This window comes from Microcebus murinus, chromosome 16 (assembly GCF_040939455.1).
Source record: "Microcebus murinus isolate Inina chromosome 16, M.murinus_Inina_mat1.0, whole genome shotgun sequence".
NCBI classification, from domain to species: Eukaryota; Metazoa; Chordata; class Mammalia; order Primates; family Cheirogaleidae; genus Microcebus; species Microcebus murinus.
In genome coordinates, this window is record NC_134119.1 from 52,513,157 (window position 1) to 52,585,245 (window position 72,089).

The 72,089-nt window shown below is 51.1% G+C and overlaps 1 long non-coding RNA gene across 2 annotated transcripts; it reads right to left on the reverse strand.

The window, feature by feature from the left end:
• Positions 1–33,956: 33,956 nt before the first annotated feature.
• LOC105881639 (uncharacterized) lies at positions 33,957–47,278 on the reverse strand. Of its 2 annotated transcripts, none has more exons than XR_012912554.1 (3): positions 47,172–47,278; positions 35,455–35,632; positions 33,957–34,933 (listed from the first exon to the last, which is right to left on the reverse strand). It is a non-coding gene; the product is annotated as an uncharacterized LOC105881639 (long non-coding RNA). The 2 variants fall into 2 exon arrangements; XR_012912555.1 differs by lacking the exon at positions 47,172–47,278 and adding an exon at positions 38,773–38,833.
• Between the last annotated feature and the right edge of the window lie 24,811 nt (positions 47,279–72,089).

Genomic DNA, 72,089 nt, shown 5'->3' on the forward strand with positions numbered 1-72,089 from the left:
CTGCAGACCAATATCCCTCATTAAACAAACGCTAAAATCCTTAACTAAATATTAGCAAGCTGAATCCAGCAACATATAAAAAAACTATGACCCATGACCAGGTGGGATTTATCCTAGGAATGCAAGCCCCATTTAACATCCAAATGTCAATTAGTGTAACACACTATATTGATAGAACAAAAGAAAAAACATGATTACCTCAGAAAGCATTCGAAAGAAATCAGTAGCCATTAATGATTTTTAAAAAACACCAATTCTGAACAAACTAGGAATAGAAGGGAATTTTCTCAGCTTGGTAAAGACATCTACAAAAAATCCACAGCTAACATCACACTTAGGGAGAAAGCTTTTGGTTTAATCTTTCTTTCACTATTCTGTCGTGGCCCGTTTACAGGACGGAGGATAAACACAGAACATAAAACACAAACGCAGAACACAAAGAAAAACGCAGACACACGTACAAACAGTTGACTCGAGTAATAATAAACCGGGTCCATTTTATTTTTATACTCTAAAAGATTAAAGTTAGTTCCTTGTATGTAACCACCCAGGCATTGCAGCAATGGCCACAAATTCTGGAATACATAGCCGTAGGGAAGCAGATATCCCCTGGCTCAAGGTTTCCAGGTGGTTGCTCTAGGCGCTAGGCATAGATAAAGGACCGAGATTAGCAAGGATGGGCAAGGTGAGCCACAGGGGGCATTTCTCATCCCCAGCTTCTCTTAGGGTGAGCCCCTAAGATCTTCGGCTGAACCCCAGCGACTGTGCCTGGCTTAGGTCGTCCCTCCCTTGAGGGGTCTTACCCGTCATTGACTAACCAGCCATCTTATGGGGTGTTTGTCGTGTGGTCTCCAGACCCCCAATGCCATGGGGCGGGGCTGCTCTTGCAAGTCACAGCTCGGGTCCTTTGTTTTGCCTCTAGGCAACACCTTTGTTTATCACAAGGAGCCTGTCCGGAACAGATTACTTTCAAACACTCTAGGCAGAACATGTACATTACTCACTAACTTTAATTCTTAAACTAGGAAAATATATGTCAGTCCCCTACACTATTCAGATCAGGAACTAGCAACTTGGCAAGGATGTCTGCTCTTACCACATTTATTCAACAAGGCACCAGAGGTTCCAACTAGGGCAATAAGGCAAAATAAACAATAAGAAGCATCAAGACTCAAAATGAAGATGTTAAACTATGTTTATTCACAGATAACACGATCTTTTATATGGGAAAATCCCAAGAGCCATTAAAAACTCATAGAATAAACAAGTTTAGTAAGATTGTACACTACAAGATAATATACAAAAACCAATTGTTTTTCTGCTCTATGAATTACAAAAAAAAAAAAACCAATTGTATTTCTATATACTAACAACAAACAATTCAAAAATAAAATTAAGAAAACAATTCCATTTTTAATAACATTAAAGAGAATAAAATTCTTAGGAATAAATTTAACAAAATAAGTGTAGGACCTACACTGAAATCTACGAAATGTTGCTGAGAGAAATTGAAAATGATCTAAATAAATGGAGAAACATTCCCCATTCATGGATTGTAAGACTCAGTATTGTCAAGATGGCAATTCTCCACAAAGTGACCTATAAACCAAGGCAGTCATTGTCAAAATCCCCTTAGGGTTGTTTGTAGAAGTTGATAAGTTGATCCTAAATTTTATATGGAAAAGCAAAGGACCTAGAATTATCAAAACAATTTTTAAAATAACAAAGTTGGAGGACTTATGCTACCTGATCTGAAAGTCCCTGTTACCCTACTGATAAGCCTTAATGGAGAGCCTGGGCCTTCTTGGAAGGCGGGTGGACATCGATAGAACAGAATGGTAACAGAATTATACACGTTTATCGGTAACTTATTTTTCACAAAAGTGCCAAAATGATACATTGGGGAAAGGATAGACTTGTTTCCAGAATATATAAAGAACTCTTAAAACTTAAAAAGACAATAAATAAATAATAACCCCACACACACACAATTTAAACATAGGCAAAAGAATTGAATAGATGTTTCATCAAAGAGAACATATGCAAATAGCTACTAAGCCCAGGAAAAGATGCTCAGAATATTAGTCATTAGGGCAATGCAAATTAAAACTATCACACACCCACTAAAGTGACTATAATAAAAAAGACAGATATATAAAAGATACAGGGAAACTGGAACTTCATAGTACCTGGTGGGAATGTACAATGGCACAGCCACTTTGAGGGAAAAAAAAGTCATTTCTTAAAAAGTTAACATGAACTTTGCACAACATTCTCAACATCTCCGGCCTCGCTCTCATCTGTAACGTGGGTGATGATGATAGCACCGTATGGTAGGGTTGTGAACGCAGTCCCGCGCCAGGGATTCTACCCAGAAGAAATAAGACATCCACACGAAGACTTGTGTGTGAATGCTCACAGCAGTACCAGTCACAAGAGCCAGAACTGGAAATAATCCAAACATTGATCAACTAAGGAATGAATAAACAAAATGCGGCAGATATATACAATGAAATTCTATTTATGAAAAAAAGAAATGAATAACTGAAACACACTACCACATGGATGAACCTCGAAAACGTTCTGCAAGTGAGAGAAAACCAGACACAAAATACTACATATGCATGCTTCCATTTATTTGAAATGTCCAGAAAAGGTAAATTTATAGACACAGAAGGCAAGTCAGCCGTTGCCTAGGGCTCGGCGTGGGGCGTGGCGCGGCTGCATGCAAGAGGGCGGGGTGATGGATATGTTCTAAAACTGGATTCGGGAAAGATGCACACATCGATAAGTCTGCTAAAAACCATTGACAGCTACACTTAAAATGGGTGGTTACCATGATGTGTAAGTTGTACCCCAATAAAGCTGTTTTTAAAAAGGGAAGAAATGTACTTCAGGTTTTTATCGTTCACTGAATTCTATCATCCCTTGAGCAGCTGCACTGTGTCCGCTCCGCGCTGGCAGCTGGGCGTCCAGCTGAAGCAAGAGGTGCAAGTAGCTAATGATGGCTGAGAGGACACTGTGTGTTTCCAGCTTTCCTTCCTTCCCCCTCATCACCCCTCAAATCCATGTGAGCTGAGTACTATTGTCATCATCCCATTTTACAGATGAGAAGAGTAAGGCCTTGAGTATGGTGTCCCGAGTCATGTAACCCACTAACTATTGGAGTCCAGCTTTGAACTGCGCAGCCCACGCCCAGCCCACACTCCCACGCCCTCCCCTCGGCCTGCAGGAGCTCCGAGCTCCGCAGCCTGGGGTCTGTGCTCTCATGCCCCTCGTCTGTCTCAGGGCTTCCCCTAACTCTGCCTCACAGTTCCCAGCCAGCCTTATAGATGACTCAGGGCACCTCTTCTCTGCCTTGGCTGCTTACTGGGGTGCCTGACTTATCCACCAGACCTTGAGGGCTGGTCTAGGGCCTGGGGGTTTACAGTGGTTTGCCTTCTGTCCCCTACAAGGATATGTCTAAGTCCTAAGAACCTGTGATGTGACCTTATTAGGAAATAGGGTCTTTGCAGATGTAATTCTGTTAAGGATCTTGAGATGTGGTCATATTGGATTTCGGATGGGCCCTAAATCCAATGACACGTGTCCTTATAGGAGACAGAAAAGGAGAAAATGCAGAGGGCCGGCCACGCGCAGACAGAGGCAGAGCCTGGGGAAGCACCTGCAAGCCAAGGAACACCCAGGATAGCCAGAAACCACCGGGCCCTGAGAGCTGGGCCTGGACCAGACCCTCCCTCATGGCCCTCAGAAAGAACCAGCCCTGTTGGCACCTCGACTTTGGACTTCTGGCCTCCTGAGCTGTAACAGAATACATTTCTATTGTTTTAAGCCTCCCAGTTCCTGTCTGTGCCGGCACAGCCTGGCCCCACACGGGCTGAGCACCTGCTGGCCCGTCCAGACCCACTGACCGGAGCTCTCTCCCTACAACTGTCAGAGGTGGTTGGTGGATGGTTCCATCTTTTCTAGAAATCGGACACTGTGTCAGGGATCCTAGGGCTCCTACCTGCCCCTCTCCAGCTGCCCTTTCTCAACTGCAATCTCCTCACCTTCTTTTAATAAGAGGCTCTTGTCCTCAGAGCAAAGCCAGTACCAGGAGACAGGCCACTGGGCACCAATCTGTGTAGAACAAACATCAAGACACCATGGCACACTCGAGGGGAAGGTACAGTGGGATCCGATTAAAAGTGACACTACAGAGGACCACAGGGGAGCTCTGGGAGCTGGACGCTCCTCTCCCACCATCGTAGTCTTCATCCCCTCTCGGGTTCAGGCTGGGACGCCAACAGCTTCCACCCACACGCTGAGCCTAGTCCATGGCAACGTCTGCTCGAGCTCCCTGCTGAGAGGGAGGCTTCGTGGGAGACAGCCTGGTGGCAGAGCAGCGTCCGCTGTGGGCTCGGAGGGGTCAGGCGTGTGGCCTGTCTCTCAGTCTGCGATACGGTGTCTGGCCCTCCAGAAAACCGGGCTCTGGTGGGAGGCTGGGGTTGCATGTGGATGGTGGGGTTTCCAGCACCTTGCGTAACAGGAAGAACTACTTTGGGGAGAGACAGACCGGAGAGGAAACGTTCACGGAGCCCCCACAGGAAACCGCAAGAGCGATTTCCAATTCCACGTGGAGGTCGGGTGTGCAGCTGAGTGCTCCGCCGGCTGACTTCCTATGCACAGTCATGGGCGACAGTCCCTGCTCGCTGCTCAAATAGATGGAATCAAATATGGTTTGAGTGGAGAAAAGGATTGCTGAGCTGTCAAGACAAGTTCAATGTCAGTAATCACATGGAGATCTTGTTAGATAACTGTGCTAAGAGGTGACTGACCATATGATTGAAATACATTTATACTAAAAATATTTTTAAAGCCCCTCTCTTGATTTATACCCAAAGGAAATATTGCAAAGAAGAATGAGTTCTCGACTCAAGTAGCACTTACTCCTGATCTAACTAAATTAGCTCTTTTGAACGGGCTGTTTTGCTCTGGTGCCCGCAATAAAAACAACAATGATGTGCATTTGGAGGGCGTTTCCTCCTCTCCAGAGCACGATCGATCGTGCAGTGCAGCTCCTCTCGTCCAGGCTGGAGATCGGGTGACAGGGCAGGAGGGGAGGGGGAGTTCAGGGTGTGGGTTTCCCTGCGGCCGATCACATTTGGTAAAATCAGCAGATTTCAAATACATGCGGAAACTGATTTCATGGTGCTCTGAGGCCTGGAGACAATTGGGCCAGAAGCTGGGTCTTCCCCCTGCAGTGAATTGCATGTCTGTGTGCGCCCCAAAATCCGCGTGCTGAAGCCCCAGCCTCCAATGTGGTCGCTTTGGGAGACAGGGCCTCTGGGAAGTGATTACGGTTAGAAGATGTCATGAAGGTTGGGCCTGATCTGATGGATCACTGCCTTGATGAGAAGAAATAACAGAAGGCTTGCTCTCTCCCCCCCCCCTGTGTCCTCTCTCTTCCCTTCTCTCTCTCTCCCCCCATCCCCATCTGAGGAACCAGCAAGAAGGCAGCCACTGCAAGCTGGGAAGAGAGCCCCACCAGAACCTGACCATGGCACCCCAATCTTGGACTTCCAGGCCCAGAACTGTGAGAAGCAAACGTCTGCTGTTTAAGCTACTCAGTCAGCGGCGTTTCGTTGCAGTGCCCCGGAGACTAAGGTGCCCTCCTTCCTCTGGAGTCTGAGTCAGGGCTGCTTGCTCCGCCTGCCGTACAGACAACTAGAGACGTGGCTTCCAGTCTCGGCCCTGCCTAACCACGGGCGGCCCTGGGACACGCCCTCTCTCAGCCAGAGAACATTACCCTTTCTCTGGTCTGCTAACCTGAAAGTCCTGTGGGTAAAAGGAAGTGACTTGTCCAACACCAAACTGCTTACAGTTCCCACCGATCCTCTCCCACCTGCCCCTGCATCCTGCAGTAGTTCTTGGGCCATTGGTTTGCTCACAATTCCCTGTCCCTTTGTCCTGTTTAATTCCTGTTCACCTTTTAAAATTAGTGCTCACTCAACATCACCTCTTCCAGGCAGTCTGCCCTGACCACCCACACCCTCATGGGGTGCCTGACCCACCTCCTGCAGAGCCCTGCAGGTCCTGCCTCGCTGTGCTGTCACTGCCTGTTTGCATGTCCATCTCTGGACTGTCAGCTGCCCCAGAGCAGAACCTGGGAGTTATTTTCCTACCTGACCACACAGAGTCGGCTCAATGGATGCTTGTAGAACTGGATTCAATCTGGAGCCCTCTGTGCCATCTGCAAGCTCAGCCCCATCACAGGCTCTGGAAACAGACCATCTCCCAAGTCCAGGGATGTGAGGAGCCTGAAGTCCAAGCTAGGTGGCCTGCCATTAGCTCACAGCCCAACCTCTGGTTTGAGGATCCTACTCCTGTGACTTTCCCAAACAAGTCTTCACCCCAAAATCTGCCCCAAGACAGACCTAGGGTTGAGCTATACTGCTGAGTGCCTGCCATAAATTCACAGCCAGCACCATTTATTGAGTGTGTCCTATGTGCTGGCCCACGTGCCAGCTCTTTACACCGGTCACTTCCATGGGCTTTGTGTGACAGATGAAGAAACCTAGGTCCCAAGAGGGACTGACTCAGAGCCCCATTGCTAACAAGGGGCAGAGCTTGCCACGTCCATCTGACTCCAAAGCCAGGGGTTCTCACCCAGTGTCTGCACCACCAAGAAGGCGGCTGGGTCAGTAGAGAGGAGGGGTGGGGGGACCACAGCCACAAAGAGCTGGGCATTGTCCATTCTTCTGGAACTCCAGTCCCAGGACCAGCACTTCCTTGCAATGCTTGCACTCACTGACAGTGAGCTTTTCTTTCTCTTACCCCTGACATTAGTCTTTATGTTGAGATTAGTTTGATCACAGCAATGGCATTGCAGGCGGAGTCCATGGCAGGACAAAGGCACGGACAGAGGTGGAAAGGGCATAATAAACTTAGGAAGCTGTCAATAGCTCAGGGAGGGGTCTGCAGGGAGCTGTGCAGCGGGCGTGGGGCTGGGGAGGTGGGCTGGGGCAGGGTTCCCAAGGGCTTCAAGTCCTGCCCTGCAGGCAGTGGGGCTCCGTGGCCTGGCGGAGAAAGGCTTGCCCCATTGTCCTCCAGAAGGAGCCCTCTGGAGTCCTGCCTCCCTGCTCCATCATAGCTCGTGCCCCTTCTGGCCTGCAAGTGTCATTCCCCTGAGGTCACTCGTGACCTCAACCTAGACGCCAAAGGGTGACTCAGACCCCTGCCTTGGCATTCTAGGCTTTCTTATCCCCAGGCAGCCCCTGCCCCCCAGCCCATGTAATGCTGAGGACATGGAAAAACACAGGTAAAGACCTTGAAGAGCATTTGCTTTCATTACAGAAAACAAATGAGACTCAGGAAGCCAGGGAGCTTATGCCAGCAGCAAGTCCAAGACTCCCTGGATGAATAATATACGAATAATCATATAACTTTGCCCTTTCTAAATGCTGTAATCCAAGGGCTTCAGAGCCTTTGAAAATTGTGAATATTTTCAGGGAGCGCTGGCTAAACCCCTCCTCTCCAAGCCAAGCACCAATCGGCTGTGGGCAATCCCGAAGCCGCAGCGCATCCAGGAAGGTCTGCAAGGCCTATGTGGGTGCCTCACTCCGAGGAGCAGTGAGGGTCCGGCGGGCGGACATCTGCACAGGCGCGGGCTGGTTCCAGGAAGCCTCGGGGCAGGTGACAGTCTGCAGGGTGAGCCACAGGGAATGTCACCACTCATAAGCCTGAAGGGGCGAAAGGAGGGGCCTGTTGGCGGGAGACAGAGATGTCTGTAGCCAGGGAAGTGGCTGGACAGCGCAGGAGCCCAAGACCAAGCCAAGGAGAGAGGCCAGGACCACACTTTCCCTTGCGGCGGTCACAAAGCCCTGCCCACACCTTGCTCTGGGCTTGTAGCTTCCAGACGGTGAGAAAATGAATTCCTATTGTTTGAGACACCAGATCTGTGGCACTTGGGCCAGCAGCCACAGGAGAGTGACACAAAGGAACTTGCCCAAAGTAGCACAGTGAGTGAGTGGTGACCTGCAGCCAGGTCTTTGCCTCCGGGACCTGCAGGCCAGTCTCGGTCACTCGCTGCCCCCCCTGCCGAGGGCAGAGGGACGTCCAGGCTGAGCCAGCCATGTGCCCACCCTGCACGTCAGGGTAAAGGACACCCAGAGGTGGCTGCCGCCACAGCACCCATGCTGATAGCTTGAGGGGTGCCCTGCTGGACCCAGGGGACCTCATTCCCACCACCCCAGAATGGGCCCTTATTTGGAACGATGCCTAATGGCACACATGACAGCCTGTGCCACACAGACAGCCTGTATCACTGGGCGCTGGCGGGCAGCAGCCTCTGAGTCCCTGGATGGGAATTCCAGTTCATCGGGGAGCTCTGGACTCACCAGTGAGGGTTTCCTTCTGTACCCATCGCGGCCCTTCTGTGGCGAACAAAGGTTCTTTTCAGGGCCTCAAGGACCAAAAGAAAAGGTTGAGAAAATGACCAAAGGATTCAAGTGGCTTCCATTGTTCACTCAGATCTAAGCCGCCTGCCCCAAGGCTCGAGCACAAGGCTTCGTGAAAGCGTCTCTGTGGGGCAGTGTGCGAGTTTCCTCATCCTCAGGCTGCTACAGCAACGTACCACTACTACGACCAGAGTGGCTGAAACCACAGAGATCGACGCCTCCCAGCTCTGGGCCGGAGCGTGGGCAGCAGCGTGGGCAGGGCTGGGTGGGACAGACAGCCCGCCACGCCTCCGCTGCTGCTGCTCTGCAGCCGCCCTGCAACCCCAGCCGCGGGCCCCGCCTTCGTCTCTGCGCCTCACCCCTCCTTTTCAAGGACACTGGCCATATTGGAGTAGAGCCCACCCTAGTGACCTCACTTTAACTTGATCATCTCCAAATAAGATCACATTCTGAGGTCCTGGGGCTCCAAGTTTGTAAATTTGGGGATGGGGGAACCACAGTTGAACCTGTAACGCAACACAACACAGATGCACAAAAGTACATGGAACGGCAATGCCCAGCTTCTCTACGACCACGAGCATCTGCCCACATGCGACCCACGTGACTACCGCCAACGTCAAGAAACAGAATGTCCCAGGACCCAAGTGGCCTGTGACACCTTCCTGCTCAGAAGCCCCTGCTGCCTGCCGGGCTGGGCTGTGGTTCGCTCACGTGTGGATCAGACCCGGAGCCCAGCTTGCCTGCTGTGTGGCCGTCACGCGGCACTGGCTTCTTCCCGCCTGTCCTGTCTGTGAGGCCGTCTCGAGTAGCTTCCATCGCCACGGACGCGTAGAGGGTCCTGCCACGTGATCAGGCCCATTTCACGTCCATCTGCGCCACACGGACCCAGGCATTCTGCCGGGGACGGTACCAGAGCTAAGTGCACTGTGTGAGCCTTGACTGCATCTGGACCTTTAAAAACCATAAAGAATATTGTCGGGCTGACTGGGGAACTCTGAATAGAAATTTGCTTTAGGTAGTGACATTGTATTAATGTTACATTTCTTGAGCATCATCATTGTCGTGACTGTTAATTTTACATGTCAATTAAGAGGGACGGTGTTTGGGGTAAGATTACATTTAAATTGGTGAACTTTGTGTGAAGCAGATTGCCCACCAGGCTGTGGGCAGCCCCGTCAGTCGAAGGCCTTAATCAGACGTCAAAGCCGGCCTCCCTGAGCAGGGGCGTCCCCAGCACGGCTGCCCGCAGACTTCATGCCACCGTGGGCCCCGGCCTCCGCCTGCGGCCCACACCGCAGATTTGGGATTGCACCCTCCATCATGTGAGCCAATTCCCTGCAATAAATCGCTTCCTCCATATACACACATGCCATTGGCTCTGTTTCTCAGGAGAAGCCCACACAATTGTGTCGTGATTCTGCAGAACATCCTCGTTCCTAGTAGACGCAGGCTGAAGCATTTAGGAATGAAGCGTCATGGTGTCTGCAGTTTACCCTCAAATGGGTCAAGAAGCAGAAAAATGTGTGTGTACTTTTTGTTATACACACACATTCTATGTATACGTGTGTTCTGTGTGTATATTCCATGTATGTAAGTGTGTGTATATATTTCTGGGTGTATATATTCCACACGCATTTTCCTATGTATGTGTGTATATACTAGAGAGAGAGCAGCACCGTGGCTAAATGTCAGAGTTGTTAGATTTAGGGAAAAGCTTACAGGTTTACAGTGTTCTATTTTTTCAATCTTTCAATGAGTTTTTAATGTCTTAAAATAAAAGTATGGAGAGGGGCTTTTTGACCCCTTTCCGTGACCTTTGGGATCCAGCCAAGACTCAGAGCATTTTCTGGGAGCAGCTGGGTGTTAAAGGGACTCAATAAGCAGCCCCCACTTTCCTACCCTGGTTCTGAACCAGTTGAGACATAAAACACAGGAGTCAGTGGATGGAAACAAACTAACAGTGGATGATGGCAATGCAGGGGCTGGAAGGAATGACCGGGTAAGAGTCACATGGGTGCCCAGCTGTCCAGCCTGGACCCGCAGCTCCCCTGGGAAGAGTCAGAGTCTGCAGCCTGGGTTCATCTTCCCGTGCACGCTGCTGGTCCAGGCAGTGCAGGAAGGAGAAAAACCCAAGGGCCCCCAAGCCCTGCACCTTTGGTGTCAAGAAAGGCAGACCAGAGTCGGCTGACGTGCAGGGCCGGGAGGGCTGTGGACGGGCCCAGGGGCCGGAAGCCTCGAGGAAAATCCCAGCTCAAGGAAACCAAGGAACACCCCACAAAGGCACACCCCACAAAGGTGTACCCCGACAAACGTGTGCCCCCACAAAGGCACACGCCACAAATGTGTTCCCTGACAAAAGTGCATCCCCACAAAAGTATACACCTCACAAAGTTGCCCCCCACAAAGGTGCCACCCCACAAAGTTGTGCCCCCACAAAGGTGCACCCCCATAGAGGTGTGTCTTATGTCTCAACTGGTTCAGAACCAGGGTAGGAAAGTGGGGGCTGCTTATTGAGTCCCTTTAACACTCAGCTGCTCCCAGAAAATGCTCTGAGTCTTGGCTGGATCCCAAAGGTCATGGAAAGGGGTCAAAAAGCCTCTCTCCATATTTTTATTTTAAAACATTAAAAACACAAAGGTGCAGCCCACAAAGGCTTCGGAGACCTGTCCTGGGCTCTGTGCACCCCACATCTGGACACACCCTCCAGGTGCTTCGTGCCCTGCTCCTTCCTGGGCTTCTTAGGGACCCTAGGCCTGCTGCAGTCTCAGCTGGGTTCATGCCCCTCTGGTCCCTGCTGCTCCTGCTGGCCCCCTGCGGCCCCTGCGGCCTGCACGCCACTCTGCACAGGGTGGGTCCCTTCCCCAGAGCCTCCTGGCCACTCCTTGTGGTACAGATACCCTGGCCTGGCGGCTCCAGCCCAGCCACCTTTCACGGTGGGACACCTGGCTGGGTATAGACACACCATCTCTAGCACAGCGAATCCCCGATGGACCCCACTACAGTGAACAGGTCAGCTAGGTCCTAGACACAGCTGCATGCAGCTGGGACCTGGGTGTACCAGGCCTGGTCTAAAACACGCACCAGGACCACCAGAGATAGGCTGGGAGGGCTCCTCCCCACTCTGGGAGAGGCCTGCAGGGATCCCGCCTCCGTGTTGGCACCTCTCTCTGGGGTGTGGCGTTCTTCAGCTTTGATGGAGAAGCTCTGCTCAGCTCCCATGGGGTGGCTGGACCCAGGTCATGGCCAGCCCAGTGCAGGGACACTGAGGAGGGCGCTCACTGCTGAAGCCGCCAGACCCGGGTGGCTGCTCTAAGACCCAACATCCAGCCCTGGCCGCACTTGCCAGAGAAGTTCTCCCACTGGACCATGGGGACCGTGTGCATCTGCTCTTTGCACGCACCACTTCTGCAATTTTTAAATGAAATCTGGGTGTAAAAGATTTTCCCATGCCGTGAACATCTGTAGAGACAGGGTTAGTTCAACACGGTATTTCGATTCCTTATCATGAGAAGACACAGAAATAAAGCATTTCAAGACCCTCCGTTCTGTTTGGATATTGGGAGATGTGGGCTGGGCGGGAAGGTGGGTCTCCAGTCCTGGAGTGTGAACTCAGTCCAGCCACTTCCTCTCTGGGACTCCGGTTTGCTGGCAGATTGCAGTCCGAAGAACTGCACAAGATAATTTCCAACTTTCCTTCCGGATTCTTGTTCTGGTAGTTACCCGCTCCCTGACCGCCTCTCCAGCTACAGCCCCAACTCTCCCCGTGCAACCCACAGTCCAGCCCCAGAAAGTCCTGTGGTTCCCTCATCTCCCCAGAGGGCAGCGACCTCTGAGAGTGCAGCCAAGGCTGAACCGGGCTCCTGGGTTGCCTGCTTTCCTTCTGCCCAGGCAGGCCCCTCCCAGCTGCTGCCCTCTCTCCTGGCTCCCGCTCACCCTTCAGAACTCAGCTCCGGCCTCACAGTGCAGGGCGGACCTTGTCACCCCCAGACCAGCCCTCAGGCCCTAAGCTGTCTGTCTTGTCAAGGACAAGTGACTTGTCAGCTTTGCCCATGGATGGGGGCCACCCAGGTTAGAAAAGGTGCTGACCCTGTCAACGGAAAAAAGCCAAACTGTAAAATAATATTATAGAGATTTATTCTGAGCCAAATTTGAGGACCATGACCGGGAGCCACTCCCAAGAAGCCTTGAGCAAGTGGACTCGCTGTGGCTGGGTTACAGTTTGGTTTTGTACATTTCAGGGAGACAGAGGTTACAGGTAAAGCCGTCAATCAATGCATGGGAGGCATACATTGGGTTGGCCCGAAAAGGCGGGCCATCTCCAAGCAGGGGCTTACAGGTTACAGGTGGGTTTAAAGATTCTTTGGCTTGTAATTGGTTAAAGACATGAAGCTTTGTCTAAAGGCTTGGAATGTTTCAACATAAGGAGCTGTTATCAGAGATAAGCCACCTGACAGATTTGTTGTGTAAACTGAGGACCTGCAGGCCTGTCTGGCATACCTTAGGCCTGTTACTGGGTTAGAAGGATGTCTACAAGAAGGGAGGGGGGCACGATGAGGCATGTCTGACCTCCTTTCTCCTGGCAGGCAAATTACTTTCAGGATATTCCTTTGGCCATGAGGGGATCCATTTAGTCAGCCAGTGGGGGTGGGAGGTGAGCCTTAAAATTTTATTTTAGTTCACAATTTCCCCCTTTTAGCCAAGATCGGTCAGAGGCAGCATCTATGGCCAAACTTTCATTTTGTCTCATCCGTCACCAGGGTGGTGTGGCTACCTGCCCTGGGTCCATCCAGTCCTTCAGCGGTACCCTTGTGGACAAGAGGACTGAGGAGCCAAAAGGAGGCTTACAGCCAATTAAATATTTTAAGCCAAACAGGACTAGAGGTAGACAGGCACTCAACTTCAAAACCTTCTAGATGAGACAAAAGAATAAATTCCAAAATGTCAAAGGCAAAGCTACAAAACTAATTTACCTATAAGTATTGAAGTACTATATTCTTGGGTTTAATGGTAGACCTGTAGAAAATATAAGCACCATTAACATTTAAGCTAAGGGAATTATAGAGACTTTTATTGTGTCACAACATTTTAGTCTCTTTAGCAATTTATACTAAGGTGGCTGATAAATTACTCATTATATTTCCTTTTGTATAAATTCATAACTGATAAAAAATATACTCAGTAAGTTCTAGGTCTACAGGAAGCAAAAAAAAAAAAACTTTTATGATTGGGATGGATATCTGCAGCACTTTGGAAAGACAAAGTATTTCAGTTAGTATTCCTTTAGGCTTCTGTGAGTCCCCTCCTTAATCTGGAGGGTCTAAACTAATTCCATCCCTCAGAATTGGTCCTTACAATCTCACACGTCTCCTCTACCTCAATATTCCCTGGGCCTAGAAGGAGGATATTTGAACAGGACTTTGGCAGATTCCATGGTTCTAAGGTCCCAGAGATCAGGTAAACTTGCTGTTTACTTAAAATGTGTCAGGACTCTGGAAAACAAAACAAAAGAATTAGTAATGTTTTAAATAAAGAGTCTTTTTGTGAAAATTTAGTTCAGTCTCATGAGGTTGAGTTAACTATACTCATGGTCATATCAGTTTTCTAATTAAAGTTAAAGTCCTGGAAGTTTGTTTTGTTTTAGTCCAACTGTGTATAATCTCCAAAGTTATCAGAAACCAGTATTCAAGTGGATTTGTCAGTCCTTCCCATGACCTTACTTGAAGAAGCCAACTTTGGACTTAGCCAGAAAGAACCATTTTTTGAGATGAATCAAAGTAAAATAATAATTTTTAAAAGATTGTAAAACTTGGACCAGCCAAGGTTAGAGACAATTGACAAACCAAATTGGTTATTTTGTGACATATAACAATTTACATAATAACCATAATTATTACTGATAACACACCAAGACATGCCAATATTTTATAGCACTGGAATATATGTTAATAACATACTTACACAAGTACAGCCCAAAGAAAGTTAAACTCCATTTCATATTTGACAGTGTTCCCTGTATAGTTTTGGCATATTAAATAAATCTGATGTCTGTTTTAGGCTTTCAGTGACCCTAATATATGAAAAGCTGGTTTAAGGTCAAAAGGCTGGATTTAGAATTTAAGTTTTGGAAAGGTTGTCAAATATCAAAAGCTTAAAACATTGGTTCATATACAATCACAAACCACTGTAAAATAATTTATTTAACCAAGAGTGATAGGCATCAAAAGATTCTAAAGGTGATAAAGTTATATGAGTGTAAATCTTAACCCTTTTAAAGTTTAGTTAGTTTTTTTTTTGTTGTTTTTTTTTTTTTTTTTAGTTAGTCAAAACCTAATAAAGAGAGTACAGGGATTATCTGATAAACTATAAAATCTTTGCTTCTTTTAGGTCAGTTACCAAAATTAAAGAAAAACCTTCTGTAGCGATACTTTTTAAATTAAAAAGGAAACATGTTATAGAATCAAAATGAGTACATCATGTCATTTCATTAAGAGTAAAGTAATATTGACAGAAATCTTTGTTTTAGCAAAAATTCCTTAATAAAGTGCCTCTCATAAACTTTATCCTGTGAACTAAAATGCTCACTCTCCCACCAGCTGACTGAATGGACCCCCTCGTGGCCAAAGGAATATCCTAGGGCAAAGTTGTCTGCCAGGAGGAAGGTCAGACAGGCCTTATCAAGCCCCCCCTCCTTGGAGACTTCCTTTGTAATCCATTAACAGGCCTAAGAGTATGCAAGACAAACCTGCAGGTCCTCAATTTATGCAACTAATGGTGGCTTATCTCTGATAAACAGTTTATGTTAAAACTTTCCAAGCCTTTAGACAAAGCTTTATGTCTTTAGCCAATTATAATCCCAAGAATCTTTAAACCCACCTGTATCCTGTAAGCACACACACACACCGTGCTTCAAGATAGCCCTCCTTTTTGGGCCAAACCAATGTATGCCTCCCACGTATTAATTGATGGCTTTACCCGTAACCCTTATCTCTGAAATGTACAAAAACCAAATTGTAACCCAGCCACAATGAGTCCACTTGCCCAAGGCCTCTTGGCAGTGGCTCTGGGTCATGGTCCTCAAATTTGGCTCAGAATAAATCTCTTTAAAATTATTTTGCAGAGTTTGGCTTTTTTCCATTGACAATCCCATCCTGCATGTACCATACACTATCTATAAAACATACCTTAAAACTTTCTGTTTTGTCCTAACATTCCATTTTCCTAAATAACCAGTCATTTTAGGACAAAAAAATTACATGCAAGATCCTTTCTTTTCATTATTCTTTATGTTTAACCTTTCTTACCAAAAATGTATTTATATATTCATTGCTGTAAGGCTGGTGGCAGGGGCCCCCTCCCCTCCCTAGATGGAAAAAGAAAACTCTTAGTGACCTGACCTGCCAAGGACAAAACTGCCAGGCCCTGCTGAGAGGATCCACACCCAGATGTCCACCTAGATAAGAATGTTTTGGCTCCTGGATTCCACAAACACCTCCCGCCCCTCCTAAAATCCCCAGCTCTTCCCGCCAAAAGTCCCTAGCCAGGCCCAAAGGATATAAAAGGCCTCAGCCCCTTCAAACTGCGGCGACTTCCGGGGCCCCGCTCTTGGGGCCCCAGAACCTCGTCCACGAGTGTATAATAAAGCCACGTGGTTTGGCCCCCCTACTCTTTCTCTTTCTGTGTCTCTTTTCTTTTCGCCACCGCCGAAAAACCTTACATTTGGTGCCGAAACCCGGGAGGGGAGTCTTGGCTGCGCCGGCCTGCCTCAGGGCCGTGGTCGCGCCGTCCCCTCTCGTGTCATCCAGACCTCGGACCGGGACCTCCACCGGACGCCAGCCGACCAATTGGCCAGGGTAAGTCCCTCTGCCCTTGTGTTCCTAGCCCAATGAGTCCATTCCAGGGTCTCTGTCCATAGCCCAAGTCAGAGATCCTCCACCATAAGGACCTGAGTGTCTCGGGGACGCCCGAGCCCTTCAGTCAGTCCTTCCATCCGTAAGGATTTATAAGGACCTGAGTGTCTCGGGGACGCCCGAGCCCCCTCAGTCAGTCCTTCCATCCGTAAGGATTTATAAGGACCTGAGTGTCTCGGGGACGCCCGAGCCCCCTCAGTCAGTCCTTCCATCCGTAAGGATTTATAAGGACCTGAGTGTCTCGGGGACGCCCGAGCCCCCTCAGTCAGTCCTTCCATCCGTAAGGATTTATAAGGACCTGAGTGTCTCGGGGACGCCCGAGCCCCCTCAGTCAGTCCTTCCATCCGTAAGGATTTATAAGGACCTGAGTGTCTCGGGGACGCCCGAGCCCCCTCAGTCAGTCCTTCCATCCGTAAGGATTTATAAGGACCTGAGTGTCTCGGGGACGCCCGAGCCCCCTCAGTCAGTCCTTCCATCCGTAAGGATTTATAAGGACCGGAGTGCCTCAGGGACGCCTGATCCATTCAGTTGGCCCTTTCCAAGGCTCAGAGCCTTCTCTCCAAGGCCTGATCGGTGACCTGGGACGCCGGCTCCCGATCTCATTCTTCCCTCATTGGACTAGGACACCATGGGCAGTCAACCCTCCAAAATCAAATCTAACACGCCTCTGGGCTGTCTTTTAGCCAATCTTGCAGCCCTGGGCCTCAAGTCTGATATTCGGCCCAAGCGACTCATTTTCTATTGTAACGCCGCCTGGCCGATGTACAAATTAGGCAATGGGTCACAATGGCCTAAAAATGGGACTTTCAATTTCAAAATTTTACAAGATCTCGACAACTTTTGTCACCAAAATGGCAAATGGTGGGAGATCCCTTATGTCCAGGCTTTCTTCCATCTGCGTTCCCGTCCTTTCCTCTGTCAGACCTGTGACCCGTCACAAATCCTCCTTGCACTGAGTCCTCCGCCGTCCTTGGCCTCTTCTACCTCTCAGCCGAAGGACCCGTTAGAAACCTCTTCCACCTTTTCTGACCCTCCTGACTCCCTTACCTCTCCCCCTGCTCAGCCTCCACTATATCTGGGTCCTCTTCCTCCTCCTCCTCCTCCTAGTGCCCCACCGTCCTCTGCTACTGCTTGTGCTGGCTCTCTGCCAACATCCCCTGTCAGTCACCACACTCGATCCCATGCAGGGCCCTCAGGCCAAACCCTTCTCTGTCCCCTGAGAGAGGTAGCCAGTGCCGAAGAGGTCGTGCACGTCCATGTTCCCTTCTCCCTTTCTGATCTCTCTCAGATTGATAAGCGTTTAGGCTCCTTTTCTAACGACCCCACAGCCTACACCAAAGAGTTCCGCTATCTTACACAAGCATATGATTTGACCTGGCATGATATTTTTGTTATTCTGGCTTCTACTCTTACTCCTGATGAAAAGGAACGTGTCTGGATGGCAGCTCAGGGACATGCTGATCAAGTCCACCTAACAGACCGCACCACGCCGGTCGGGGCCGAGGCTGTCCCACGCAGTGAGCCAGGGTGGGAATACCAGCCAGACACCCCCGCCGGCCAAGATGGTAGAACCCGCCGAGATCGCATGCTGCAATGCATTCTTGCTGGTCTCCAGGCTGCTGCCCATCGGGCAGTTAATTTTAATAAGCTTAGAGAAATCACTCAAAAGCCGGATGAAAATCCCGCGGCCTTCCTCAGCCGCCTTACGGATGCTCTCATCCAACACACCCGCTTGGACCCCACTTCCCCAGCAGGCGCCACCGTCCTTGCAACTCACTTTATCACTCAGTCCTCCTCTGACATTAGACGCAAACTTAAAAAGGCAGAAGAAGGCCCTCAGACCCCCATCCGAGACCTAGTGAACATGGCATTTAAAATCTTTAATTCCCGAGATAAACAGGCAGAGGCCCAAAGGAAAGCCCGTGCCCACCAAAAGGCACACCTGCAAGCCCAAGCCTTGGTTGCAGCCCTGCGGCCGGTGGGGCCCGGAAAGCCATCGACTTCGTCTAAAGCCACCAGCCGTGCTCCGCCGGGCACCTGCTTCAAGTGTGGTAAGGAAGGCCACTGGGCCAACAGATGCCCGCAGCCACGTCAGCCCAATAAGCCTTGTCCGGCCTGTGGTCAAGAGGGACACTGGAAGAGTGATTGCCCCTTGGAACAAAGGTCTAGAGGGTCAGTCCTTCCACCCCCAGATCTGCCGTTGACGGTTTTGGGCTTGGCTGCAGAAGACCGACGAAGGCCCGGCTTTGCCACCCCGATCACCCTCGCTGAGCCCAGGGTAACAATCAAGGTATCGGGTAAGACAGTGTCCTTTCTGGTTAACACGGGGGCTACCTACTCTGTCCTGCCTTCTTTTTCAGGCCCTACTTATCCTTCCCAGGTGTCGGTTATGGGTATTGACGGCAGTCCTTCATGGCCTCCTACTACTGGTCCTCTGACATGTCTTATAGACGACCATCCCATCACCCACTCCTTTCTTATCATGCCCTCCTGTCCTGTTCCACTTTTAGGAAGAGATTTATTAGCCAAATTAGGCACCATACTCCACTTTTCCTCAAGGACATCCGCCCTTCTCTTTCTATCCCTCTCTTCAGATTCCTCACCCACACCCACTGCCTCTCCGAAGACGTGCCCTCTCCCGCCTGAACTTGTAGACTCTCGGGTTTGGGACACCTCTACCCCAGTAGTGGCCACACACCACACCCCTGTCCTTATCCGACTCAAAGACCCTTCATCCTTCCCTTCCCGCCCCCAGTTCCCTATTTCAATGACCCACCGCAGAGGTCTAAAACCCATTATAGAACGCCTTCTGTGTGAAAAACTTTTAATCCCAACTAATTCTCCCTATAACATACCCATTCTCCCGGTAAAGAAGCCAAACGGGTCCTACCGGCTGGTCCAGGACCTGAGGCTCTTTAAGGAGGCTGTTATCCCCATACACTCTGTGGTGCCTAATCTCTGCACTTCACTTTCTCATATTCGGCCCTCCACTGCCCGCTTTTCTGTTCTGGACTTCAAAGATGACTTCTTTGCTATCCCCTTAGACCCAGCCAGTTACAATCTCTTTGCCTTTATGTGGGGAGATCCTGACACAAATACATCTAGACAACTCATTTGGACCATCCTGCCCCAGGGGTTTGGGGACAGCCCCCACCTATTTGGTCAGGCTCTGGCCCAGGACCTACTTCAATGTCCCTTACAGCCTAGCACTGTTCTCCAATATGTTGATAATCTACTGCTCTGTAGTTCCTCTTTACAGCACTCTAAGACCCGCACTGCCTCTCTACTTAACTTCCTTGTTTCCAAGGGCTGTCGAGTGTCCTCCTCCAAAGTCCAGCTGTCCAAGCCTACATTCAGTTATCTTGGGCTTTGTCTCACCCCCATGTCCTGGGATCTCACTGTTGACCCCCAACGGGCTCTTTGCGATCTCCAACCACCCACGCCCGCTGAACAGATTCTGTCTTTTCTTAGATTTATTGGTTTCTTCCGACACTGGATCCCTAACTTCTCTCTCCTTGCTAAACCTCTCTATGATGCAACCCATGATGCCTCTGCTGGCCCTTTACTAAACCCCCAAGCTGTCGGCCATGCATTTCTAAAGCTTCGTGAAGCTCTACTCCAGGCACCACCTCTAAGACTCCCTCATCCTAAAAAACCCTTTTACTTCTACACGGATGAGCACCAGGGCTTGGCCCTCAGTGTCCTCACCCAGCCTTTAGGCTCCTGGAGCCCACCCACCTGTACTCCAGTGGCTTATTTATCCAAACAACTAGACACCACAGTTCATGGCTGGCCGCCTTGCCTTAGGGCACTGGGTGTGGCAGCCTCTCTTGCCAGGGAAGCACTAAAGCTTTCCCTCAGACAGGACCTTCATGTCTTTTCCACCCATTGCCTTCAAGATCTACTAACTCACCGCTCATTGGAGCCCCTCACTCCCTCTAGATTACAGGAATTCCATCTCATATTCATAGAAAATCCCAACATTACCCTAACACAGTCTCCTACTTCAAACCCTGCTACTTTGCTGCCCATCCCGTCCTTAACCCTCTCCTCTCGCTCCTGCCCTGAGACGATCAATGCTGCCACCACCTCTAGGCCCGACCTCTTGGACCTCTCATATGCAGACTTAACACTGTTTGCTGATGGCGGCTCGACCATGAGAGATGATGGCAAATGCCAGGCAGCCTATGCCTTTGTCTCGACCTCTCAGGTTACAGAGGCGTCCCGCCTCCCCAAAGGCACCACTTCCCAAACGGCAGAACAGACTCTGGCTGGACAACTTGTTCCTTCTTGTCCCCATAACCCCACTCTCACCTCTTGGTTAGATATCATACAGCACAACCTCACCTTCCTAAATTCCTCTGAAATAATCCCTAATATTTCCCACTGTTTCCTCTGTGCCTCCCTTCAGCAGCCCCTACTGGCTGCTGTCCCTCTAAATTATTCTAACCCCCAAGCTCCCTCATCAACTCCCTCATGCTCCACTCCGCTCACTCGTGTTCCCCTTTGGGAACCTGAGCCTACAGGCCAACCCTATGCAGATCTCATGTGTTCTCTCACCTCCCACACTGACCCCGACCTACAACTTCATGGATGCCACCTTACCAACCATTCTGTGACCACGACCACCTCCCCTGCTCTGGGACAGTTCTTCTGGTGCAACGGAACACTTACCTGCTGCGTCAATACATCCACCCCGGGTCCCTGTTTCCCTGTCATGGTGGTCCCTCAATTAACTCTATATGGTGAGTCTGAGTTTGAATGGCTTCTCCCAGGGCCCCAGCCAAGACTAGCCACCTTTCTACCTGTCATGGTAAGTCTCAGCTTGGCCTCTTCCATTGTGGCCTCAGGGCTCGCGGGAGGTGCCCTGGGCCATGGTGTCATATCTGCCCAAGATTTTACAGATCTGCTGATGACTGAAAAAAGAAAAACCTGCCTTTTCCTTCATAAAGAATGCTGCTGCTATGTCGGCGAATCGGGCCTTATGGAGCAGAACATAGACAAGCTCACCAACCTGAGTAAAGACCTGCACAACCTCCGCCACTGGGATGCGTCCCCCTTTGGCTGGATACAATTCCCTTTGGCTACCTGGCCATTGCCGCTAATAGGACCCAGTGTCATCATCTGCCTAATCTTTCTGTTTGTTCCCTGTCTTTTACAGTTCCTCCAGCGCCGCCTACAAGAGCTGACAGGAGTGGCGGTAAACCAACTACTTCTTCATCCATATTTTCCACTACCAACCACCCCTCCACCAACCGACCCGGCCTATAGCCCCTAACTACGCCCCCTCCTAGCAGGAAGTAGTCAGAAAGAGCGGCGCCCATTATAACCAAAAAGGCCGGAATGTAAGGCTGGTGGCAGGGGCCCCCTCCCCTCCCTAGATGGAAAAAGAAAACTCTTAGTGACCTGACCTGCCAAGGACAAAACTGCCAGGCCCTGCTGAGAGGATCCACACCCAGATGTCCACCTAGATAAGAATGTTTTGGCTCCTGGATTCCACAAACACCTCCCGCCCCTCCTAAAATCCCCAGCTCTTCCCGCCAAAAGTCCCTAGCCAGGCCCAAAGGATATAAAAGGCCTCAGCCCCTTCAAACTGCGGCGACTTCCGGGGCCCCGCTCTTGGGGCCCCAGAACCTCGTCCACGAGTGTATAATAAAGCCACGTGGTTTGGCCCCCCTACTCTTTCTCTTTCTGTGTCTCTTTTCTTTTCGCCACCGCCGAAAAACCTTACAATTGCCTTCTTATATCTTTTTCTTACTCACAAGTGGAATTTTGTTTTTATTTTTTTTCTAAATTTATTTTGATTCAATCTTTAGATAACCCACTGAATTAGACAAAGATATATATTTTTTAATAAGTGTAGGGCAGAGGAAGGGCAGAGGAATTTGTAGGACAGAGGAAGGGCAGAAGAATTCTTCCAATTGTCGGGAATTTACTTGGGTGGGGCAATGAGCTAACCGCAAACTTTTGCTTCTGGTCATTGCTTGCTTGCTACACCGCTGGATGGGGAATTATGGGATGAGGTCATTGAAGCACGGGCGACTGGCCCATCAGGCAATAGAGGGCAACCAACCCACCAATTATTTCAAAAGGCAATAGTGGGCAACCAATCATTAAAGGTCAATGCATGATCCATGCGTAGTCAGCTTGTGCGCAGCTTGTGCACCATGGGGATAAAAGGCATGCCGTTGTTCCAGTCGGGGTCCTTGCCTGCAAGAGTGGCCACTGCATTGGTGCTCTGGGGCTTGGACCCTGGCTAGCCAGAAAATAAACCTCCTCTTGTGTGATTGCATCCTCGATGTCTCTGCTTTTCTGTCCGGTGAGGCTGTGGAAGGTCGGTCCCGAACAATAAGAACACATTCTGTTTCTTTTATAATTTTTCTTATTAAAAACATATCTAAAAAAACATATCTTATTCTTTGGTACACCTTATATATAGAATTACATGCATTGACTAGAATTTTTATTTTTAGTAACTTTAAATTTTAGTGAAAGCTTAAAAAACAGGAAGTCATGAATTGTTCATCATAAGACACTTGTCATCACTGAACAAGATTGCAGGTTACTATAAAATTATAGCCAAACTGATAATTCAAATATATATATATATATTTTTAAACGTAAAAAATCCTATTCTTTGAAAGAGGAGACTCAGTTTCTCAAACAAGTCTAAGACCTAATAGACAGACTGAAGTACAAGTTAATAAGGAGGCTGAATCTGTGTCTTTCTTTCCTTCCCTTCCTTTTTGCAGTTTATTAAAAAGTGAATAAAAAATCTTTGGTTATTCCTATTAATATCATATGACAATCTAATTCAAAAGAGAAAAGCAAATTTCATTGTATTAGTGTATTCATGCTAAAGATAATTTTAATAAAATCTTATAAACAAATCCATCTAATTTTGACCAATTTGACTGTAAGTTAAGACTTTTAATCCTTTTGTAACCTTTAACTTTTATATCCATTTAATTTTTAATCATTTTCATATTGAATTTTGAAGTAGTTTCAAAAACCAATGTTACACAAAATTATCTTTTAACAAGACTAATACTTATGTCTTATAACATTTTTTTTATTCCATGTCTAAGCTTATTTTTTTTATTCCATGTCTAAGCTTATTTTTTTTTATTCCATGTCTAAGCTTATTATAACATTTTTATTAAAAAAATTTGTATAGAGTGTTTCCCTTTCATTTAGAAGTTTCAATTATATATACAGATGATAATGTCAACTATTAGAAAAACCTAGGAAGTTAAAGTAACTTTGAACTATTAGTCACCAATCTTATTAGTATTCCTAAATATAGAGCTAAGATATCAAGGTATAAGCTTAAACTTATGTTTAAGTACTAATGTTCTAGTATTTCACCTTATAAATGACCCAGACATTTTATGAATCTTTTTTAACTTAAAATGACTTTAAGATTTTAAATTATATGAAAATTTCATTTGTATTTATTTCATTTATATTTACCTAATTCATCTATTTTAGCAGTTCACTTAGATTCTAGCTATTAAAAGTTTAAGTTACTTTTTCATTAACCATTTTTATACCCTGTAAATTAGGCATATAACAGAACAGGGATCAAAATACAGTTTTAATTACTGCTTTTCTATTTTATTTTAAACTCATAAATCTTATCAAGCAAAACAAGACTTGATATTTTAAACAAATATAACATCACTTCTAAATTTCATAAACATAATAGACATTTTAGAATATCCTGTGTAAAGGTATTAGTTAATTAGATCCTTCCAAAACATCAGGACTGGCCCTGCAGACGCCTTGACTCTGGGCTCTGGCCTCCAGAACCGTAAGAACTGCTGAGGCTGCCAGTCTGTGGCAACTCCTTTCTCCAGCCTCGGGGAACTGAAGCCCCTCTGATGGGCGGTCGGTGCCCACTGGGGCCCTGGACACCTCGGGCCAGGGGGACAGGCTGCCGACTGCTGGTCCGGGAGAAATCGCTGCAGCATTTGGCAGCCAGCCTCCTCTTCCCGAAGCTGCTGCCACCGGAGCCCCAGACGGCAGACAGGAGCCCGGGAAACCTGTCTCTCCAGGGGACACCGCCACACATTGGGGAGAGGCCCAGGCGCCTGCAAATCTGTCTCTGATTTAACGTCCACGCTTTGCATGGGGTGTGAAGAGACCACGTCGGTGCACAGCCCTGCTGAAGCCACCTTCGAGAGTGGCCCACGGAGCTGTGTGGGCAAGATGGGGGCAGGTCCGCCAGCCCTTGTTTCTGCAGTGGCCGTCTGTGACGCTTCAGCCCCGCGCCACCGGGTTCCAAGCAGCTTCCCGCGCCACCGGGTTCCAAGCAGCTTCCCCTTGCAGAGGGCCAGAGCACAGCACGTGGGCGGGTTCGGGCGTGCTGAGAGGTAAATCTCACGTCTGCAGCTTCCCACTGTCCTGTAGCTGCCGAGAACTGCAGGATGCAGCCTCCAGAGACTCACATTAATTTGGCAAAAGCAAATGTTTTCCTCCAAGGGTCTTTCTTATCAGGAGAAAATCTGGTGGCAGCACTGGTGCCCTTGTCTGTCTTCTCCTCTCGTCAGTTCGCTCCGGTACCCTCTGTCCTGTGTGTGTTGAGCTAGCCCCAAGGCCTCCTGGGGTTTCCTCTTTCGCCTGCATTTGCTTGTGTGCACAGCAGTCCCTGCCAAAGACAGGCTGCCGAGACAGCCAGCCGTTTCCTGGGGCCTCTCTCCTCTGCTTGCAGATAGCTGTCTTCTTGCTGTGTCTCGGGTTCTCTCAGCTGTGCACGCATCCCTGGGCGTCTCTCTGTGTCCTAGTCTCCTCCCTGTATAAGGACAGCAGTCAGGCTGGGTTAGGGCCCAGCCTAAAGGCCTCATCCGAGGCCATCCGGAGGCACAGCCTTGGCCCAGCAGAGCTCTGGGCGCCGCGCACAAGGCCACCACGCGCTGAGGGGACGCAGGCGTGTGGTGTTGGAGACAGACCGCTATGCCCACTGAGCCGCCCATCCTCGTGCTGTCCGGGCGCACAGCGTGGCGAGCCCCGTCTCTGCGCACAGTGGAGACTGAGTTCTCCATCTGGGCCGGAAAGGGGGAAGGGCTGCTGCCTGCAGGAGAGACAAGCAGGCGTCGCGGGCTTGTGGTCTATGAGGGGAGACTCGCAAGACCAGCTGGACGGGCGGAGGGACAGTGTCATCACGGAGGCCGCAGGGCGGAGGGCGCCAGGCTGAGACCTGCCACGCCGGCTGATCTGCGGGGGAGCCGGGAGAAACTGACAAACGAAGCGGCAGGTCGAGTGTGAGAAGCGGCTCCCCAGCACCAGGCCGCGCTCGCCTGCCCGGCAGCGAGGAGCGCGACACCACAGGCGGAGACAGGCACCCGGGCCGCACAACTGTCCGCACGGGGCTGCCCTGCGTTTCCCCGGCGGCCCAAGCCCATGGTGCCTGGAGGTGACGTGCCAGGGGCAGCCGCTGACAGTGGTGACAGAGGGTTCTCTGACCTCGCCTCAAGGGGGCCTGTGTGGGTCAGGTTCTCCAGGGGAGCAGAACAGAGCATGTGTGTGTGCGTAGTGAATATATGTGTGGACTGTGTGTGCATGTGCACACATGCAATATCCATGTGGACAGAGAGCGAGCTGTTTGTAAGGATTGGCTCATGTGCTGTGGAGCCGGGCATGTCCAAATCTGCAGGGCAGGCTGGAGACCCAGCGGAGAGGCCCAGGGCCACCTGCTGGCAGCATTCCCTCCTCTGGGAGGCTGGTCTGTTTCCTCTACAGCCTTCAACTGATCGGGTGAGGCCCACCCACATTATGGAGCTCATCAGCTCTACTCAAAATTTTCGGGTGTAAGTGCTACACCAGGTGTGCTAAAAGCACACCTCCATGGCAACATCCAGAGAGGCGTTTGATCAGATGCCTGGGCCCATGGCCCAGCCAAGTCGGCACATAACATTAGCCATTGCTGGGCCCCCACCAGGACATGTTTGCTCTGGGAGCCCCTGTGTGCCTGGCCCTGTGGGGGAACAAAGTGACACAGGACACAGTCCCACCCTCACCAGCCCGCAGCGTAGTGCAGGACGGGACGTGCAGGTCAGTGGTCAGTGAACAGCTCCCTCACCACCCGCCCAGTGGGCTGTCCAACTGAGAGCCAACGCGGGGCCTAGACCCTCCCAGCTCAAAACATGGGCTGCATCACACTTAGGCCGGGCGAAGGGAGGGCCTCTCTGGGGCTGAACCCCAGAACAAACTGGCCCACCGGAGCACAGCAGGGCTGAGTGACCACAGGACTCCCCGTCCCACCCCCAGCCGAGAGTCGTCCAAAGCTCATTCTCAGTCTCTCTCCACCCCAGACAGACCTTAGAGGACACTAGTAAGATGCCTACTGCACGCCAGGCACCGTTCCAAGTCCTGTGACGAAACCCCCTGAATGCTCCCAACAGCACAGTGCCCATTTCACACACTAGTAAACCGAGGTAGGGAGGCCAAGTGAATTGCCCCGGGTCACAGCAGGCAGTGCAGCCGGGATTGGTACCTCGGCTGCCGGGGCTCGGCCCCAGCCCTCCGGATCACCTTTAGACGGAAAGCGAGGAGGGGCTGAGCCCGCCATCTCCTTTGTCAGACTTGCCTCTGGCAGTCCCCCTTGCTCCCCAGGGGTGTGAGCAGGCTGGGGCGTCTGTGCGGTATAGGGTTGCGCGATAAAAACAGGACACCCAGTTAAATTTGAGTTTCTGATAAGCAACAAATAATTTTTTAGTATAAGCATATCCCAAATGTCACATGGGACATACTTAAACACTAAACAGCTGTGCATGATCTGACATTCGAAGGCACCGGGAGTCTTCTGCTTCCGTGTGCTCTGTCTCTGACACTGCTCCGCTGGGACCCTGCACCTGGGCGTGTGAGGGGAGTGGCCCGTGGGGGCAGAAACTCCCACCCCCTGCCAGCGGTGTCCGTAAGACAGGGGCGGGCTGCAGGCCGGGCCTGGTCCCTGCAGGCAGGGTCTGGGGGCAGCAGCCTCTTCTGTCACTGCCCCAGTCTGCGCCCCCATCCCGCATCGGCCCGGGCGTGGGTGCTGGGACACAGACAGGCTCCCGAGGCTCATACTGGCCATGGTGCAAGTGACAAGACAAGGGAGGTGCCACCGACTCGCCAGGGGCAGGAGGGCGTGACATCCGGCACTTCTACGTGGGCACGGCTGGGCCTCGGTCTCCTGGCCTGTAACCTGGAATGAAGACCCTTCCTCAGGGCAAACCAAGGCCATGCCTGCCCTTGGGAGGCCCCAGCCCAGGAAGCACCAGGGACAGACAGATGGCCTCTCAGCCAACTGCCGCCACGATGGAGGAGGAGGGAGAGCAGAGCAAGGTCTGGCCCTCCCCTCTGGGGCCATGGACTGTGGCGGGAGGGTCGGGGGCTCAGGGATGAGAGGCCTGTCAGGACTGGTTGGGCGCTGGGAAGTGGAAAGCGAACTGCCCAGCAGGTGGCCCTGGCACCAGCAGTGGAGGCGGCCAGGGCGAGTGCCCTCAGTCCAGGAGAACCTGGCTCCCAATGGAGGAGGCGGGCTGGCCGCCAGCAGCTCTTGTTCCCTGACCGCTGTGCTTGGACCCCGTCTGTGCCTCCTACCAGGTGCGCGGCCTCGGGGGAGTCATTGAGCTCCGCTGGGCCTCCTCGTCTTTAAGTGGGGACAGCAACAGTGCTTGCCCTGTGGCATCGGCAGCTTAAATGAGGCCACTACACGGAAAGCACCTGGAACTGCCCTGGCTGGAATGTGCCACCTCTGGCTGCGACGCTGCCAGGCCACCCAAGAAACATTTTATCTTTTCTTAAATTAGGTCTAAATATTACACTTGGGGAAATATGAGGCAGTGTCTATTACCGACTGGAGACTCACTGTTACCATTCTGGTCAGTTTCTTCAGGGTGAGTCACGTGCTCTTCATGCAGGTATCATACGTTGTGCAGAACCTTATTTTGCTTTTTCACTTAAAGGTAGGCATAGTGTTTTCCTATGTTACTAAAATTTCCCATCACCATCATTTTTATTATAATGTTATAAAATCTTCTAGCATATAAATATATAATTATTTACTATATTTTATTATTTCCCAATTTTTACTATTGTAAATGATTCTGATAAGTATCTTTTCACCTGTTTTCACCTGTACAAATTCTTTTTCTTCTCTTAATTCCTGAAAGTGGAATTTCTAAGCCAAATAGAAAAGCATTTGAGAAATAGTGACAAATCACCTTCCAAAAGCTTGTTTTAATTTGGCCACCTAAAAGCTAAGTACTGGCCCTCACTATAGGTCCCCAGGACCCCATGCGTGCATTTCAAGGAGACACTCTTAGCCCTGGCTTTAATTCTCTTCTTTATTTTCCCTTTATTCCAACTCCCACAAAGTTGTAGTTGTGAAACTGTCGAACACGGGCAGAGCGATGTGTCACATACTCATTTACTCACCATTCAGAATGAACAAATGGTAGCTTTTTCTTATAGTTGCTTGAGATCTTTTTATTATAAGTAATACAACATTGCAGACGCAGATCTCCTTCATGCTCCTCCAAGGGCACTGTCCTCCCTCCCTCTTTTCAGAAAACAACTACAGTGAATTTTTGGGTGTCCTCACTTTCACTACTTATGTGTCCAGAAAGAAAATAGAGAATTATTTTATGTTTTTAAAATGTTCTTAAATGTTGTAAAGCATAACTCTGCAATTTGCTCCTTCCTCCAACATTGTGTTAATCCAAACCAAAAAACAAAGCAAATAAAACAAAAAATATCTCCTCTGAGGTGTCTTAAAGGGCCTGACATGACCCGTGTTACCTACATTGGAGCCTTCATTTCCCCTCAGTTTCTCTCTTCCAGAAAACAAAGTTCATCATGGGTCAAGAGAAAACATATGGATGTTTTCAAATTCCTGAAAATGTATAGTAATGAAAATGCTGCATATAAAAACTTGTATATGCAGCAAAAGTTATTCTTAGAGGGAAATTCATAGCTCTAGCATTTTACATTAGAAAAGAAGGGCTGAAAACCAATGAGCTAAGCATCCAGTTTAGGATGTTATAAAAATAGCAACTGAATAAATCCAAAGAAAGTAGAAAGAAGAGAATACATGCATGAAACAGAAAACAAAAAAAAATGGAAAAAGACAACAAAATCAATGTTTATTCTTTGGGAAGACTAATAAAATATATATACTAATCTCTGGCAAGAATGATCAAGAAAAAAAGGGAGAATACAAAAATAAACTATATTTGTAATAAAAAATAAACATGAGTACTGATATACTAGAGATGAGAAAACTAATAAAATAATATGCTAAATATCTTAATGACAATACATATTAAATTTAAAATTAAATAGGCATGTTTCTAAATATAACTATAATAACTGAACTAACTCCAAAAGAAATAAAAAATTTGAAGACCCTCACTACTTCAAAAAAGATATATAAATCGATAGTTTCTCATACAGAAATCTCCAGGCCTACATGGTACTAAACCTTTAAGGAACAGATCATGCCAGTCTTATTCAAATTCTACCATTCTGTGAGACTGCTATAACATTGATACCAAAAACCAGAAATGAACTGTCTGAGAAAGAAAAATTATCTCACTCATGAACAAAGATGGAAAAATCCTAAATAAAATATTAGCAAGCAGAATCTAGCCTTGTACACAAAAAGTAGCATGTAAATATGTCATGACCAAGATGGGTTTATCCTGGGAATGAAAGGACAATTTAACATTAGAACTCCATAAGTATGATTCATTTGACTGTTATGCTATCAGATTAAAGGAAACATGATCATTTCAATAATGCAAGAAAATATTTTGATAAAACTTGACAACCATGATTTTGAATAAAACAAAAAACTTTTAGTAAACTAGGTATGGAATGACATTTTCTGAACTTGAGGAAATAGTGTATCTACTAAAAACCTTCAACAAATGTAATCTTTCCTAGGAGAAAACTTTAGAGGCATCCCCTCTAACAAGGATCAAGACAAGAAGTCCACTTTCCCTACTTATATTTAACATTGTACTAGAGGTCCTAGCCCATGCAATAAGGTAAGAAAAAGAAATATATAAGTATAAGAAAGTAATAAGCAATTTCTCATTAATTGCAAACAACATGTCTACATAGAAAATTAAAAGAAATCTACAATTGAATTATTAGAAGTACTAAGAGGATTCAGAAAGGTTTTTGGATTTAAGTTCTACATTTAAAAAGTCAATTACATTTTTATACACCAGCAAGAAACAAACAGAAAATGGAATTTTAAAGAGATATCACATATAATATCAATAAAATATGTTATTCAGAAATAAATCTAATAAATATATATAAAACCTTTATGGAGAAATGTTCTTAATGGGGATACAATACATATTCAGCTAAATTCATCTTTTTAGTGTATAGTTCTATGAATTTTAACAAATGCATATGGTCATGGAACCACCATCACAATCTGGATAGACAGCATTTCCATCACCCCAAAAGGTTTTCAGTGCACTGGAGCTGTCATGCGGGGCACAGCATCCTGTGTACCCAGTGGAATGTGTATGACACATAGGAAAATGCAGTCCTGCACCAAGGGGCCGAAGCAGGGCAGGAGCAGTGGCAATGGGTCCAGGACACAAGGGAGATGTTCCACCAATGTGACCCTATAGATAAAAACTAAGGTCCTCAGGCTTAAAGAAGTTTACAACAGCCCTTCCCACCCATGGTTTTCTCTACCTCTGAGCCCTGATGCACAGAAAGGTTAAGGTACATGCCCAGAAGCACAGAGCAGTGAGTGGCAGAAGTCCCAACCACTCTGCCCCTCACTCTGCCCTTCCAGTCACTTGCTGTCAGAGGTGGGCTCTTCCTCCCGTCCTTTCTCTTTAACCCAGAGGCCCAGCATGTGCAGAGGATAACGAGGGGATGCAGTGTCAAACTCATAGGGGCACTGAAGAAGGACGCTTGGTGGCTCAGTGAAACAAGGCCTCCGGTCACAGAGCTGCACCCTGCCAGCTGAGGGCATGGACAGCAGCAGATCTGTGGTGTGGAGTGGATGGGAATGACATGACAGGAACTCCACGGCTGCAGGACACTTGCCCACCACGTGGCCCCAGTGCCAGGTTCCACCACATTCCCAAGAGAAGGGGCAGCGGCTCCCGGCCCACCCCACCCTGGACCGGGTGGCCTTCAATGTAACGGAAGACTCCGTGCTCGTGTTCTTCTGGGCCTCAGCGCAGGGGGCCAGCCGCTGGGCCTGCCCCACCACTCTCTGGCGCTGGAAGAGTCCCCAGAGGGCAGGGGCTGGAGCGCCACGATGGCAGGATGTGTTGCAGGGTGAACGGGCGACTGGTGGACAGCGGGCACCCTCAGGCCTCCACACCTCCTGGGATGGCTGCCCCACACCTCGGTGCTTCCCGGGGACCCTCATGCACTGTGTGCTGACCACCAGACTCCTCTCGCCCGCCCAGGGCACTGTGAATGTCTCCAAGGCAGGACACGGTGGGGCCCAGATCCTATCCTCCTCGCTTACCAGCTGTGGGACCTTGAGCACGCCAATGCTCTGCGCCTGTGTCCTCACTTGTAAAATGGAGTGAATAAAAGCACCCGTTTCTATGTGTCTTACTGCGGACGCTTAAACGCAAGGAAGCAGGCAGAATGTTCTGACGGGCACTACTGCCGTCGTGGTCCCTGGGCTCCCGGTGCCCAGCAGCCCAGAATCACAGGCTGGACGACGCCTCAGCGGGCAGAGGGCTCTGTCCCTCGGTCCCCTTGCCGATGACGCGCTGCTGGGCAGAGAGGTAGAAGCTGAAGAGCTGGACTCAGGAGCCAGGCCGCGGGGGTTCAAGCTCAGCCTCCCCGACTCCTCACTGTGTGACACCGGTGACTCCCCCAACCTCTCCCTTTCTGCTCTGTGACAGCCCGGGCCGTGTCCGTGACCTCCCTGTAAAACTGCTGGCGGAGGGACCAGGTGACACGTCAAAGGTGCAGGATGAGCCCTGAGAAGCCACTGTTCTCATTACCATTCCTGGCATACCGCAGGTGTTGGATGAGAATAGCTTGCCTTCCCCTCTGCCGCCTTCCTCCCGCTAAAGGCTGAGGGGGGGGAGCTGCCCGTGGAAGCTGCCGAGGAGAGCGATGAGGCTGTGATCGGCCTTGTCGGGAGCGGCTGACAAATGGAGCAAATCCAGACAGATGCAGCCAGCCCTCCAGTCGGCTGTAAATAAAGTGCTGGCGCCCAGGAAGGAGGCCCCTGCAAGAGGGATGCAGTGACGGGGCCGGCCATCCATCCCCTCCCAGCGGCAGCTGCCAGCAGCCTGCCAGGGCTCACAGCACAAGCCACGAGGTGGCCAGGCCCAGAGGGGCACAGAAGACACGACCTAGGCTGCAGCAGTCCTACGGGCCCGGGGCCCTGTCTCTGAGGGGCTCAGCTGCAGGCATATCAGCGGCCCTGGTCAAGCAGGGAGGCGGGCAGAACAAGGGACTGGCCCCAAAGAGGGCAGACTCAGCACAACAGGTGGCATCTGAGGGGAGAGGGGACATGCCAGGGTTCCAGACACTGCAGCTCCAAAGGCAGCCAGATACCAACTGCACCCCTGACCCCAGGCCCAGACACCACATGGGGGATACATGGCTGGTTCATGATCCCACCCTTGGGCAGGTTAAGGCACAAAAAGGGTGACTCTGGGAAATAACCATTGGCCTATTAATCCATTCATTAATGAGCACCCACTATGTGCCAGGTACTGGCAGTGCTGGGGACACAGTGAGGCAGACACACTGTGGTGCTGGTGCGTGTTTCGTGGAGCCCACAATATACAGACGAATGTTCTTCCAGCACAACCCTCACGTGTGCCAAATGGCTAATGACAGCAACAGATTCTCAGTCCTGGACACTGGGAAGGTGGCAGCTTCTGCCACGGAGTCCAGGACAGCACTCAGGAGCCCCAGACCCCAAGGGCATGCCCAGCCTCTGGGCGCTGAGCCCAGGAAGCATGGCTGGGCCTTGGAGGACACGGTACCTGTGGGTCCCCAGCCAAAACCCCTGGCCGCGGGCACTGGGTGTGCCGGCAGGGCTAGGAGGCTCAGAAACATCCCACCCTCAGTGGGTCCCCCTGAAGGCCCCAGGGGCCTTCCGAGCAGTGGGGCAGCAGGTATTGGGGTGGGGGTGCAGGGGCGGAGTCCTCACCCTTGTCCAGAGTGCGAGGGGCCAGTGGGGGATTCGGGCTGAGTGGAGGCCAAAGCACCTGCACTCACTGTGCGCCAGGCACGGCCCCAGGGCCTGCCCTGCGCCCCCAGCACGCCATGACGTGGTGCTCTTACCCTTTTTGTACAGACAAGGAAACTGAGGAACAGAGAGGATAAGAAACTTGTCCAAGGCCACTCAGCTACTAAATTGCTTGAGCCAAGATTAACACCCCCAGGCCACTGAAGGTTGGGAGCCACTGAAGGTTCTTGAGTATTGGCATTGCCAGTTGGCTCTGCATGGGGCTAGGTGGAGAAGAGATGGGGGAGGAGGCTGGAGGTATTAGGTTGGTGCGAAAGTAATTACAGTTTTAGACCATGAATTTGAACAATAAATTGTTATAACTCTGCTCAAACACATCTTTATTAATCAAAATAGAAACCATTACAATTAATACATTTTTTGTCAATGAGAAATAAGTGTGTTTATTCCTGTAGTGTAAAAATCCGGACTTCAGGATTCTACACACTCTTGGAAAGCATTTTCTGCATCCTGCTGGCTGTGGAAGTGTTTTTCCTGCAAAAGCTGTCAAGATGCTTGAAGAAGCAGTAGTCAATTGGCAATAGGTCAGGTGAACACGACGGATGAAGCAAAACTTTGTAGCCAATTTGTTCAACTTTTGAAGCATTGGTTGTGGGAAGTACAGTTGGGTGTTGTCATGGAGAAGAACTGGGCCCTTTCTGGTGACCAATGCCAGCTGCAGGCATTGCAGTTTTCGGTGCATCTCCTCGATTTGCTGAGCAGACTTCTCAGATGTAGCAGTTTCGCTGGGATTCAGTGAGCAGTAGTGGATCAGACCAGCAGCAGACCAGCAAACAGTGACCGTGACCCTTTTTTGGTGCAAGTTTGGCTTTGGGAAGTGCTTTGGAGCTGCTTCTTGGTCCAGCCAGTGAGCTGGTTGTCACAGGTTGTCATATAAAATCCACTTTTCATCACGTTACAATCTGATCGAGAAATGGTTCATTGTTGCTGCGTACAAGAAGAGAAGATGGCGCTTCAAAACGATGATATTTTTGATTTTCGGTCTGCTCATGAGACACCCACTTATTGAGCTTTTTCATCTTTCCAATTTGCTGCAAATGCCAAGCAACTGTAGAACGTCAACACTGAGTTCTTCTGCCACTTCTCATGGAGCCATTCGATGACTGCTCTCAACTGGTCGTTGTCAGCTTCCGATGGCCAGCCACTGTGCTCCTCAACCTCAAGGCCCTCGTCTCCTTTGCAAAACTTCTTGAACCACCGCCGCACTACACGTTCGTTAGCAGTTAGCCAAATGCGTTGCTGGAGTTGCAAGTTGTCTCTGCTGCTTTACAACCCATTTTGAACTCCAATAAGAAAATTGCCCAAATTTGCTTTTTGTCTAATATCATTTCCATAGTCTAAAATAAACATAAAATAAATAGCAAGTGGTAAGTCATTAGCAAAAAAAATAAGGCAAGAAATGCACATTGAAATGATGCATAACAAAATCACATTTATTTAAGAATGTATTCCAATATCTAACAGCAAATGTCAACAATGCTAAAACCTTAATTACTTTTGCACCAACCTAATAGAAACTTGGTCACAACCACGTCCCATGGCACTAAGAAGCAACGTGGAGACAGCACAGCCAGGTGACACTCAGAATCTGCAACAGTGGCATGGGTGTGCTAAACTTGAGATGATGGTCTCTGAGCCTCCTCTGGCGGTGGTTTCCGTGCCTCCACGAGAAGACCAGGGCGACCAGCTCTGCTAGGCCTGGCCGGGCCCTACCCGCCTCATGAGGTGCCTGCCACCTATCCTCTGCCGGAAAGCCCACTGCCCAGGTTCAAAGGCCTGGCCTTGGGGCCACTCCGAAATGCAGGCATTATTGGTAATGTGGAACACCCCACTTCCAGAGGTCCCCGTTTTATCTTACCTGGGGCAGGGTAGTCATCATTTTGGGGTTTTATTTTGTTGTTTACTTGCAGGTGAAATATCCAAAGAGAGAAGATGTTTTCGTACACCCCTGGTCCGCAGGGGTTGGGGGGCCGGGGGTGTCCTCCACCGCGAAGCCAGCCACACCCCCACACTGCCTGAGAGACACAGCTGGGTCTCTGAAAATAACCAAGTATGAGATTCATATTAATTTTCTGTTTAGTCACAATTTGAATTTCAAATCAGGCCTGCATTGCCTCAGAGAGACTGTGGCCTGTGTCCCAAGCCTGCCACCAACGTCTGGTCCCTCAGCCCCTTGAGCGTTCGAGTGGCTTTCTCAGGGAGCCCAGCGTGTCAGGACGGGGTGCAGAGGGCTTTGTGCCCAGACAGGCAGGCGGACACCCTCAAAGTCCTGCCTTTGAGGCGGGAGTCTCAGCACCCCAGGTCTTCACACCTGCCTTTCCCCAAAAATCCATCACGGGGGCGGTCTCCAGTTGACGTGCTCTTTTCCCTCAGTTTTGCTGGGCTTGCTGTGCATGACCAGCGTGTGTGAGAGTGCAGAGGACCTGCCCTCACTTCACGCACTGGCGGCCTTTCCGTGCCTGGTGCTGGCTGGCCACCCTGCCCGAGGACACCAAAGGGGCCGGAAGGCTTCAGCGAGAACTGTTCTCATCACCTCCTCGTCCACACTCCTGGCTGCGGCAGGCACTTCTCTCTCCTGAGCCTCAGTTTCCTCCCTTGTAAAATGGGACAACGTGACCTCTTGGAAGGCCTGCTGCATGCCTGGTTTGTGATATAAGAAGCCTTCAGGCCGGGCGCTGTGGCTCACGCCTGTAATCCTAGCTCTTGGGAGGCCGAGGCGGGCGGATTGCTCAAGGTCAGGAGTTCAAAACCAGCCTGAGCAAGAGCGAGACCCCGTCTCTACTATAAATAGAAAGAAATTAATTGGCCAACTGATATATATATAAAAAATTAGCCGGGCATGGTGGCGCATGCCTGTAGTCCCAGCTACTCGGGAGGCTGAGGCAGGAGGATCGCTTGAGCCCAGGAGTTTGAGGTTGCTGTGAGCTAGGCTGACGCCACGGCACACACTCTAGCCTGGACAACAAAGTGAGACTCTGTCTCAAAAAAAAAAAAAAAAAAAAAAAAAGAAGCCTTCAGTTTGTTCAACACTCAGCTAGGATTTATTTAGCGCCACCCATGTTCCGGGCCCTGCCCCAGGTAAACGAAACAGGCCAAACCCTGCGGAGGACGCTGTAGGGCAGTGGCTCTCAGCGGGGCATGTTTGTCACCCAGGTGACACTTAGCAATGTCTGGAGACATTTTCGGTTTCCACAATCCTGGGGGCCACAGAAGGTGCTACTGGCATCTGACAGGTGGAGGCCTGAGACCCTACTGAGCGCCCTCCAGTGCACAGGACGGCCTCACAACGGCTGTCCCACCATGAACGCCGAATGCCAAGGTCGAGAAGCCCTGTTCTGGAGCAAATAAGTGAACATGCATCGACTGCTAGAAAGCACCGAGTGCGAGAGAGACCCCCATCTCTCCCAGCACATGAGAGCCCTGAGGCCATGGACAGCCCCGAGGCTGCCCAGCCGACTCGAACCAGGCCAGGGACACCTCACAGCAGCTGCTGGTTGTGCCCAGGCCCTAGGAACCCCGGCTGCAACCCTTGCTGCAGGCCCTTGGGGTCCACAGATGAATGGGGCTGGGCCCCGCCCAGGACCACCAGCCTAGCAGGGTATGCACACACCATGGTCCGGTGCTTTTGCGCTCCTTGGCGGTGGCCCGGCCATCTCTCTGGGCCTTAGTCCCCCGTGTGTTGGGACCTACCTGTGTGATTGTCTCAGGGTCAAGGGCTGCTGGTGTTACAGTGCATGTTGATGGAGTGACATGGAAGGTTCTGGAATAGTGAGAGGAGGGCATGATGAAAATGAAGTTCACCAGGTGGATAAGATGAGTAAAGAAGAAGAGACAGAGGTGGAGACCGCCCCCGTGATGGATTTTTTGGGGAAAGGCAGGTGTGAAGACCTGGGGTGCTGAGACTCCGGCCTCTGGGCCAGCATGTGCGACACAGAGGGCAGGAGCGATGGGGCGTGGCCTCAGCCCCCACAAGGCCGCAGCGCCAGGCCCGAGACTTCACCTCCTGTCTGCTCGCACGGTCTGTGCTCAACTCGGCAGCCAAAGGGACTCTTTGAAACCCAGCGTCATGCCCATCCCTCCCCAGCGTCATGCCCATCCCCCCCACCGTCATGCCCATCCCCCCCACCGTCATGCCCATCCCCCCCACCGTCATGCCCATCCCTCCCCACCGTCATGCCCATCCCTCCCCACCGTCATGCCCATCCCTCCCCAGCGTCATGCCCATCCCCCCCCACCGTCATGCCCATCCCTCCCCAGCGTCATGCCCATCCCCCCCACCGTCATGCCCATCCCCCCCACCGTCATGCCCATCCCTCCCCACCGTCATGCCCATCCCTCCCCACCGTCATGCCCATCCCTCCCCAGCGTCATGCCCATCCCCCCCCACCGTCATGCCCATCCCTCCCCAGCGTCATGCCCATCCCCCCCCACCGTCATGCCCATCCCCCCCACCGTCATGCCCATCCCTCCCCACCGTCATGCCCATCCCTCCCCACCGTCATGCCCATCCCTCCCCAGCGTCATGCCCATCCCCCCCCCACCGTCATGCCCATCCCTCCCCAGCGTCATGCCCATCCCCCCCACCGTCATGCCCATCCCTCCCCACCGTCATGCCCATCCCTCCCCACCGTCATGCCCATCCCGCCCCAGCGTCATGCCCATCCCTCCCCAGCGTCATGCCCATCCCCCCCACCGTCATGCCCATCCCTCCCCACCGTCATGCCCATCCCGCCCCAGCGTCATGCCCATCCCCCCCACCGTCATGCCCATCCCTCCCCACCGTCATGCCCATCCCTCCCCACCGTCATGCCCATCCCGCCCCACCGTCATGCCCATCCCTCCCCAGCGTCATGCCCATCCCCCCCACCGTCATGCCCATCCCCCCCACCGTCATGCCCATCCCTCCCCACCGTCATGCCCATCCCTCCCCACCGTCATGCCCATCCCTCCCCAGCGTCATGCCCATCCCCCCCACCGTCATGCCCATCCCTCCCCACCGTCATGCCCATCCCTCCCCTTGCAGGCCGCTCACAGCCACATCCGTCCAGAGCCCACAGTCCTAGGGGCCTCGCCCCTCCTTTCATGGTCCCTCACCAGCCCTGCCCGCACCCCCTTCTCCAGCTTCCTTGCTGTTCCAGAAACCCGGCTGGCCCCTCCTGTCTCAGGGTCTTCACACCTGCTGTCCTCTCTGCCAAGAATCGCACCCTCCAGATACCCCAGGGCTTGCTCCCGCCTCTGTCCGGGCTTTGCTCAGTTGGTGATGACATCACAGAGCACATGACCTTTGAGCTGGGCGCTGAAGGGTGAGTAGGAGTTCATCAGAGGGAGGAAGGAGGGTCCTTCCAGGCGGGGGGTCCTGCGTGGCTGGGGGTGCTGCGCGGGAGAGGCAAGGTAGCCCCAGGGGTTAACCACCCTTCTCCAGGTGAGAGACCAGGAACCTGGGGTGCAGAGTGGGGGGCCAAGGGCACGGTGCAAGAAGACAGCAGGGGCCTTGTGCTGGAGGGGCTTGAGCACCACAAGGAAGAATTTTGACTTTATTCTTCAAGTCACAGGGTTTTGACCAAGAGTCACTGCTGGAACCTACATTTAAGGAGTTTGCCTGGACACGTATCGGGGCCCTGCGGGGGGCTCCAGCGTCGTCCGTGCTCCTCGGGGCAGTCAGCTCGCCACACGCTCTTGTGCAATCCGCACAGCGCCCTGCCAGGCAGAGAATATTCTCTTTTCCCTCCTGAGAGGTCTGGGGTGAGGATTGGGAAACAGACTTGCCCACGGCCCCAGGCCAGTCAGGGGCTTGGTGGGAATTCAGACAGACCCAGCCCCAGGCCCTTCCGACCCCTCCTGCTGCCCCGCCCCGGCACATTAGAGAGGCCACACCCCAGGTCTGGTCCTGCCCAGGTCTTCCCACCTCTCCCAGGAAGGGGAAACCTCCATGCCATCAGTAAAACGGCTCTGTAACCCTTAAAACCCAGTGACCAGGTCGCTAGCTTCAGGGTTGCCAAGGCTGATAAGTGACATTTGTCTTTTTAAGCTACATTAATTTAAATCAAGCCTTTGCTGGTGATGGGTGTCTGCGTGTAACAGTGATATGAAGAAATCTCAGAGTGCTGTGGGCTTCTGGGGCTCAGAAAACAACACCCCCAAATGAACCCTTCAGCAGCAGCCTCAGAAGCAAAAGTTCTCTGACCTTCTTCTGCCCTTTTGTCCCTCGCCCCCTTCCCCACCCCTAGGCTCGCCATGGAAACTAGAATCCCTCTTCCCCAGGATGGGTCACAAAAGCCAGAACACCTTTTCTCAAAAGCAAGCCATAAAACCTAAAACTATTCTGTGTAAACACTGGCCATAAAGAAATTCTCCGACCTACCCTGTTTGCCATTGCCGAGGCGCCTGCCCACCCAGGAGGAAGGATGCTGCCCTGAGGCCAAGAAGACTCTAGACAGACAGGCCTTGCAGGGTTTCCCCACTCCGTCTGTTCGCATTAGACCACACCCTTTTTGTCCAATCATACTTCTGCGTCTCCGTGCCTACTGTTGAACCTAAGTATAAAAATGGACAATTTCCCCTGTATCTCTGGGTCTTTATTCTAAAGGCTGCCAGGTACTCACATTAAATAAATTCATATGTCTTTTCTCCAATTATTCTGCATCTTGTCAGTGATTTTTCAGCAAACCTTCAGAGGGTCAAGAGGAACCTTGGTGCCTCCAGGGAGAAACGTCAAACTTGTTGGGGTCCCAGGGAAACCATGGGGTACACCTGCAATCCTGGCCCAGGAGACAGAGTCACGCACAGTCCTGCTGTGGCAGCTGGGAGCCCACACGGAAACTCCAGAGCTGACTCCCCTAATCCCACCTGGGCCGGTCGCAGGGGGTGGGGCCTCTGCAGACACCTATCCACGGGGACAGAGAAACACCCGTGCCTGCTGCCAGCCTCGGCCAGGCACCACTAAAAGGGGCATTGTTCCATCCTCTCAGTGACCCCTGAGTGAGCACTGCCCCCACCCCACCCCCACCACCCCACCCCCGTGCAGGGAGGAAGCTGAGGCCCGGGCACACTGGGGGCTTGCCCAAGCCCACGCGTGTCTGCGTGTCAGTCTAGTCCCCTTGCCTGCCCCCAGCCATGTGAGCTAAGAGCCTGCTGCACAGAAGAGGTGGCTCTTGAGCTGAGAGCCAGCCGGAGGCCGAGGCGGGCGGGTCTTCCACAGGGAAAGGCCATTCCCAGGAAGGAGAGGAGACGGAGCAGAGGCACAGGGATGACGAGCAGGGGCAGAGCTGGGGGTTCGAGTTGGAGTGGCCCTCAAGTCCCAGATTCATCTCCCCAACTCATTTTGGAAAGGGGGAGCTGGAGAGAAGCTAAGGAAACAGCAGTACTCACTTTCTTCTTGGAATAAAACTTAGGCTATTTTAAAATCCTTTTTCTTCTTGAAAACATCTCCAGTTTCAAGCCTGCATTTTTGGCAACCTCCTCCCTGCCCTCTGCTCTGAGTCCCTTGGCATTCAATGGAAACAATGCACTCGGGGGAGGGCACACCGCGTCCAGCAGGGACAGAGGCCAGGAAGGGAGGACACAGCAACAGGGCGGGGGGCAAAGGCTGGAAGAAACAGCAGCTCTGAGGAAGTTCCTTTCTGGAGGGAATCATCCAACAGAGGGAAGGAAAGGAACATGCCCTGTGTGCCTACTGTGTACAAGCACCACCGCACCGCCCCACCCCTGGCATGCCCACACATACCTGCTTGGTGGCCCATACTCAACACTTCTTGAATCAGATGATGCTTTGAATCCTAGCTGTTTCTAGGCTAGTCAACATTGATAAAGCACCCACTGTGTGCAAGCACCACCCAAGCACTTCCATACCTGGCCATTTAGTGGCTTACACTGAACACTGCTTGAATCAGGAGACAGTGCTTTGAATCTCAGTTCCACTTTCAACTAGCCAGCATTAATAAAGCACCTACTATGTGTGAGCACCACCCAGGCACTTCTGCCCATGCCTGCCTGGTGTTCTACATGCAAAACTTCTTGAATTAGATGATGTTTTGAAACCCAGCTCTGCCTTTCAGCTAGCCAACACTGTTAAGACACCTACTAGGTGCATGATGTCACCATGGCAAGGGAATTAAACTTACAAGACCCATTTCCTCCACCAGGAGAACTCGTTTGCTCCCTATATGGGGAGAATACTCGGCTCAGAGGGACTGACAGTGACCAAGAAGACACTTGGAAAAGAGAGAACATTACTTAATCGGCTCTGGATAGAAGGAGCTCCTATGTGGACAGTCCCAGCTGCTGGTGAGGGCAGTAACGGGCAAGCAGGAGGCCCCTGGGTGTAGGGGGGGTTCAGTTCTTCAAGACTGTGGGCACCCACTCTTCACTGGCATTGGGACCACACAGGAGACTCAGGCATCAGCCTTAAAACAGCTCATGATCTAGTGGAGATCTCTCTGCCCACAAACACAGGCTCTACCTTGTGCCTTGTGTTCCCCATGGGTTTTAGGGGGTGAGATAGGGCCCAAGCCCGCACATACACTTGCGTTGTGACACTGGCCTCTTGTGCTCTGGCAATCTGCCGTGAGCTTGGGCCCCAGAATGAGATCTGTAATGGAGACCTGAAACCGACCCAAGGTCTGGAGCCGAGTGGGACTTACTACAGCCTTCCTGAAGATGCAGGAGTGAGAAAATAAGCCACCTTCCTATATAAGCCACCAAAGTTTTGGAGTAATTTGTTACATGGCTTTATTACAGCAATCGCTGCCTGATACGTGGTGATAGCACTTTATTGGAGGCATAGCCAGGTGAGCTCAGAAGAAGCCGTTGAAGACTTAAGAGAAGCTTCTGGGAGGAGGTGACATGTAAACTGAGCCTTAAAGAATAAGTATGACAAGAAAATTGACGGTGTCCCATGCAGATGGCAGGACCCCCAGAAAGGCAGAGGGGAGGTTCAGCGGTGGGATAGGGGAATCATGACAGTCCCAGTAAGGAGGTAATTGCCCTGTGGCTGGTACTGGGGAAAACATTCCTTTCTTAGAAATTCCAAAGTCAGTTCCCTGCAATGTGCAGGCAGCAGGCGTGTGTGTTAAAAGCCAACCTCAGGGCTGGGTGTGGTGGCTCACACCTGTAATCCTAGCTCTCTGGGAGGCCTGATTGCTCGAGGTCATGAGTTCAAAACCATCCTGAGCAAGATCCTGTCTCTACTATAAATAGAAAGAAATTAATTGACCAACTAAATATGTATATACCAAAAATTAGCCGGGCATGGTGGTGCATGCCTGTAGTTCCAGCTACTCGGGAGGCTGAGGCAGGAGGATTGGTTGAGCCCAGGAGATCGAGGTTGCTGTGAGCTAGGCTGACGCCATGGCACTCACTCTAGCCTGGGCAACACAGGGAGACTCTGTCTCAAAAGAAAAAAAAAGCCAACCTCAGAATGTAGGGCTGTTGTTGGTTGGGTTTTACCTTTTTTTAAATTTAATACCTTTCCAGGTTTTAATTCTGTAGCCTTTGTCAAAACCTCTGCCTCAGAAGCCACCCCATTCAGGAGCTTTTCAGGGGCCCTGTGGCCATGCTGCAGCCTCTCAGGGAGCAGTTCACGCTCAGCAGTTATTTTTCTCCCTGGTCTGACCGATGCCATTCCTACCTTGAGGGGCCATCCCTACCGTGGGGGGCCGTCCCTACCATGGGGGGCCATCCCTACCTTGCGGGGCCCTCCCTACCATGGGGGGATGTCCCTACCATGGGGGGCCTGACTCCCTACCCCCACCTCTCCACGTCAACACTGAGATCCAGCATGCGCCTGGCCTGGAACTGCACCCCCCCCCTGCCCTCACAGACCCCACCCGCCCTTACCGCACAGGCCGCCCTGCGCCCAGCCCTGCCCAGAGAGGATACCCACGGCACTCACACACCACCCTGACGCACACTCCACACTCACCACACACTCACACATTCACCACACTCACCACACTCACCACTCACCACACTCACCACACACTCACACACACCACACTCACCACACTCACCACTCACCACACTCACCACACACTCACACACACCACACTCACCACTCACCACACACTCACACATTCACCACACTCACCACACTCACCACACACCACACTCACCACACACTCACACACTCCACACTCACCACACTCACCACACACACCACACACTCACCACACACTCACACACACCACACTCACCACTCACCACACACTCACACATTCACCACACTCACCACACTCACCACACACCACACTCACCACACACTCACACACTCCACACTCACCACACTCACCACACACACCACACACTCACCACACTCACCACACACTCACACACACCACACTCACCACTCACCACACACTCACACATTCACCACACTCACCACACTCACCACACACTACACTCACCACACACACACACACTCCACACTCACCACACTCACCACACACACCACACACTCACCACACTCACCACACACTCACACACACCACACTCACCACTCACCACACTCACCACACACTCACACACTCCACACTCACCACTCACCACACACTCACACATTCACCACACTCACCACACTCACCACACACCACACTCACCACACACTCACACACTCCACACTCACCACACTCACACACACCACACACTCACCACATTCACTACACTCACCACACACACTCACACATTCCACACTCACCACACTCACCACACACTCACACACACCACACTCCACCACACTCACCACACACTCACACACTCCACACTCACCACACACTCACACACACCACACTCACCACTCACCACACTCACCACACACTCACACACACCACACTCACCACTCACCACTCACCACACTCACCACACACTCACACACACCACACTCACCACTCACCACACTCACCACACACTCACACACACCACACTCACCACTCACCACACTCACCACACACTCACACACCCCACACTCACCACACACACCACACTCACCACACTCACCATACACTCACATACACCACACTCACCACACTCATCACACACACCACACACTCACCACACACACCACACACTCACCACACTCACCACACTCACCACACACACCACACATTCAACATACTCACCACACTCACACACACCACACATTCACCACATTCACTACACTCACCACACACACTCACACATTCCACACTCACCACACTCACCACACACTCACACACACCACACTCACCACACTCACCACACACACCACACACTCACCACACTCACCACACACACCACACACACCACACACACCACACACTCACCACACTCACCACACTCACCACACACACCACACACTCAACATACTCACCACACTCACACACACCACACATTCACCACATTCACTACACTCACCACACACACTCACACATTCCACACTCACCACACTCACCACACACTCACACACACCACACTCACCACACTCACCACACACTCACACACTCCACACTCACCACACACTCATACATACCACACTCACCACACACTCACACACACCACACTCACCACACACTCACACACTCCACACTCACCACACACTCATACACACCACACTCACCACTCACCACACTCACCACACACTCACACACTCCACACTCACCACACACTCATACACACCACACTCACCACAAACACCACACTCACCACACACACTCACATATTCCACACTCACCACACTCACCACACACTCACACACACCACACTCACCACACACACCACATTCACCACACTCACCACACTCACCACACACACTCACCACACACACCACTCACCACACACACCCACTCACTGCACTCACCACACACTCACCACACACACCACACACACCACACTCACCACACTCAGCACACACTCACCACACACACCACACTCACCACACACACCACACTCACCACACACACCACACACTCACCATACACTCACCATACTCACCACACATACCACACTCAGCACACACTCCACACTCACCTCACTCATGGCATTCACACACACCATACGCATTGCACTCACCACACCACACTCATCTACACACACATTACACACACACACCACACTCACTGCACTCACCACACTCACATACACACCATACTCACTCACATACACACAGCACACACACCACATTCCGCACGCACACGACACATACCCGCATGGAAGCAGGACAGTCCCCAAGACTCAAGGATGCCAGAGAGACATGAGGGAGCTAATGTGTGTGTGTCCCACGGGTGTGATCCTGAGAGTGAGTGGCCTTGTTTTGGGGCCCTGTGGCCATGCTCCTAAAGCCACATGCCAGCATCACCACAGAGCCCTGCCACTTTTCTGGGAAGACAACAGCCACAGCCTCCCAGATACCAGCCCTGCCATGGCCCGCGGCTGGCTGCTTGCTGGAGACCTTTTGGTTCCAGCTTCGTACGCAGAGGGGCTGATCTCTAGCCCCGAGTGGGAAGGCAGCGCCAGCCTTGGGACGGAGCCTCGCTGGTCCGCAGAAGGTGCAGGCAGGGGTCCCAAGCAGGAGATACCCCAAAAATATCCCACTCAGCCACGTGACTGCCAAATTCTCATTCGCCCCAAACGCCCTGCCACCCACACACAGCTCCTGGTCCTGCAGCCGTGGGGCTGAGTTTGCTTCCCCGAGTCCTGCTGAGAGCTCAGCTGGGCACGGAAGGTGCTTTCCCAGTGAGCCTCGCGGCAATCCCATGGGGGACACTGGTGCACTGGCCGATGGCCACCTCCATTATCTCCCTTCAGGTGCGCATCTTACAAACGTGGAGACTGGGCCTGTGTCCTGCCCAAAGTCACACGCTCTACACTCTTGCACAGAAAGGCCGTCCTGGCTCCCACACCCTCTGCCTTTCTGTATGCACCCACCCTCTGCAAAGTCCAGGCCAGGGCTTCCTTCAAACCCAGCCCCCCGACTCGCAGGCAGAGGCCAACAGCCTTCTTGATGCCTTTGGACCACCGACTTCAGGGAGGGAGGGCGGGAGGGGAGAACCAGGGGGATAAAGCTTACAGGAGCCCCTGGTAACACATTTGCCAGGAAGCCACCCCAGAATGCCCTGGGCACAGTGGACAGTGTTGATGAAACAACAGGGAAACCGAGCTGTCACATGGGTGATCACGAGAGATACAATCCAGCTTGGACACATCTCCCTGTAAGAATATCCTATGAAATTACTCAGGACAGAGATGCCCTGGATCGATGACATGCCCCCAGCGCCATGCTGAGTCTCATGTGAAATTGTTGATGCTTGGCATACATTTTCAGAGTCAATCATGTAACACATAATTGTTAAAAGCCTGCCCTGCCCAGGCCTCTGCTCAAGCACTGGCCATGCTGCAGCGGTGAGACCCGTGGCCCGGCCTTGGCCGGCATGTCGCAGGAGAGCACGAAGGGCTCACTGCTGGTTTATGCAAGCTCAGCAACTGCTCTCACCATGGCCAGCACAGAGTAGGCGCTTTGAGTTAAATAAAAAAATGAATACATGGAAAATAAGCCAAGATATGTAGAAACAATTTACTAAATATGAATAAAACAACCCAAATACAAACCACGACTGCAGCCCAGAAGCAGTCGACACAGGCCAGCCCTGGGAGGAGATGCAGTTTTCATCCTCAAATCTGAATCTCTTCTCACAGGCCTCTCCCCCTTCCTGGCAGGGCTGCCAGATTAAACATATGAAAATACAGGGTACCCAGTTAAACTTGAATTTTAGATAAACAAATAACTTTTTAGCCTGAGTATGTCCCATGTATTATTTCAGATATGCTAAAACGTCATCATCTACCTGGAATTCAGATTCCTCTGGTGTCTTGCATTTTACCTGGGAACCCTATTTCCAGGCAAGGCCAAAAGGCACTGGGCTGGTGACTGCAGCGAGGTAAGATCCGGAAACTGACCAGGCCACCTCCCGCAGGGACATGGCATGCAGGGGGAGCCAAGAGGGAGACCAACTGCTGCTCGGTGTGCAACTTTTGTGCATTTTTAACTTTGTAGCATGTACATATATTACCTACTTAATTTTCTAAATAATTATTCTAAAAATGAGACTTGATATTAACACAAGGAGAGGCTGATATTAGCTCTTCTAAAATTATTGCTAAGTTAAACTTTAAAAAAAGCTCCACGAGCAAGTACAGAGCTTGAAGGCCCACACTTGCCACTACTTCAGGTTGCCTGTGCTCCGGTTTTTGATTTATGGTCAATACTTCCGATTTCTCCTTCTCCAAAGTGATGAGAATATGAATGCTAAACCAGGACTGCAGAGTAAGCCGCTTCCCCATTCGCTTCCCTGGCCCAAGCCCTCCAGCCGGCCCCTGCGCCCACTGCCAGTCCCTCCTCCTGGGGCGCTCCTGCCCCAGGCTGCCCGCCTGGCCTGGCCACCCTCTAGCACGCCATACTCGCTTGTTTCTGCATGTGGTCAGCTGCGCTGAGGGCAGGGCTGGGGGCTGCTTTGTTCCCAGCACCGGAAACAGGGCCGGCACCTCTTGGGAGCTTAAAAACTATCTGGGAGATGGAGAAACGCGGGGGTGGATTGGCAGGGACAGATATCGGGTCCTGAGCCCACACAAGAGGGGTCCTGCCTAGCAACAGTGGAAAGAGACATGAATAAAAGTTGTCATCCAATGGTCGGGCTGTCGCCTCCCCTTGGTTCCCACGGGCATCCAGCTTGGCATGTGCACATCAAAAATGGAAGCCTTGTTTCCTCGCCTGCACCGTTCCCTCCCCCTTCCCGCCCAGCTGAGGAGGCGGCACCAGGTCGCCCATTCTCAGGGCAGCCTTGGCGAAAGCTCAGCCACCCGCCCAGCCCCCACGTCCAAGTGGGCCACAGCCCTGACACCAGTCTCCAGACCAGCCCCTCCACTCACCTCCCTCCTGCTGCCGGGTCGCGGCTACCAAGCATCGGACATCGCCTTTCCAATGAGTTTAGGTTTTTGCAGAAGCCAACGAAAATCCCCGACAGCCAGCAGCTCGCAAAAGTCCTGCCCCTGCTGGAAGAGTGGGCCAGAGAAAATCAAAAGACGTTGGATTCCCCCACGCTGGCTCTGCCTTTCTAGGTTGTAAAACGCTCTCGTCAGCGTTATTTTTATGTGAGCCTCACCGCAGTGAGCTCTGCATGACTCTTGCCACGCCACAGAGCAGGCTGTGGAGGCTCCCACAAGCCACAACCAGCAGCCCTGGTGCCGAGCCTGTGCCAGCCTCTGGCTGCAGGTCACGGGCACCCTCTGCACCCCAAGCAGCACACCCAAGGGCAGCACCTGCTGGCACAGCCCGAGGGGGACACGTAGGAAAGGAACCGGAGGCCCTCCTGCTCTGAAGAGCTGGCATCTGCACACAGAAAACCAAAGTTAAAATATAGAACCAAAAAGCATGAAAGGTTTTCATACAGAAATCCCTTTGGATAACAAACTTTATTGAAGCACTTGCAAAGCCAGCTATTTTGACTTCAATCAATTTTCAGAGTGGGTTTACACACAAAGAAGATGAAAAGCATGTGGGCCTCTATGGCCCACAATAGACTTCTCACTTTTGTTCTGCTCTTGTCTGGGCGCTGCGGCCGCTGCCCTCCCTGCCCCAGTGGGGACAGCCGTGCCTTTGCCCAGCCCACTTCTCTGCCCTTGCCCGAGCCCCGTCAGGCTGCCCTCCGGGCCTCCCAGTGCCTCCCAGCTAACCCACCAACCTCTCAGCCCCTTGACTGGCTCGGCCGGAGCCTGGCTGCCAGCCTGAGCGCAAAAGAATATCTCCAGAAATCTGCTGCAATGGCCTGGGAAGGGGCGGGTGGGGCTCCCTCTTACTCTAGGATCTAAGATCTCAGGATCACAGGAAGCCTGGAGTGCTGGCAGCCAGCTTCCCCAGCCGAGTGGAAGAACTGCAGAATGAAGCCCAGGCAGAAAGGAAAGCAGACCCAGGAGGCAGAGAGAGAGGCAGAGACGAGCCCGGAGCCCCAGATCTGGCAGAGCCCAGAGCCAGCCCCACCCCTGGACATCCTAGTCACCTAAGCTGTCAGCTCCCTCTTAGCTGGAGCTGGCATAAACTGTGCCTGTCACCTGCACTTGTAGCCTCTGCCAAAATGCCCCAAACTAGCTGCAGGGGCCCTTCTTGAGAGCTCTGCAGTGGCCGGGCTCCACAAGCCTGAATTCTAGCACTGGCGTCGTAACTGACCACACAGGCGATATTAGCCAAAGCATTGCATCTGCCCATGACTCAGTTTCCCTACTATAAAATGGAGCTGATATCCACAGCTGCTTCTCAGCACCCATGAGTAAGTGACTAGGCAACAGATGTAAAGCACATTGGAAAGTCACAAGCACTGTTCAGATAAATATTTTGGCGTCTCCACACCCAAGAGCATAACCTGCTGTGTCTGTCCCCTCCAGACGTGGCTTATTAAGGACAGGAATCTCGTCCTCCTCACCTCTTCACCCCAACACCTAACCTCAGGCCTGGCACCCAAAGGGTGCTTTACAAAACCTTGGACAGGTATATACCTGAAAGAATTGAAAGCAGAGTCTCAAAGAGATATTTATACACCCGTGTTCATTGCAGCGCTATTCACAACAGCCAAAAGGTGGAAGCAGCCCAGCGTCCATTGGCAGGGGAATGGATAACAAAATGTGGTGAGTGAGTCTATGTACATATACACATATGTGGTGTGTCATGTATGTGATGTATTGTGGTGTACATGTGATACATATGTGTGTAAACACACACACATGCACACATACCCATGAAATATCTTGCAGCCTTAAAAGAAAAAAATTCTGGCACATGCTACTACACGAATGAACCTTGAGGACATCACGCTAAGTGAAGTAAGCCAGTCACAAAAAGACTAACACTGTGGGTTCCACTTACAGGAGGTCCCCAGTGCAGTCAAGTCCACGGAGACAGACACAGAATGGTGGCTAGCAGGGGCTGGGGGAGGGGCCGTTAGTGTCTAATGGGGACAGAGCTCCAGTTTGGAGATATGGAAAGAGTGAGAGAGATGAATGGTGGTGACGGCCGCATACCACTGTGAATGTCTTTGATATCACTGAAATATACACTTAAAAATGGTTAAGATGGTAAACTTTATGTTACATGTATTTTACCACAATTTAAAACAAAAACTTGGAAAGCAGATGGAACACATTAGGTGACCTCAACAAACAAAACAGGGGAGCCCAAACGCACAGCTTATTTGCCATGAAAATCACTCTTGGAATCATGACAGGAGTCACTTGGCCTTTGCAAAAAAAAAAAAACTAGTTGCAACTTGTGCCTGCTCAGCAGGACACCTCCCTCGCCTTGGAGCTGCAGCAAGGAGCCTGCTCCCCACCACTGGCCCGGTGACCAGTGCGTGCACCCCCTGCTAACACAGTGAGGCAGGGCTGTTCTCGCCCCACGGCAAACGTGACCAACCGAGGCTCCAAGAGCGTTTGTGACTTGCCAGGAACACACAGCTGGGGAGTGGAGGCAGAGCCAGGACAAGCCCTGCCTCCCTGGCTAAGCCTCCTTGCTTCCAGATGTTTCTGCATTTACAGAGAGCACAATGTTGACAGCAGTGATCCTTGTGGGTCAGAGAGAGCCTTTTACATTTTATTTTATCGATGTGTATGTGGTTCAACTTTTCTCAATGCATATGTTTTAGTCTTGTAATTTAAAAGAAATGCTTAAACAGGAACATTCATTTACATGAGACAATAGGATTGAATAAAGCAAAATCTGTACGGGTTTTTGTTATTTACAAAGATCTTACACAGCCATTTGGTCTTCAAACCCTGGCAGGGTTAGAGACGGGGATGGGGTGTGGGTGAGATTTAGGTCATTGTTCAACTAGAAAGTAATGAATTTGACAAGAACCCAGGTCTCAGCCACGGACGCAGCAGAGCCCAGAGTCAGCCCAGCAGCTGCACTCCCTAATTATGCGGCCAAGTTGCTCCTCGTGCTTGGTCGCCTCTCACCCTTCAGTCTCACGCTCTTCTCATGCCCTGCTTGGAGAGGAATTGGAATGACCTCCGTGGCTCCACCATCGCTCGTGGGCAGGTTGTGATTCATTCACCTTTGAACCCTGAGCACCTAACACCAATACCAGGAGACTAAATATATGCTAAAGGGGTGTGGGGTGGGGAGAAAGGGGTGGAGAGGGAGGAAGGAAAGTAAGGGGACTGGGGACAAATGTCAGTGGAGTATGGACCAAAGACATCCTAGGGCTTGGGGATCCCAATAGGGATGGAATTGGCTTTGCACATAAACCCCTAATTGCTAGTTTTTTTCTTTTTTGGTTTTTGAGACAGAGTCTCACTCCATTGCCCTGAGTAGAGTACCGTGGCATCAGCCTACCTCACAGCAACCTCAAACTCCTGGGCTCAAGCGATTCTGCTGCCTAAGTCCCCCAGGTAGCTGGGACTACAGGTGCTCCCCATGACGCCTGGCTAATTTTTCTATTTTTAGTAGAGACAGAGTCTCATTCTTGCTCAGGCTGGTCTCAAACTCCTGAGCTCAAGCAGTCCTCCCGCCTCGGCCTCCCAGAGTGCTAGGGTTACAGGTGGGAGCCACCACACTTGGCCTCCTAATTGTCTTGTGGGCATAATGAAGTAGTCATCAGAAGTCTGATTTCATGGCCATCAGCAGGAGGATGGAAATACATTGAGGTGTATTCACACCAGGGAATTCTGTACTCTGTGCAGCTGCACAGTGATACAGTCATGGGGATGGCGTGGCTTGCTGCTTACACACCACACACTTACTGAGCCACCCCTGGCTCTGGCCCAGGCAGTAGTGACACAGTGGGAATCAGACAGATGCAGCCTTTGCCTTGGGAGCTCGTGGTCTAACAGGAACTAGAGGACAGACCACAATGCTGAGGGTTACTGATTACCTACCTCAGCCAAACGCTCATGGGGAAATCACAGGTGCAAGGTCCAGGCTCTTCATGTGCACATCACCTCACTAATCCCCACAGCCTTGCAATCGGGTAGGGCTAGGATGATCTTTTTACAGAATCAGAAACTGAGGAATGGAGACATTAAGAATTCATTGAGGCCCATGGTGGTTCATGCCTGTAATCCTAGTACTCTGGGAGACCAAGGCAGGAGGATCACTTCAGGTCAGGAGTTTGAGACCAGTCTCTACTAAAAATAGAAAAAAAAAATTAGTGGAGTAACTAAAAATAGGAAACATTAGCTGGGCTTGGTGGTATGCACCTGTAGTCCCAGCTATTTGGGAGGCTGAGGCAGGAGAATCACTTAAGCACAGGAGTTTGAGGTTGCTGTGAGCTAGGCTGATGCCACGGTACTCTATCCAAGGCAACAGAGTGAGACTCTGTCTCAAAAAGAAAAAAAGAATTCACTGAGGTCTCCTAGCTAGTTTGTGGCTGAGCTGGGATTTGAACCAGCCTGGCTCCAGAGCCCTCCTTCTCAGCCACCATGCTACACTGCCTCTCCTGGGCATGAAGGACTCATAGAAGCCAGGTGTACTGGGGGAGGGGGCCTTGGCAGGGAGGGTCAAGGAGGTACCCAGATGGGCCTGAGGCAGAGGGAGTGATGAGGGAGAAGACAGTCTTCAGACAGAGTCCAAAGCATGTGCAGAGTCCAGAGCCAAAGTCTATTCAAACCACCTAGTGTTTAGGGAGTAAGGCAGGGAACAGATGAGCTCAGAGAGGAAAACAAGGGCCAGATCCCAGAGCACCCTGTAACTCATGGCTAAGCAGAGATATTTTGTCCTAAAGGCAATGGGGAGGCACTGAAGGGTTTAAGCAGGTGATGGCCAAAGTCAGATCTGCCTTTAGAAAGATGCCTCTGGCTACCAGATGGAAGGTGGATCAAAGGAGAGAGACTGAGACAGGGAGGCATGTAGAAGCAGTGCTAGAACCAAGGGTGCAATGACAGTGGCCTAGTCCAAGGTAGAGGCTGTGAGGCAGACAGAAGCAGACAGACTCAGGCAGAACATTCTAAGGACTTCTTGGTGACCTTAAAAGCTCCACTTTATGTAGTTCTCCATGTCCCCACGCTGGCTCCTGGCTTCTACTATGTGGCCCTTAATCCATCACCAATAGAGAAAAAAGTACACATTGCTTCCCATCAGTAGAGGAAACAAAAATAGCATGAGATTCAGGTAAATCAACAAAGACTGTAGGCAGAACAGGATGCTCATTATTCCAGCATTCTGCCACTCAGTATTATAAAAAATAAAATCTGATAAAATTTTGAAAGTGTAGAAGTTTATTGTTCATACAAAATGGCACTGTGTGAACTGGGAGGCTTCAAACCACTGGTAAGAAACTCCACTCACAACAGTCACAGCACAGTGCCTAAAGCATAAAGGAAGTTTTCAGACCCCTTTAGTGATTGGCTGTTTTACATTATAATTCTTCTGAAGGCTGGCAGAGCTGTTTAAACTGATTTGTCTGTAGCTGAATGGTTTAATTTCACAGAATCATGCTGACAAGAACATAAAGCTTACATTTTGTGTATTGTTCATGATTAGAGCTAGTGTTTTAGGGAAGTCGGGATGACTTCAGTTTTGGTTATGCCTGTCTGTGGGTGGTTGGGCTATATCTAAACTGTGGCCTCCATTTTTCTTTTCCTTTAACAAGTCCCCCCTTTTTGATCATGCTCTTAGTTGAACTGAGAATGTGACCAAGGATTCAGTGGTACTCTTGGTCATTTCATGCTGTTTTCTTTTCCATGGACATCTGTGGGTCACGAACTAGAATCTTAGTTGATTCTTCCTATGATTCATCAAGATGCTCATGGAGACAGATCGTCTGCAAATTCATGGGTGCTGACATGCATTTGAGACTTGAGAGAACACAACGCAATGGGAAATTATCAACACCACTGACAGGAGGATATTACCAAGAGTTTGAAAAATGCTCCAAAGCCAAGGTCCCCAAAGACTAAGATTTAACCGACTAAAAAAATCAATTGGTTATGCTCTCCTGATCTGGTGGAATAACTGGATCCCACCTTTAGATCTCTAAGATTTCAGGCTACGATTCTGACTTATTGACATAGAAATAGCTTTCCCCCCAATATGAGAGTTTCTATCTAATGAAGTTCCCTGGTTTGCTGCTGAACGTCTGGTGATGTCAGGGGGTGTTCTGGCGAAACTTCACATGGCTCACACAGCAGCAGGCACGAATGTTGCCAGTCCATAGTAAGCTCTGTGGCAATTCCTCTGAAGCTTCCATCAAGTCATCCAGCTTCAGCTTGTGGGGCTGTAAGGCTAGGAAAAACCTCAGTTCAATGACATGATCTTAAGCTTATCAGAAATCTGTTATTGTCAGTCTTTTCCATGAATCTCTTGCTCTTGTATTGTAGCTGCTTGCAAAACTTCCAAGAAATTGCCATCATAAAGTAATAACTGTCTGTGATGACAAAAGTCTTAAAATGGCCCTGGGTAAAGATCTGGTAAGAGTTATCTGTGCCCAGAGCCTGTCTCTGGGTGCTTGCCTGTGTCTCAGCACAGGCAGGCTGGCCATGCTGGGGAACTCATCTCTGGGGTCAGCCCCTAGGCAAGGACAGACAGGACTACCCCGGCTTTCTTGCCCTTAGGTGGGGCAGCTCTGAGTGGGCCCCCAGTGGGATTGAGCCCAGCAACCCACAGTAGTCACTTGCCCAATATAAAGCACCCATGTTTGGCTTCACTCTTCTCCCTCCCTCATTAATCCACTTCCCTACTGGCACTTCCTGGGGTCATCTCCCAGATAAACTGCTGGCACGCACAGTGTTATCTCAAGGTTGCCTTTTGGGAAAACCAAAGATGAGAATGACAAGAGGCAGGGCATTGAATTTGGGCAAGAAAAAAGCCTTTGTTCCAAGCCACTGGTTTGAGGTTAGGGAGTCATTTGTCATAGCAGTATGACTTAGCCAAGCTGGGTATTACCAGTCCCATCCAGAGACGAGGATGGGAAGGCTCAGGGAGGCAGTAGGCAGCCTGAGGCCACACCAGGAAATGCAGACTGGGATTGGCACTCGGAGCTGTCTCACTCCAGAGCATGTGCCCCTAACCACCTACTCTGTGGCAGGAAGGAAGGAAGAAGGGGAGGAAGACCCCATCCTACCTTAAGGGCTCCCTGCAGCACAGCAGCTCACAGCAGGGACCACGGGCTGTGGCCAGGGCTCCTGTCTGAGCTGGCCAGGGCATGCAAGTCCTGCCCACCCTCTCCCACATCCCGGTGCCTCTGTCCCCAGTCATGTCCCTGGCCGGCCATCAGCAGCTGTTCCTGCTCCTGCAATCAGACCTCGGGAAAAAGCACACACCTTGGCAGAAGATCTGGAAAAAGTGGCTGGTGGCCATATTCTCTCCCCAGCAGAGCAAAGGCCCCTTTCTCATCTATCTCAGGAAAAGTCTGGCCACCCTTGACACGCGAGCACCCCACTGAGCACAGCGGGTGCCCCTCTTCAGACCGTCCTGGGAACCAGGTTCTGTGCTTGCCCGGGAGTCAGGGAGGGAGGCGGAGGGATGAATCTTTGCTCACATTCCTTGGTTGGGCCAAAGGATCATTGCCAATGGTTTGTTTTCCAGAATCTGCAGTTTCTTTGGCAGTCCATTCGGGCCCTGGAAATTCTGAAGGTGTTTATTGTTAAGAATCTTTTATAACATGGGGGTTGTGGAGAGGGAGAAAAGGGAAAGAGAATTAAGAAACAGGAGGGAGAGAAGAGAGAGATACCTAAAGACCCCTGGGATCTGATTAATTTCTCACCCTAAGCTTGGGGTGTGGGAGAGGGCAGGGCTTCTCCCACTTGAGACAGTGCAGCCAGCAGGAAGCTCCACCAACCGCCAGAAAGCTTGAGGGCCAGGCCGGACAAGTCGGCCTCCTGACCATGGAGGGGGCTCCCAGGCCTTGTTTTTCCGAGCTCTTTCTCTAAGCATCTTGTCCAGAGTACGAGTGTGCTTGGAACACGCCAGGTTTCCATCTTATCTGCTTTCCAGTGGCCTCAGGGACTGAGAGGGTCTCCCAGCACCCATCATGCCTGGTACAAGGCTGTGCCAGCCCAGCAGGCATGTGAGGGGCAGAAGCCACAGGCCCCTCGCTCCCCCGGCCTGGCCATCCCAGCATCCCCTCCCTTCCTGCTCAGCTCACTGTGTTTGCCAGGATGGAGTTGCAGGGAGCAGTGGGAGAGGCCGAGGTCATTCCTGGAGAAGGCCATGGGCATGGCCTCTGCCATGTAAGACCACCACAATGAGGAGAATGTGCCCATCAGCGGCAGGTGGACCCTAAGGAGCCAGGTTTCAGTTCAGTCCAAGGAAAGACTTTCTGACAGTCTGGAGCCTCCAAGCCTGGGCAGGTGCAGAGCCTTTCATCGCTGGAGGTGTGGGGGCGAGGGATGCTACCCACAGAGATGGTTTAATGGTAGTAATGAAAACCAGCTCCTACTGGAACAGGGTTGGAGGCATAAATAAGGTCATGTGTCACATACTTTGCCCAGAGCAGGTCACGGTCTTTCCACCTGCCCAGCGGCCACCACCCATATCCTGTTTCCCAACCCCAAGCTGTCAGGTAGCTGGGGAGTTCTAGATCTGCAGGAAGTAAGTCCCACTCCCAGGGAAGGGGGTAAGTTCTGATTGGTCCACGCCAGTCCTGGCACCTGTACAGATCAGGCCTGTGATTGGTGAGAGGGCGGGCATACAACCCAGTTGTAACCAATGAGGTATAAGGGAAAGTCTGCTGGGAGGGACGTCCCTTCCTGAAGGCAAAAGCAAAGACCTGCTGCTGAGCATCTCATGTCAACAGTAATGGTATTGAGCAGAAAGACTCACCAAAGACGAAGGATCTGGAAAATATGTTGAGAGGAAGTCAGTTGCCTTTGCTTGGTGGATTCCACACTGCTTTAAATAAGGGGCTGAGAAACAAAGAGGCTGGGCTAGGAAACATGGAAACCCTGCACCGTCACTCCGGGACACGGGGGCCTAAAGGAGGGAAAGAAGGCCGAGGCAGGCTCAGGGGCTGAGAGCCTGAGGCAGGGTCCCACGTCATTCCACGTCAGGGACCAGATACTCATCCTGGTTGTCAACAGAACATGAAGCAATGCACATCAGCCTCACCTCAAGTCTGCCAGGCAGGAGCCGTTCCTCCCCCATGTGCAGCTGAGGAAACTGAGGCCCAGCTAGTTAAACAACTTGCCCAGGCAGCACGTTTGTGAGGCACAGCCCTGGGCCCAAGTTCAGCTCACATGCTCAAGCCGTCGCTAGCTTGCAGGCGTTCAGTCTGCGTGTGTCTTAGTCTCCAGCCACTGTTCATCGCCCCCCTCTGATTAGCAGGTCACAGATGGACTCAGGCTCTGGGGTCCGTGTGGACTGAGGGGCCAACACGGAGGAATGAGTTCCAATGGGAAAGGAACAGGCTTTGTGGGTAGCACCTGGCAGCATTTCCCATCCCGGACGCCAGCCCCTAGGAGTGCCCCGAGCCCAGGACCACAGGCGCCCTCCCCAAGACACCTCTGCCCCGGAACAGTGAGCCCCTCCTCCGCCTCCCTGAGCCTGTGCCAGCTCCTCAGGCTCCCATCACAGGACATCCCATTGTCTCCAGGGGCCTTAGAGAGCGGATAGACATTAGTATTGGGGGAGGTAGTCCTCCTAGCCTTCTTGGGGACCAGAGTGAGGTTAAGAGAAAAGAAAACCCACTCTGAACTACAGGGCAGGGGCAGCTGCTGCCCCCATGACAGAGAGCCCCACATCGGGCACTGCATGGAGGTCAGGCGGTCACCTCAGGGCCCACAGAGCCCAGGCTGGGCCAGAGAAGGGTGCGGTGGTCCCCAGCTCAGAGTATGGACAGGGGTCCTGAAGGAACCAGGACAACTGCGAGTGGGGACGGGGTGCTTGGGGCCACAAGTGAGGGGAAGCCTGAGCTGGGGCAGGGCACACGCTTGAGCCATCATCTCTAGCCCTTTGGTCCATCAGCGTGGAGTCCCTGCCGCAGTCACGCGGCCGCGTCTCCAGCTTCTGGTGCCGGGCCCAGAGGGGTGGTGGGAAGGGGGTTTCTGCCTCAGCCCTGGCCCCGCTGCTCAGCCAGCCTCCACAGGGACAGCGGGGCCCGCCAGCCGTCTGAACACAGAGCCCCGGGAGGCGTGTTCTGGCGCATATGCATATTCACATTTTTCTCTCAAAATGCTCAAAGCAGTCAAAACTTCTGCTCCTCTTCAGCTTTCTGAAAGCAAACCCCCAAATGCCGCCAGGCATCTGGGGGTGGTATTTACCTGCCACGGCTTGCCTTCCCTGCATTAGGACTAACAATACAGGAACAAAGGGAATTCCATCTTTTCCAGCTAAGGAGCCTACTGAACGCAATTTGTTGCATTGATTTTTTTTAAAACATAGAGTGTGCAAAATATTTGCAGGAATAAAGAAAAATTCAGAGAACTTATTTAAATCATTTCCTTGGCTGAACTTTGCAGAGTCTGGGGAAACATCCAGGTGGCTCAGGGCCAGGCCTTGCTGGGCCACATCTAGCACCTCAGAGCAAACCCCGTGCTTCCAGATGGGGCCAGACACCTAGCAAATGGGCCTGACCAACCCAATAATTCAAGGCTGGTGTGGAGGACGGAGGGTGGGCTGGCCCAGAGAGAAGGCTGGGCTGGGGCCAGCGCCCATGGCCGCTCCGCTGCTCTCATGGCACGTGGGGAATTGACAGGACGTAGGGGGAGAAATGACCCCACAGGGAGAAAGAGGGCGGAGGGGGATGGGGAAGGACAGAAGGGAAAGACAGTTCCTTCAGACTGTCAGGGGCCTGCAGCTCTGGGTCGCCACAATTCTGCCCAATAGCCCTAAAAGGCCATTGTCCTCAGTGTAGGCAAAAGCGAAAACTTCCCTCTGGGAGGCCGAGGCGGGCAGATTGCTCGAGGTCAGGAGTTCAAAACCAGCCTGAGCAAGACCCCGTCTCTACTAAAAATAGAAAGAAATTAATTGGACAACTAAAAATATATATACAAAAAATTAGCCGTGCATGGTGGCGCATGCCTGTAGTCCCAGCTACTCGGGAGGCTGAGACAGGAGGATCGCCTGAGCCCAGGAGTTTGAGGTTGCTGTGAGCTAGGCTGACGCCATGGCACTCACTCTAGCCTGGGCAACAAAGGGAGACTCTGTCTCAAAAAAAAAAAAAAAAAAGCGAAAACCTCCCAGTGTGGCCAGGGCCCTGGTGGAAAAAGACACACAGCAGACACCTAAAGCAGTATGGGCAATCCATGAACGCTTCCTGGAGGAGATGACAGCGAGATTGGGGCTTGAGTCAAGAGACAGCCATTAGCCAGGCAGAGGGAGCCTGGGCCCGGTGTTGCAGAGGGGAACAGAAGTCCAGGTGAGGCAGCGGCATCTTCAAAGGCCCTGCGCTGAGGAGCGAGGAGGGGTGCAGGAGCGCAGTATGGCTGAAGGGGCTGGGGCTGGGCTGAGGCTGGAGGCCAGTGTACATGTGACCGCCGTCCTAGGGGCCTGAGCTTCCTCCATAGACGGTGGAAGGAGCCACCTGATCCGACATCCGGAGGCCCGGCCGACGCACCTCCCGCGTGTTCTGAACGAGCGCGAGACCAGGCTAGCGAACGGCAGACGGGACGCCAAAACGTCTCCTTCATGGCTGGGAAACTGATTTTGAAGAATGTGGCTTCTGTCTGCAGGCCGGCGAGACTCATGACAGGAACCTGAGCGTGAGGCAAACTGACCCCGCGTCTCCAGCACGGGCAGGTGTCTGTGACCCCAGGTCAGAGGGGGATGTGGGGCTCCTGCCCGAAGACCTCATCTGCGAACTCGCTCCTTCTGAGCAGGAGGAGGCTCAGGGGCAGGCCGGAGGAGCCCCTCCCCAGCAGCGGGAAGGACAGAAGCTCAGGGCCCCGTCTAGGAGCAGAGGCCGGGTAAGTTCCCGGCACTGGACAAGGGAGAAGAGCCCTCAGGGTGAGGAGGGGCAGGTCCCTGGTCAGGGTCAGGGTCAGGGTTAATGTCAGGTGTCTGGAGAGAGGAAGGGAGAAAGAAAGGGCCCAGAAGGAAGAAGTGCTGCCACCAGCAGGCAGGACAGGGCTGGGAAAAGGCGAAAAACACCGCTCCTCACAGCCAACACTGCTGCTGACCAGCTGTCACCCTGCGCGGCCCTGCACATGGCCTGGAGTTTGGGAAAGGAGAAGGTGAGGCCCCATGGGGAGGGCCTTCCTGCAGCGCGATGGAGACCTCCCCGCAGAGGACAGAGCAGCGCTGGCATGCCACACGTCCGCCCTTCTCAGGCCTCCCCCGCGCCATGGGGCCCGCCCCACCCCAGTCCTGCCTCTAGCTGGAGGGGCGTGAGTGGGACCGGAGAGTTGGGTCAGGCCCAGAAGGACCCCTCCCTGCCCAGCTTCAACTAAAGCCTCCACAGGTCGATAAGCCTCCCTGCCGCCCGCCTCTCATGTCCGCCCTGCACGAGGCCCTCGAGGGGTGTGCACCCCACGGCCGATCCTTCAGCTGCCCCTTAAAGCCTGTTTCATCTCCAGATTGCTAGAACTGATGCAGGGTCTGCCTCTCTGAATGCCCACCCCTCGTCCCCCACACACACTCACACACACTCACTCACACACACACACACACACTCACTCACACACACACACTCACACACACTCACACACTCACACACACTCACACACTCACACACACTCACACACTCACACACACTCACACACACTCACACACACACACTGGCCCCAGCTCTGTCTGTGGGGCCCCAGGGCCCTCTGGCCCCTCTGGCCCAGGACAGCCCCTCAGCGTCTGCCAGTAACGACAATACCCTGCCCTCCTCCTCCAGGCTGAACTGCTTCTGTTCCCTCAAAATCGATCAAAGAACTAAATACCAGAACTGGAAATACAAAACTGTTAGAAGAAGACAGAGGGGTACATGTTCAGGACCTTAAATTTGGTAAAGCCTTCTTAGCCTTGACATCAAAAGCATAAGCAACAAAAGAAAAAATAGATAAATTAGATTTCATCAAATTTGAAACATTTATACTTCAAAGGATACAATCAAGAAAGTAAAATGACAACCCACAGAATGGGAGAGAATATTTTCAAATCATGTATCTGATAAGGAATTTGTATCCAGAATATATAAAGTGCTCATATAACTCGATGATAAAAAGACAAATAACCCAATTTAAAAATGGGCAAAGGATCTGAACAGACTTTCTTCCAAAGAAAATATGCAAATGGCCAACAAGTGTGTGAAGAGATGCCAGACATCACTGGTCACTGGGGAAACGCAAACCAATGCCATAAGGAGCCATAATTTCCCATGATTGACACGACTGTACGCTCACCGGAATGGCTCACGTCAGAAAGTCGGTAATAAGAAGTGTCGGCGAGGCTGTGGGGAAATAAAAGCTCGTACCCATCTGGAGAGAATGGAGAATGCTACAGCCACCTTGGAAACAGGCTGGCAGTTCACGCAAAAATGTACACTCAGACGTTTGCAGCAACACTATTTATAATGGCCAAGAGGTAGAAACAACCCAAATGTTCATCAGCAGACGGACAGGTAAAAAAGGTGCTAGATGCATACAATGCAATAGCAGTCCGTGTACAAAGCAGTAAAGTGCCAGCACCGGCTGTCGCGTGGATGAGCCCTGGCAACGTCGTGCAGGTGACAGAAGCCAGATATAAAAGGCCGTACGATTACATTCGTATGAAACATCTGAATAGGGACATCTGTAGAGACGGAAAGTCAATTTGCGGTTGCTGGGGCTGAGGAGTAATGGCTCATGAATACAGGTTGGTTCTGGCATGATGAAAATGTTCCAAAATTAATTTTAGTGATGGCTATATTTGTCTATTCACATATTAAAAATCACTGAATTATATGCTTTAAAAGGGTGAATTGTATGTGAATTATAGCTCAATAAAGCTATTTGTAAATAATTTTTTTTTTTTTTTTGAGACAGAGTCCCCCTGTGTTGCCCAGGCTAGAGTGAGTGCTGTGGCGTCAGCCTAGCTCACAGCAACCTCAAACTCCTGGGCTCAAGGGATCCTGCTGCCTCAGCCTCCCGAGTAGCTGGGACTACAGGCATGCGCCACCATGCCCGGCTGATTTTTTCTATGTATATTAGTTGGCCAATTAATTTCTTTCTATTTATAGTAGAGATGGGGTCGCGCTCTTGCTCAGGCTGGTTTCGAACTCCTGAACTCAAACAATCCACCTGCCTTGGCCTCCCAGAGAGCTAGGATTACAGGTGTGAGCCACTGCACCTGGCCAATTTGTAAATAAATTTTTAAAGAATAGAAGAAAGGCACATCTTGACCTCAGCTTTCACCTTAAGAAACTAGAAAAATAAGACTGAATGAAACCCAAAATAAGAACAGGGAAAGAAATAATAAAATCAGAGTTAAAATCAATGAAATAGAAAACAGAAAATAACAGAGAAGATCAATAAAATGGAAAGCTGGTTCTTTGAGAAAGTTGGCAAAATTTATAAACGGCAGTTAGATTGATCAGGGCAAAAAGAACATGCAGATGAGCAACATCAGGAATGGGAGAGAACATTGTTACAGATTTTCTTTACAAGTCTGAGCCACAGCCTTTAATGAAAACACTCAGTGCTGTCCAGAGAGGGGGCGTCTCAGTCCCCTGAGCGCCTCTTCTGCACAGGCCCTGGGACACAGAGGACAGCAGCGATTGGGGACTTTGAGTTAATAGTATTTCGATCAGATTTTGGACTTACGGTAGATGCTCGAATGCTTAAGACTTTGGGGGGTGTTGGGATGGGGTGAATGCTTTTCCTATGCAGGAAGGACATGCATTTGCAGGGCCAGAGTAGGGCTGGTATGTGTTGAAGGGTATCCCTAAAACTTGTGAGTTAAAGTCCTAAGCCGGTCCATGTGACCTTGTTTGGGAGTGGGGCTGTGCAGATGTCACTGGTCAAGATGCGATCACACTGTGGTGACCCTAATCCAATGTGACTGGTATCCTTACAGAGAGAGAGAAAATTGAACATAGACACGGAGGGAGGAAGAAAACTTTTGTTATTTTAAGCAACCTGCACTAGTTTCCTAAGCCCGTCATCACAGAGTGCAGGAAGCTGGTGGCTTAAACCACAGGAACTGATCATCTCACACTTTAGGAGACTGGAAGACCCACACCAGTGCGTTGGCAGGGCTGGTTCCCCCCAGGGCTGCAAGGAAGGGTCTGTCTCGGGGCTCTCCTCCGGCTTCCGCCAGCTTGCTCGCCACCTCTGGCGTTCTCTAGCGTCCAGAGCACCGCCCTGTTCTCTGCCCGCACCGCCGCATGCTGTCCTCCCTGCGCGACTCTAACCTTCTCCCCTTCACGAGGACGCCCCATGCTGTCCTCCCTGCGCGTCTCCAACCTTCTCCCCTTCACGAGGACACCGCATGCTGTCCTCCCTGCGCGTCTCCAACCTTCTCCCCTTCACGAGGACGCCCCATGCTGTCCTCCCTGCGCGACTCCAACCTTCTCCCCTTCACGAGGACGCCACATGCTGTCCTCCCTGCGCGTCTCCAACCTTCTCCCCTTCACGAGGACGCCCCATGCTGTCCTCCCTGCGCGTCTCCAACCTTCTCCCCTTCACGAGGACGCCCCATGCTGTCCTCCCTGCGCGTCTCCAACCTTCTCCCCTTCACGAGGACGCCACATGCTGTCCTCCCTGCGCGACTCCAACCTTCTCCCCTTCACGAGGACGCCGCATGCTGTCCTCCCTGCGCGACTCCAACCTTCTCCCCTCATGAGAACTCCGCATGCTGTCCTCCCTGCGAGTCTCCAACCTTCTCCCCTTCATGAGGATGCCCCATGCTGTCCTCCCTGCGCGTCTCCAACCTTCTCCCCTTCACGAGGACGCCCCATGCTGTCCTCCCTGCGCGTCTCCAACCTTCTCCCCTTCATGAGGACGCCCCATGCTGTCCTCCCTGCGCGACTCCAACCTTCTCCCCTTCATGAGAACTCCGCATGCTGTCCTCCCTGCGAGTCTCCAACCTTCTCCCCTTCACGAGGACGCCCCATGCTGTCCTCCCTGCGCGTCTCCAACCTTCTCCCCTTCACGAGGACGCCCCATGCTGTCCTCCCTGCGCGACTCCAACCTTCTCCCCTTCACGAGGACGCCCCATGCTGTCCTCCCTGCGAGTCTCCAACCTTCTCCCCTTCACGAGGACGCCCCATGCTGTCCTCCCTGCGCGTCTCCAACCTTCTCCCCTTCACGAGGACGCCCCATGCTGTCCTCCCTGCGCGTCTCCAACCTTCTCCCCTTCACGAGGACGCCCCATGCTGTCCTCCCTGCGCGACTCCAACCTTCTCCCCTTCATGAGAACTCCGCATGCTGTCCTCCCTGCGAGTCTCCAACCTTCTCCCCTTCACGAGGACGCCCCATGCTGTCCTCCCTGCGCGTCTCCAACCTTCTCCCCTTCACGAGGACGCCCCATGCTGTCCTCCCTGCGCGACTCCAACCTTCTCCCCTTCACGAGGACGCCCCATGCTGTCCTCCCTGCGCGTCTCCAACCTTCTCCCCTTCACGAGGACGCCTCATGCTGTCCTCCCTGCGCGTCTCCAACCTTCTCCCCTTCACGAGGACGCCCCATGCTGTCCTCCCTGCGCGTCTCCAACCTTCTCCCCTTCACGAGGACGCCCCATGCTGTCCTCCCTGCGCGACTCCAACCTTCTCCCCTTCATGAGGACGCCTCATGCTGTCCTCCCTGCGCGTCTCCAACCTTCTCCCCTTCACGAGGACGCCCCATGCTGTCCTCCCTGCGCGTCTCCAAAATTCTCCCCTTCACGAGGACGCCCCATGCTGTCCTCCCTGCGCGACTCCAACCTTCTCCCCTTCATGAGGACGCCTCATGCTGTCCTCCCTGCGCGTCTCCAACCTTCTCCCCTTCACGAGGACGCCCCATGCTGTCCTCCCTGCGCGTCTCCAAAATTCTCCCCTTCACGAGGACGCCCCATGCTGTCCTCCCTGCGCGACTCCAACCTTCTCCCCTTCATGAGGACGCCTCATGCTGTCCTCCCTGCGCGTCTCCAACCTTCTCCCCTTCATGAGGACGCCTCATGCTGTCCTCCCTGCGCGACTCCAACCTTCTCCCCTTCATGAGGACGCCCCATGCTGTCCTCCCTGCGCGTCTCCAACCTTCTCCCCTTCATGAGGCCGCCAATCCTGTTGGATTAGGGCCCACCCTAATGATGTCATTTTAACTTGATAACTTCAGCAAAGACCCCATCTCCAAACCGTGCACACTGTGGGACACTGAGGGATTTAACATGTGCATTTGGAGGAACACAACTCAACCTATAACACCAGTCCCGGGCTCCAGAGTTGGTTCATTTCTCCTCTTAATTATAGACTTACAATGTCAATGAGCCATAAAATGTATTTATCTTGTTCTGTGAGAAGTATTTAATTCATTGGTCTTATATATTTTACTGCTTAGAAGAGATTAAAATTGCCTGGGCAAGAGTTCTCATAGAAGTTTGATCTGTTTTCATTCTGTTCTCTGCCAGAATTCTATGCACATCCATTGCTGCTTTTAGCAGAATGTTTTCAAATCCATCGCAGGTATTTTTTTTACATTATTAATATTTTTAATTGTAACACAATATATAGAACATAACATTTACCATTTTACCATTTTTAGGTGTACAGTTGAGGGGCATTGAGTGCATTCCCACTGGGCAGCCATCACCACTCCACCTCCAGACCTCCCCGTCTTCCCAAACTGAAGCTCTGCCCCATAAAGCACTAACTCCCACCCGCCCCCAACCCCTGGGAACCACCGTTCTGCTCTCTGTCTCTGCGGGTGCCTATTCTGGACATATCATGTAAGTGGTATCATACATTTGTGCTCTTGTGTCTGCCTTATGTCACCGGGCATAATGTCCTCAAGCTTCATCCATGTTGTCACTTGTGTCAGAGTTTCCTTCCTTTTTAAGGTTGAGCAACACTTTGTCGCTCCATTCATCCATCTGTGGACATTTTTTGGCAAATGCTGCTACAGGGACACTGGCACACAAGAGTCTGTTTGATTCTCTGCCCTCAATTCTTCTGGATATATACCTGGGAGAAGAATTGCTCGTCAAAAATTAAAAAGGCATTTTTAACTATTGACAGTCTTTAGTATTGTGCACTCAGATCTTGCTGATTATCCAATGAGTTAGTGGAAAATAAAAACTCCCCCATTGATTTCTAATCTGAACTTCTTGGAGACTCAAACCTGTTTCCTGGGGGAACAGGTCCAGGCCTGGCAGGTCTCCTTCCTGATCGTCTCTGCACGGCGTTGCTCAACTCTGTCTTTGGATCGTCAGGAAGACTGAGCGTCAAAATGACATTGGCCCAGTTGATTCCAAGCTCGGGAACTCTCGGGTGTTTGGGGTGGACTTGAGGATTTCCATGTGGCAGGTTTACAAATCCAGTCGTTAGACCACTGTTAGCACTAGCTCACACTTCCTGCATAGACTGCATTCAGCTAGGACAAATGCTCAGCAAGAGTGCTGTTGAAGAAAGAATTCTGGGGTGAAAAATGGGCAGCAAAAAATCAGAGGGAAGGCCTGGTGCACACCTGTAATCCTAGCACTCTAGGAGGCCAAGGTGGGATGCCAGGAGTCTGAGGCCAGCCTCAGCAAGAGCGAGACCCCATCTCTACCAAAAATAGAAAAATTAGCCAGGTGTGGTGACATGTACCCACGGTCCCAGCTACTCAGAAAGCTGAGGCAGGAGGATCTCTTGAGCCCAGGCTCAAACTGTGCTGTGAGCTAGGCTGACACCACAGCACTCTAGCCAGGGTGACAGAGTGAAACTCTGTCTCAAAAAAAAAAAAAAAAAAAATCAGAAGGAAATCAGATGTTGGTTATATTTGTAAAATAGAATAATATCAGGGTTGAGGTTCCTGTGCCAAGACACGAACACACATTCACACAGACACACACACAGATGCACGTTTTGCTCTCTGCCCTCAGGGAGCTTACAGTCTGACTCTGGGGACGCCACCTAGGGAAAGACCACCGCCATGTGCGGGTGTGGCGAGACAGCCATCCCCAGGCTCCTGGCAGCGAGGGGCCGTGGACTGGGAGTGGCAGCAACACGCACTCCTTCTGCGGAAGCATCCTCTCCTGGAGGTCGTCTGCTCCGATGATGCACCGCGAGACGGCAGAGCCTCTGCTGCCAGGTCCTGGGTGACCGCGCCTCACAGACACAACACGGGCAAGACACAAACTGGGAGGGAGTAAGCCGCAGGGACACGGTGCTGGTCTGGGGTGGCAGCGAGCACTGAGAGCCCCGCCCAGCACGCTGGCGCGTCGTCCCACACCTTCCGCGTTTGACAGTGGGGGTGAAGACACAAGGCCATGGAGACAAGGGGTGACCTCTGGCCCTGGCTGGCACGCAGCAGGCACGTGCCAGGTTACTCCGCTCTCCGCCCCTGCCCGCTGCCACCTGAGGCCACACAACGTTCGGAGGCCAGAAAAGTCCTCCTGAGAACTGGAGGACTGGGCAAAGATCATCCCTTTCAAGCTGGGCAAAGATCATCCTTTCATGTGCCCGGGGTTATTATAATTGTAGGTGGAGGTGGGTTTGCACTTTCCAAAACGGTGTGCGGCCAACTGACTGCTGCTGAGAAAGAAATCCTGTAGAAGCCAAGCTCAAGGGCAAGCACCCGCCCTTGCTGTTGGAATTTTCCTTTTAAGGATGACTGTGTTGTTATGCTGAGGAGGTTTGAGGCCAGGTGATTTTTTCAGGCGGGAGGCTTCCTGGGACTTGGTGCAGTTTATTGAGGGGGAACAGTCTCATCTAAAGGGCAGAGTTGGAGAAGTGACACGGTGTGGGTTTCCGGAGCCCCGCAGCTATGCCTGCGTAGGTGCTCTGGCTTAGTGTGCGGTTATATCCTGATAATCGGCTTTAAACTTCAGGCCCGAGTCTTGGTAACATGCCGGTGTTGTGTTCTCTTCCATGCAAGCTTTTTCTCAGATGAAATGTCTTTCTTTTCTTACGAAGGACACAGGACGCAGCAACATCAGAGAGGTGATTGCCTAGAATCGCCACGGAGTTTTCCAAAGCTGGAAGGAAACCTAGAGATCAGCCCAGCCAGTGAAATGGGGATAAGGACCATTATGAAGAAATTCAATTAAAGTAAAAGGTACATTATAAACTTTGACTGAAAAACTCCCAAATAGAGTTATTATCGTCTCAGCTGAATTACCTAGATAATTTTTCACCACCTCTTGATGGCAAAGTCTGACTCCCAAAATGTACCCACCCTTTCCAAATGACTAAATGTGTTAGCTAGTTATTGCTGCACAACAAATCACTCCAAACCTAACAGCTGGAAATGGCAACCAACATCCTCACCCACTTTTGATACTTACTGTTTCTCTCTTCAGTCATGGGGGCGGTGGTGACTTCATATTGTGGTTGTAATTTGCATTTTCCTGATGACTAATGAAATGGGACACTTTCTCCATAATCACTGGTAATTTGGCTATCCTCTTCCGTGAAGTACCTCAATGTTGTATCTTCGTCTGCGCCAAGGTCACAAAAATGTCCCCCTGTGTTTTCCTCTGAAATCTTTATATTTTCTCACCTTTCTCACTTAGATGTGCAGTGCACATGGAATGGATTCTGTATGCATGGCAAAAGGCAGAGATCGGAGTAAGCCTTTCCCATGTGAACATCCAGTTTGCCCAAAATCATTTGCTGAAAAGACCATGTCCTCCCATGAAATAGTCTTTCCTTTTATATTTTGCTTTTTTTTTTTTTTGAGACAGAGTCTCACTTTGTTGCCCAGGCTAGAGTGAGTGCCGTGGCATCAGCCTGGCTCACAGCAACCTCAAATTCCTGGGCTCAAGCAATCCTCCTGCATCAGCCTCCCAAGTAGCTGGGACTACAGGCATGCGCCACCATGCCCGGCTAATTTTTTCCATATATATTAGTTGGCCAATTAATTATCTTTCTATTTATATTAGAGACGGGGTCTCGCTCTTGCTCAGGCTGGGTTCGAACTCCTGACCTCGAGCAATGCGCCCGCCTTGGCCTCCCAGAGTGCTAGGATTACAGGCGTGAGCCACTGCGCCTGGCCTATTTTTTGCTTTATATATTATAGATTGTGAGAAGTGATTGATTACCACAATTTTGTATCACCTTGGTAATTTAAATGTGTCTACACATCTATATTCATAACTGTGCAAAAGATGAGAAACAGTTATATTTGGTATATGGACCTTTCATAAAAAGAGAAAAAATATGTTAAAAAAAATAAAAGATTAGAAGCATTTCAATGTGCCCATATGGGAGTTAGATTAAATAAATTCTGATTACATTAAGATAGCAGATCACAAGCGGAGTAGATCTGTGTACACAGACACGGACAGTCTTGGGGTCTAGTAGCTACATAGAAGAAACAAATGAGGAGCAGAAGAGTGTGAATAAAATGCAACATTTGTGAAAAGTGCGGGTGTTAGATACGTTTACTTGACTACCAACGTTTAAAATATCTCTGCAGGCGCCCAGAGGAATTAATAACGTATTATGTATTAAAATAACTTTTCATTTAAAATAAGATCCAAAATAAAATAAATATAAGATCTGATCAACTTTTTAAAAAAGTTAATGTATGCCCATTATACATGAAAATGGACAAAATAGAAAAGTTCAAAGAAGAAAACAAAATCTGCCCAATGCCATTATCCACAGATTACCACTAGTAACTTGTTGAAATCTTTTCTCCCAGGCTCTTTTACATCATGAATTTATAGTGTAGAAACAATATTTTACCCACAACTGCCACATGCAGGCTTCCCGTGCATTTAGCGGTCTTCCTGAGCGTGCTCTGTGGGTGCCGGGGGCTTCACATCTTTACTTTCACGGACAGTGAAGAGCATTTCTGTCCTGGTCTCAGAGCATTTCCTCCGTGTCCACTTCAGGAGGTGGAAATGCACATTCTTAAGGCTCTCGATGCATCCTGGCAGGTTTCCCTTGAGAAAGGTCATACTGAACTTCACCGCAGCCCCGCCGGCCGTGCAGGGGCAGCAGCCTTTGTGGCGTCAGGGTGTCACAGAGTCACAGAGCCGACGGACCACACTCGAGCCACATGTGCGGTGTCTCGCTCCCTGTGCCCCAGCCACACCAAGAGAGACTCCTGGGAAGGCAAGCAGAGGTGGGAGACAGGGTCCGCTGCGAGTGTGCAGAATAGGGGGAACGACACCTGAGAGTGTGCACTGTGGACACAACCAAACCATGGAAGGGCGTCTCCGGGCGCCAGGATCCAGCAGTGAGTTGGAGCTCAGAGGAACAGCTCCACCTGGGTCCCAGGACCCAGCCTAGAAGCAGGCATCTGAGGAAAATTAACTAAAATTCTGGAAAAAATAATGAAAAAAGACCTCTGAAGCAGAGTGCAGCAAAATACAGCCCACTGGGCAAAGAGAACCCCACCTGTTCTGCAAATGAGGCTTGGTTGGGACACAGCCATGCCCAACCGTTCATGTGCCGATGTGGCTGCTTGTGTGCCACGACAGCAGAGCTGTGACGGGGACCACAGGCCTAGAAAGGCACAAGGATTTACCCTCTGCCCTTTATAGAAAACACTTGCTGACCCCTGACCGAGAGAGTGTACAGGGCTAAATTAGCATTCCGGGTAAGGGTGAAATAAAGTCATTTTCAGATATCCAAATAGCGCACTACCCGCAGATTCCACTGAAGAAATTGCTTTGCACTTCAATAAAAGGAAATTATGTCCAGGAGGAAACAGTAAAATGTAAAGGGCAGTGCAGAGCACATCATCGCCCCAGCTATGACTGCTGCACCCCGTCTCCAACGTGGCTCGAACCAGGTGAGGGGGGCACTCTGACAGGTCTTCACCCCAGAGCCCCACCCCTGGGCAGACCCATTGCACTTCTCCCTCTGGCCAAACATGCTCCAGTTCCGCCCTCTGAAGTGGACAACCCTTCCTTATACCCCAAGCTCCACCTCAGCACCCACTGGAGAGCTCACCCTACAGCCGCACTGCTGGGGTCTTTGGTAAAAGGAATTTGGTGCTTATTCTTGGCGTGATGCAAAGCCATTGGCTGGTTTGGAGCAAAAAGGAGCCACAATCTGATTTATCATCCTGTAAAACAACTTGGGTTGCTTTTTGGAGAATAGACTGGGAGGTGGGAGGTGTTCAAGTGCAGAAGTCAGGGCACAGATAAGAGCCTGGTGTATTCACTGAGGTGCAGTGCACTGGTGGTCTGGAGTGACAGGAAGGGAGGTATCTTGGATGTATGTTGAACAGAGAGCCCTTAAATACTGGGAGCCCAAAGCAAGCATCATACTACATTGTAAAATGAATGAATTTGAATCACCTCCTTAAAGTCAGGAGCAAGGCAAGGATGACCACCATCACTGCTAAAATTCAACACTAAATCAAGGCAAATGCAATAAGACAAGAAAATGAAATGAGATGCAAATGACAGAAAGAGAGATACAGAGAAGCCACAGCTGACTATACAGTTATTTGAAAAACAATGTTATTGACTCCCATACCATTTTCTGTAATGGCTGTACCAAATTTATAAG